The sequence below is a fragment of the Marmota monax genome, unplaced genomic scaffold (genome assembly GCF_021218885.2).
Source record: "Marmota monax isolate L192 unplaced genomic scaffold, Marmota_monax_Labrador192_F-V1.1 WCK01_AAM20220418_F8-fsc00967, whole genome shotgun sequence".
NCBI lineage: Eukaryota > Metazoa > Chordata > Mammalia > Rodentia > Sciuridae > Marmota > Marmota monax.
The window spans coordinates 7,100-78,221 of NW_026693323.1; the positions used below are offsets into that span (position 1 = coordinate 7,100).

The following is a 71,122-nucleotide window of genomic DNA, read 5'->3' on the forward strand; positions in this document are numbered from 1 at the left end:
ACACGGAGCCCAGTTCTACCAAACTGTTGACTTTGTCCACGTGCCCAGCTCGGGCTCAGAGCTGCTTTTGCCCTTTTTATTTTTCAAAGGGAGCCGGGACAGATGACCACACCCTCATCAGAGTCGTGGTGTCCAGGAGTGAGATCGATCTGTCCAACATTCGGAAGGAGTTCCGGAAGAATTTTGCCACCTCACTGTATTCCATGATCAAGGTACTAGAACTGCTCTTTGGATCTGGTTTCAGGTCCGGGACAGACCAGCACATCCTGTGCCAGACAGGCAGGACAGGGGCCGCGTGCAGCTCAGAATCCCGTGGCAGGCCAGAGCCGGGAGCTCTGCAGTGTTCCCCAGGTGGGGTGGTCCCAGGGGCCACCTGGGAGTGGGGTGCCCTCACAGACTGCTGTAACCTCAGAGTGTGATTAGGTGGTGGTGACAGGTGACTGAGCAAGTTCAGCCTGGAGAGAACCAGCCCGAGTGCGCCTGGGGTGAGCCAGCAGCCCGGTTTACATATCCTTCTGTTGAAAGAAAGGCGCTGGGTGTCCTCTAGTGAGATTCCTCCCTTTTCGGCTCCCTGGCCGCTTCCCTCTTGGGGACAGCAGAATTTCAGAAAGCTTTGGCTAACGTGTGTCGGCAGGCTGTGCCAGGAGCCCGGGAGCTTGCCCAGGTTCTGCAGCTCCACCCGTTGGTACTGTTGGTACTCACATCCCGGCTGCCTTGGTGTTGGGCCCTCCAGCCAGCGTGAGGGCTGCAGACCAGGCTCCTCTGGGAAGCTTGGCGTCAATGTAGTTGGGCAAGGTTCCCTGTTCCCTGTGTTGCTAGAGAGAAGAACATGTTCTTGTCTTTGGAAACTGTGCCTTTAAGGTGTAAGGTCAGAAAGTCCCACAGGGTTAGGGGGTAGGAAACTCCGTCAACATTCCCCATGTGCGAGTCACACGTCACCCTGAGCAGTCATAGGAATAAAGCTGCTGCCAGATGCTCCCTGGTACCCTTTCCTGGGCGTCCTCTGAGTCGGGTGGTTAACGAGGTCGTTGGGGTTTCAGGGCGACACTTCTGGGGACTATAAGAAGGCCCTGCTGCTGCTCTGTGGAGGGGAAGACGACTGACCGCCCCTGGGGAGACGCCGCCCACCCGCCTCTGCCTGCTTGAGCCTGGCCAGCCGACCCCGTGCCCAGTGCCCGCCTTGACCCTGCGGTTGGAGTCCCTGGCCAGAGCACAGAAGGCACGTGGGGCTTCCGGCTGGTCCTCCCTCGTCTCTCTGCAGTGCCTGCGAGTCTCCGGGGTCCTTCCTTGAGCGTCTGAGTCGCTGGGATCTTCCTCTAAGAGGCCACATTGCTTTGAGCCATTTTATAGCTTCCTTTATACTCAGTTGATAACCAGATTACCTTCATCAGAACCTTGGCCTTGACCTTGTGAACCCTAGAAGCATTGCTAATCCAGTACATGTACTAAGTCACACCTGCAGAGCCTGGTGGTTGTATTCCAAAGATAACGGCAAATAAAGATGTCCTTCCTGAGTCCTGTGGTGTGTTTAGAAAGCTCCTGAGTCTGTTGGACAAAGACGTCCTTTTCCAGGCTGAGAACCCGGCTTGGCGCTGGCTGGCAGTGGATCCAGCGTGGGGCCCGTGTGCCCCGGGTCTCCCTGGGCCTTAGTTTGAGGGCTCTGTGCCACTTGCCCAGGAGAAAGGCTGATTGAAAAACCTGACGTAAAAACACAGGGCCTGGCTCTCCCTGTGTCTCCATGAACTGGTTTTCCCTGTTACCAAGTACCCCCTCTGAGATCAAAATAAACAGCACGTTTCAGAAAGGAGTTTACGTCTCCCACTGTTCACCTTTCAGCTTTCTGCACACAAACTTGAGCTGGTGACATTTTTCTTTTTGCACTTAAGCTCTTACGGATTGTTTCTTTAAAGCAAAGTGATTCCATTAAGGAGGCATTTTTAAATAAAACCCACAGTCGGTCAGTCTCCCTCTAAAGCTGGAAAGTGTAAGGGTGTTCCGCTCCCCGCCTTCAGGGCTCCAGGAGAGCCAGGAGGATGGAGCAGGTATGTGAAGGACACGTGGGATGCTGGGTTTGCCCCACCAGCTCCCTGGGCGGGTCTGATACAGAGCTGTACTGTTACCCTTCCCTCGTGTGAAAGATGGTGTGTTTAAGAGTCTTTTTTTTTTTTTTGGTACTGGGGATTGAACTCAGGGACACTCCACTGAGCCACTCCTCAGCCCTATTTTATATTTTATTTAGAGACAGGGTCTCACTGAGCCGCTTAGCAGTCTTGCTTTTGCTGAGGCTGGCTTTGAACCCATGATCCTCCTGCCTCAGCCTCCCGAGCTGCTAGGATTACAGGTGTGCACCACCACACCGAGCTTAAGAGAGGTCTTTTAAAAAATTTTATTTAATACCTCCACGGCTTTAAGTAGAGGTGTCGGACAATGTGTCAGGCTTTAAGGACCGTCCATACCAGCTCTGCTTAGCACTTGTGAGCCTCTGCCTGGCTCCTGTGCGCTGGCTGGGAAGCCAGCAAGCTCTGCTGGGACTAGACTAGACTCTGACTTTCACGTGACAGAGGCTTTTTAGTGAAACAGTGCAGCCAGGGCACACTCTCCTTTCACACGAGGCGACGGACCGGGAGGCCCGAGTTAGCCATGCAGAGCTGGTGGCACCAGCAGTCGTGAAGCAGCAGGGCCAGAGGTGGACGCGAGGTCCGGGTTTGCTGTGTAAGGAAGGAGTTCTGTTTTAAAACAAGAGGTGTGAAGCAGTTGGCAGCCACTGAGAAAAAGAAAGTTAGGTCCGTAACTGGTGTACAGAGGAGGTCCTCCCAAAACGCACCAGACTTAAAAACCAAGGCTGGACAGGGAGACACAGGAGGATTTCTTCACAGTGATGCCTTTAGTCTCTCTGGAAGCTGACGTGTGTCAGGGAGTGGACGGCTTACAATAGTGAAGCAGCGGAAGCAGGACGGCCAGGGCGGCCTCACTCGGGCTGCCTTCCAGCCGACCACACCTGCCTGGTGACGCGGAGCTTGGGGCCGATGCCTGGGAGAGGAGCCGTGGTAGGCAGGAGTGCTCACCTGGTCCTGCCCTGGGCTGCTCCTGGTCAGGTGCATCCTGGACAAGGCTGGGCACACCCGCAAAGCCAGGCTGGCCTGAGGGGTCACTGGGGTTGGAGGGGGCTTGGTGTGGCAGCCTCGTCTGCCACAGTAACCCCGACATGAGGGGCCTTCACCCAGGTCAGAGGAGAGATGGGTATTGACTGTCTAGAATGCAGACATGTCTGCATGATCAAAGACGCACGGCAGAGAAGGAAGGACGGGGAAGATGGAGGGGCGGCCAGAGGCACATGAGCATGGGAAGACGTGGAGCTCACGCCACAGAGCTGTTCTTACTACACAAAGACGCCTCGAGAGTAGAAAACAACAGTATTCTGGTTTAAAAAGAGAAACAGAACTCAACAAAAAGTGCACAAGGCCTGTGAACAGACGGACGATGCTTGAACTTGAGGGAGACAGACTCAAATCCCCGAGGCTCCTCTCTTCACCCACCAGATTGTCAGAAGTCCAGAAGCCGGGCAGCAAGCTGCTGTTGGCAGGAACTGGACACGGCAGTGAGAGGCCCGTGCCCAGCCCCTGGGGAGCGTAGTCGGGCGACATTACCAGACCCACAAATGCTCTGACTCTGACTCGCAGACGGCACCCTGCGTTTATCCTACCAGGGCTGCACATCTAGGACAGGGCACATGCCCAAGGTGATTACTGTGACAGTGAAAGTGACCTAGGTGTGACCCAGGTGTCTGGGAGAGGGCGGGTCACATCACCTTCTGTACACGCACGTGGTGGCACAGTGCTACCGCATGCGGCTTCTCCCCTGTGTGGTGGAAGGGCCTCCGAGACAGTCACCCCCAGTGACAAAAGCCAGGTGCACAGCAGTGTCCTTGGGTCCCTTACCTGGGTGTGACAGCTGGAGGCGAGGGCAGTTGGAACTTCCATGAGGACACGCAGAGGAGATGCTGGGCCTTAATGGCAGTAGTTGGCTATGGGACAGGCCATCGACCCAGTGGCCCAAGGCAGAGCCTGCTTAGGCCAGTGGTCCTGACAGTGGCGGGCAGTGGCGCCTGGGCTGCAGCTGCTCTATGCTGTGGACACAGCTCCAGCCGGCGGCCGAGCCAGGGCACAGAATCAGGAGCTGTTGGCCCACAGGCCGTTGTTTGAAGGTGACTGCCACCGCAGGCAATCAGAGGGAAGGCAGTCACCTCAGGAACTCTGCAGCCCACAGGTGGAGTTCCCCGGGCTGTTCAGAGCCCCTGCATCTGGGGAAAGTCCACCAAGTCCCGGGAAATGAGGCTGCAGACATGAAGAGCAGGCAGCTCCAAGTTGTCGGGAAGTGCTTGGAAAGATGGAGCACCCCATTCCTGCAAGAATCGTGCAAATCAGAGCTGGGGTACACCTGTCAGTCAGCCAGGTCACAGGTGCTGACCCTGCTCGGCCGGGCGGAGCCAGTGGGGACCCTCTGCAGTTCTGCCACACACACAGCTTCATGTGGATGGACATTTTATTTCCTGGGTGACTAAGAACAGGACTGCTGAGTTCTGTGGTCATCTGTGTTTTATGGAAAGTGCCCAGGTTGGATTGCTGGGAGCCTTCACTGCCCGAGTGCACCTGTGGTCTTCTGTGTACGCACCAAGTGCAGCCACCGCAGACTGGAGTCGTTCTGGGGCTCACAGCCCAATGCCAACGTTCTGGGCCGGCTCTGCATCCCACGCTCCTCAAGTCCCTTGGCTCTGGGCCTCTCCACCAGGAGGCCAGCCAGCCTTCAGCTCCAACCTCCGCTGGGCGTCTCCTTCCCCTCCCCCTACAATACCTCCCTTTTCCTTCTAAGGCCTCAGGGGTGACTGGGACCCCCGGGGGGACTGGAAGGCCCCCATCTCACGACACCATCTGCGGGAGCCCCACACCCTCACTTCCTGGGCTTCGGGAGTGGGGCGCCCACCTGGGCACGCCACGCTGCTCCCCACCCTGGGGGCTCCGGGCAGTGGGCTTGCCTTGGTCACACCCTACTCTGTGCCAGGACAGGAGTGCTCTTAGCCTCCGGCCTCCCCGGGCCAGCCTTAGCCGAGGAGCCACATGGGGGCTCCTCACCTGGTTCCCACCTGTGCCTGCTCTCCATTTCCAGAAACCTCTGGGGATGGTTTTTCCCTTTATTCTATGTGATGTGTAACGTATGTGGTGTGTGTGTGTGGGTATGTGTACATGTGTGGCATATTTGTGTGGTGTGTGTATGCTGGTGTGCAATATGTATACGTGCATGTGCGTAGTGTGTATGTGTATGTGTGTGTGGTGTGTTGCGTATGTGCAGAGTGGTGTGTGTGTGTGCAGTGGTGTGTAGTGTGCAGTGGTGTGTGTTGCGTATGTGCAGAGTGGTGTGTGTGCAGTGGTGTGTGTCGTGTGTGTGCAGAGTGGTGTGTAGTGTGTGCCGTGGTGTGTGTGCAGAGTGGTGTGTGTGTGGGCATTGGTGTATGTGCATGCATTGGTGTGTGTGCATTGGTGAGTGTGTGGAGAGTGGTGTGTGTGTATTGGTGTGTGTGTATAGAGTGGTATGTGTGCAGTGGTGTGTGTGGTGTGTGTCGTGTGTGTGCAGAGTGGTGTGGGTAGTGTGTGCCGTGGTGTGTAGAGTGGTGTGTGTGCACATTGGTGTGTGTACATTGGTGTGTGTGGAGTGGTGTGTGTGTGTAGAGCAGTGTGTGTACTGTGTGCAGTGGAGTGTTTGGTATGTGTTCTGTGTGCAGAGAGGTGTGTTTCATGTGTGTGCAGAGCAGTGTGTGTGCTCGGTGGTGTGTGCGCGGTGGTGCGCGCGCCCCCTGGTGGCCGTGCCCCGCCCTCTCCCCCCAGGTCCGGGCAACCTGCCTTCCGCCCACGGGGTGGCGCTGGCGGCACGCACTCTCCTCCGCACCTTCAGGCCGCGCTTCTACTCGCGCGCAGTTGTCACGTGTCGCGTGCGCGGTCCTCTCCGCCGCGCTCAGGCGCGGGCCCTGCAGGCCTTCTCCCTGTGCCCGTGAGGAGGGCCTCCTGCAGCGTGCCCCGGCCTCTTGGGCAGGTTTGACGTGTGAGATGAGGGTTCCCACGGCCGGTCGGCCAGTCCCCGCCGAGCCCAGGCCGGTCCCCTGGCGGAGGCGCCCGCCCTCCCCACTCCGCTCTTCTCTTGCCCGAGGGGAACCTACTCAGTGTTCCGGAGGCAGCCTCCCCGGGCGGCCAGCCCCGGCCGAGGAGACCGCCCCTGTCCTGGCCTGCAGCGGGAGGGACCTGGGCTCTGACTTGGAATCACCTTCCAGACCCTCCTTCAGGCCATTGCCGGGCCTGACCCCGCTCCACCTGAAACAGTCCTGTGAGCTCGGCGCTGATGATTTGGCGATTCGTGTAATTTCTCCTGATTTTGATCAACACTAAACTCAATCAAGCCCACATATTGGAGGGAGCCTTGGTGGGAAGATCTTTGTTGATGTTGAAGGAATAGATACGTGTGGTTTTTGAAATGTGATTCTTTATCTTTCTAATTAAGATACTGAGTACATTTATCATCAAGCAGGACTCAATTTTTGCAGATCTAAATCTGAAACTACAGAAACCATAAGGCCATGCTATTTCCACTTCTCCTTGTCCAAAACATGGATTATAACAGCCAATAAAACTATATTTATATTTGTAAGAATTTTAGGAGCAAAGCAATCTCAAGATGTTTCCAATACTGGTCGACACTGAGGCCCATCTCTGTGAGGCGGGTGAATCCCTGCCTAAGGGGGGCTCAGCGTCTGACAGAGAGAGGATCGGCGCTGCGCTGCCTGGGCAACCTTGCCCAGACCACCTTTGGTGCAGGTCTGGAGATCCACACGGGGAGTGAGCTGCTGTCATGGAGGGGACAGGAGACTGATGGAACTGTCATATCTGAAGATTTATGTATTTGCTGCACTGGGGCCTGAACCTGGGTCACCTCCCTGCTAGGCAGGTGTTCTACCACAGAGTTACATCTCCACCCTGTACCTGAAAATTTGGAGATCAATTTTCTAAGCTTAGTTAAATTTTTATCATTTTGAAAATAAAGTTATTTCCCAGCATACTTGGGGTGTGGAAGCCCACTGAAATCTTCCAGTGCTTGGTGTGCTAAAGGTCTTTGCCTCACCTGGGGAAGGGAGGACCAGGGTCTTGGAGGGGCCTGGGTGCTAGTGCAGGTGAATTGGGTACAGGTGAATTAGGTGAATTAGCCAGCAGCAGGACTGGCAAGGGCCGTGGAGCCATCTGCTCGTGTGGATGCTGTGCAGAGAGACACAGATGGGTTTCCTTGGGGAATTAATTAAGAGCAGGGCTCTTGAGCCAGACTGCCTGAGTGGGAGTCCCTTCTCCATCAATTACTAGTGCAGGCGCTGAGCTGCTGGCTTGATTTCTGTCTCCTCTTATAGTAAATGACATGTGTGCCCTTCAACGAGAAGTAGAGTTCCAAACTCTGAAGACACCCAGGGGCAGAGGAGGTGATGGGTGGGCATGGGATTTATGTCCCTGCCCCCAGGGCCACCAGCATATGTGGGAAGCATGTAGCCAGTATTCACTGAATAATCCGCGGGGTCCTGTCCGTGAGGGGAGCCAACCACTCCTCCTGTAGAGGTCAGGACACGATGAAGCCAGCATCTCTCCGCTAAACGCAGTCCTGTGCAAAACAGCAGTTTTAGCTTGTTGCAGTCCATTGCCGGGTTTCGGGTTTCGTCCATATGTGGTGTGGCCCGAAAGGGGGCACTGCTGCTGAGGGCTTGGCAGGAGGGAGCAGAGATGTCACTTCCCTGCCGACATGGAAGGCCGTGGGCACTGGGGCTCTCCAGGCCTGAGCTGTGGGGAGCCCCTGGTTCATGAGATTGGGGAGGAGGGTGGGATGGAGAGTTAGGCAGGGTCGATGGAGGGCCACAGGGGTACAGAGGGTGCCTTCCTGAGGCGCTGGCCGGTCCCCCAGTCCTCCTTCCCACAAGGAGCCTGGCAGGAGCAGGGCCTTTGATGGGGCAGCTGCTGGAGGGTAAGGGCCCACCCGAGGGAGTGCCCTGGGGCTGCTCCTTCAAGTGACCCCACAGCTGCATCTTCCAGGAGAACAGCACCTGCCACAGAGGCCCCGAAGCTCCTCCTCCGTCTCCTCCTCCGTCTCCTCCCTTCCTCCTTCCCCTCCTCCTCTTCTCCTCTTCCTCCCACTCCTCTCTTTCTCCTCCTCCTCTTTCTCCTCCTCCTCTTTCTCCTCCTCCTCCTCCCACTCCTCCCCTCCTCCTTCTTTTCTTCCTTCTCTCCTTCCCCCTCCTCAACCCTTCCTCCCCCTTCTTCTTCACCTTCTCTTCCTCCTCCTCCTCCGCCTCCTCCTTCCTTTTGGATTCTGTAAGCCCTGCCAGTTCCTTGTGTGGTATCAGGGGAGGCAGAGAGGCTTGCAAAGCACAATGAAGCCTGAAATCTCTACTATATGCAAGATGAGGAATTTAGACTCAGGTCTAACATGATGTAAGTAAAAGAGTATTATAGTGTGAAATCTCTGCATTTTATTGTGGGGTAAATGTGAAGCATCTGTACTATCCAGTTCAGCTGCTAATTAGCTGAAATAGGACATAAAATAAAGATTTCAAAAAACATTTATCTATCTATCTATTTATTTGCATATTTATTTATTTATTTATTTTTGGTGCTGGGGATTGTGCCTAGGGTTTTGTGCATGCCAGGCAAGTGTCCACCCCGAGCTACACCCCAGATCTAAAAGGTCTATCTTAGACCTTTATGACAGTCGTTGCTCTGTAAGTGTGCAGTTTTAAGGTGCACATCTACAGGCTGTGTCTTCCGTGGGGACCAGGCTGCTGCACCACGTGTAGCTAATGAGGTGCATGGTGGCCTGGACCAGGTGGGGAGATTCCACAGGGGGCTGTGGGCCCCTTGAAGGGGCAGCTCCAGCACACTCCCAGCCCGTTGTCTTCCGTCAGCAGCTGGGTCTCAGGTTCCGTCCTGGGAAGTGGAGCTGGATGCAGGCCCAAGGCCATCCAAGCGCTCCTGTGTCCCTCCCCATCCTTCACTCCCATCATGAAAGGTGTGGGGTTTGTACTTAAAACATACAAATACAGCTTAGCCTCAAATTAGCTAAATGTTAACAAGGAGCAATTTTCAATTTCTTTTCCCACCTTTTCATTGATTCATCATAGTTATACATAATGGCGGGATTCGTAGTTACCTATTCATACATGACAAAAAGTAACACTGTAATTTGGCCAGAATCACTCCCCAGGGCGTCCCCTTTCCCTCCCCCTCCCCTTTCTGGTCCCTTTCCTCTGCTCCACTGGTCTCCCTCTCGTTTTCAACCTGTCTTTTCCTCTCTCCTCTCCAGCTTCCACATAGGAGAGACACCATCTCACTCTCGACCTTCTGAGTTTGGCTAATCCATTTAACAATGTTCTCAAGTTCTACTCATTGTCCCCCAGATGGATGATCTCATTTTCTTATGGCTGAGTAGCCTCCACTGTGTGCACACACCCCATTTCCTTTATTGATTCCTCTGGTGATGGACACTGGGCTGCTTCCAGAGGCTGGCCCCTGTGAGTTGAGCTGCTGTCAACACGGTGTGCACAGACCACTGTAGGAGGACGACGTTGCCTCTCTAGGTCAGTACCAGGAGAGGGGAAGCTGGGCCAGGGGGTGGTTCCAGGCCTGGTCTTTGGAGGAGCCTCCGTGCTGATTTCCAGGTGGTGGCACTAATTTGCACTCCACCAGCAGTGTGACCCGTGCTCCTCTTCCCCCACGTCCTCTCCAGCAGTTATGTTGTTGGCATTCCTGCCGACTGCCATGCTGCCTGGGGGAGGAACCTCAGTGCAGGTGGGATTTGCATTTCCCTGGTTGCTAATGGTGGTGCACATTGAATTTTCGATTTTTTGTTTGCAAGATGTGACATGGATGAGTCACGGGCCCACTGTGGTGTGTGCCAGGACCAGAGTCTGGGCCCAGTAGACACTGGGACTGCATGCAGACCTGAGCTCTAGTGCCTGGGTTCTGTGCAGCCCCCGTACCCAGCCCCAGGCAGCGGGAGGGAGTCCCTGAGCTCCTGAGGGTCCCAGGCTGATGTTCAGACTCGGGCCCTGCTCCTCAGTCTTGGCCCATCACTCGTCTGAGGTGCTAGGGCCTTGAACTACCGCAAGAGCGTCCTGTGAAGAACCCGCCAGGCAGCACGCACGCCAGGATGCTCAGCCGTGCCCTCAATCCCTGTTGGCCACTCAGCTCCGGCCACTGCTCCTGTCGGCATCAGGAGCAAGGCTCCCTCCCTTTCCTGGCTGCATGCTGTTCCTGTGTCCTGGGAGTTTTCTCCATTCAGCGTTGGATGGGGAGGGAGGTGGCAGGCTCAGGGGGGACATTGGGTAGTGGGGTGGTGGGCTCAGGCAGTGTGATATGGGGAGGAGACGTGGGGCAGCTGGCCAGTCCCTACTGGAGGCCATGGCCTTCCACTGCCCCACTGCACCTCCACGGGCTAGTTAGTTACCATCCCTCACTGCCAAGCCTGACGCCGCTTCTAGAGATTTCTTGTACACATCACAAGTCTTTTTGGGTTCTTGACCAAATAGTAGTCAGTTTACATCAAAACCTTGAATACAGAAGATGGGGGGGGGGAGAGATGGAGATAGAGACAGAGAGAGAGATAGAGGTAGAGGGAGAGAGATAGAGACAGAGTGAGAGTTAGAGACATAAAGAGACACAGGGAGATATGGAGATACAGACAGAGTGAGAGATAGAGGTAGAGGGAGAGAGAGAAAGAGAGAGAGAGAGAGAGAGAGAGAGAGAGAGAGAGGAGAGAGGGAGAGAGAGAGAGAGAGAGAGAGAGAGAGAGAGAGAGAGAGAGAGAGAGAGAGAGAGAGAAAGGGGGATTTAATGCAGGCCAGGGCAGGAGAAACAAGCTCCTATTCATTCCTGACAAAAGAGCAAATTAGTATCACTCTTCTGCAGGGAAACTGATGTAAAATATTTATGGTATTTGACGTGGTAATTCTGGTTTCTGGAACTTGCCTAAGGAAATACAGATTAAATTCCTTATGTATAAAATGTTCACCATGATATTACTTATGGTAGCAAATGGTGGGAAACAATGTAATTGAACACCCTAGAGGAGTGGTAAAATAAATGGTGGTGCATATGTACCACCATTGTATACCAATTTGCTATGATATTCTCTTTTTTTAATATTTATTTTTTAGTTGTAGTTGGACACGATATCTTTATTTTACTTATTTATTTTTATGTGGTGCTGAGGATTGAACCCAGAGCCTGCACATGTTAGGCAAGCTCTCTACCACTGAGCCACAACCCCAACCCCTCTTTTTTAAAAAAATATTTATTTTTTAGTTTTAGGTGGACACAATATCTTCATTTTATATTTATGTGATGCTGAGGATCGAACCCAGGGCCTCATGTGTGCTAGGCGAGAGCTCTACCAGTGAGCCACAACCCTAGCCCCAAATTTGCTATGATATTCTGAAATAATATTTTTATAATAAGAAGTACTTATGTAAAATGTTAAACAATGAAGATAGAGTGTAAAATTTTACAAAATGTCAAAAAAAAAAAAAAACAAAACAAAACTGGATATGACTCCTATGTCTTTCATAAAGTTAAATGAGCACATGTCACAGAGTGGAATACTGTGCAACAATGAAGAGAAATGAACTCCAGCTGCATCAGATAATGCAAGTTAATCCTGTCTGTATGTTGTTGAGTGAAGAATCAGGATGTAAAATATATGTAATATGATTGATTTGTACAATCATTCAAAAGTGGAGGACCCTCGGCTGCTTGCCTGGGGTTCTCCTGGACTTGCCTATAGGACTTCTCCTTTGCTGATTTTGGCTCCTGTTCTCTTGCCGTAATGACTTTTATTGTGATCCTATGCTCTTTGTGAGTCCTGAGGAGGCATGGAACAGGAAAGTCCTGGGACTCCGGAGCAACGCAGCTAGGGGTTCCCATTGTCCCTTTGGTTCTCGGCCATTCCCAGTGGGAAGAGAGGGTGGGGGGAGCGAGCAGCCTGGTGAAGGACAGTGAGGCTCCCACACTCAAAGGAGGCCAGCAGGGGGCCCTCCACAGTCTGTGCTGAGTTGGGTCAGGCTACTTGGCGAAGCTGACTTGGTGTTTGGGGTCTGCCCCTGCAGTCCTGGAGGGTGGGCTCAGGGGTGGTGGAGTCTGGGGTCTCTCTCCTGCAGACCTGGGACGGTGGACTGTGGTGTGGCTGGAGTCTGGGGTCTCCCTCTGCAGTCCTGGAGGGTGGGTCAGGGCTGGTGAGTGTTTGGTCCCTCAGTGAGCCTGGGAGGGCAGGCTCAGGATGGTACTTTCCCGGGTGTTGGAAAGGAGGCTGGAACAGGCAGTGGCTCCTCTTCTCTGAAGTCCGCCAAGGGGCTGCCATTAGCCTGGGCTCCTTATTTCCTGCTGCTCTCGTGGTGCCCTGTGCAGGGTTGGCCTGCCTCCGTCAGAGCTCCTGCCTCCTCCTCTTTTGCTGCTGCTCCTGAGCCCCACGTGTGTCCCCATGATGAACCCACTGGTGTCTCCTGCAGGACTCGGCTTTGACCAAGGTGGAGGCTGGCAGGGGGAAGCGGAGGTGTGTCGTCTTCAGCCCCAGGAGCACTGGCAGAGGCCATCCCCGGGGCTTGAGTGCCCTGCACCTTCTGCAGAGCTCGCCATGGACACCAGACTCCTGTCACCTGGGCCTCCCGGGGGGGTGCACACAGGCAGCACCTGTGGATGAGAGTGTGACCTGCAGGCTTGCTGACATTGGGGGTGGACCCAGACTCAGTGTTCCTCAGCTGAGGTGCAGGTGCCCTGCGCGGTGGCATCAGCTGGGGTCTCTCAGGACCCCCAGGGACCCTGGTGCTCAAGAGGAGCTGGGATACACAGGCCATCCCTGAAGTCCTTGCCTCTGCTCGGGGAGTCAGCCTATTCTGCCAGCCATGTGGGGGGCCCGGCCCTCCTGCAGTGGAGGAGTCAGGGAAGCCCTGGCCAGCCACTGTGTGCCCTCCCTCCCCCGCGGCTGCCCTGCGGTTCTCAGGCACCCCACAGGGAACCAGAGGCTCCCCTGGATGGTTTGTGCAGACCCTGGGACTGTGCAGGGACAGTGCCCGTGGCAGATGCGTCTCAGGTGCATTTCCTGGTGCTGGGCTTCTCCGGTCAAACTCGATTCTGATCGTCCCACTCCCGACTAACGTGACCAGCCTCCTGAACTCCCACACCGTTGAAGCCCCAGGCAAAGACCTCCACGAGCAGCAGAATAACTCATCTTGGGTTATCAGACACATCTATAGACAGAAATCTGGCACAAAATTCCTGAGCAGTAAGTAATCTAATAGGCAGTGGAGTTGAGTCAAACTTTAAAATGAGCCTTCTCTTCTGGAGGGTCGTCATGTCGGTCCCGGGAGACTCAGCGCTAGTCTGCGCCTCTATTTCATTTATTCACAGAGTGACTGCAGTTCAAGCGTAGGAGGAAAGGGAGTTAGAATATTCCCGTCTTGGGGTCGAGTCTTGCTGGACCGGGAAGTGGGGAGGGAGGCCGAGGCCCAGCTCAGCAAGGCCTTCCCAGACGCGCTCCAGGGGGCGCCGGTGGTGCCCAGGGGCTGGCGCTGAGGTGGTCAGCACAGAGACAGCCCAGTCTTGCACACAGCGACCCGAAGGTGGCTAGATGAGGACAGCAGCTGCGTGTTCTCCAAGTGCAACCAATGATCGTGCTGTTAGGTGCACCTCTCGGTGCGAGGACATGCTGATTCCTTTGTTGGCCATGGAAATGGCTGTCGGTGGAGATGCCTACTTCACTGTGAGCTCTGTTGGGTGCATGGAAACCCAGGCCCTCCCTTTGATCGCTCTGATATGATTTCCAGATACTAGTGTTTGTTATTTTGATTCCTCTTAATCTTGGACAGCATATTCTCAGTGAGTTTTTTTTTTTTAGTACTGTGGATTTACTGCAGGGTGCTCTACCACCGAGCCACTTTCCCAGTCCTTCCCTTTCTGTGTTTTAATTTATTTTCAGTTATGGTTGGACACAATACCTTTATTTTCTTTCTTTATTGTTATGTGGTGCTAAGGATTGAACCCAGGGCCCCACAGGAGCGAGCGAGGTGAGTGTTTTCTACCACTGAGCTCCAGCCCCAGACCCTCCCAGTCCTTTCTTATTTTTTATTTTGAGACAGGGTCTTGCTACGTTGCCCAGGCTGGCCTGGGACTTGAGATCCTCCTGCCTCAGCCTCCAGTGCCCCTGGGATAACAGGCGTGGCCTTGGCTCCTGGCTCTGGGGTCTGGTAACAAGTCCCCCATGCCCACTCTTCAAGAATAGTTCCCCTCCCGCCTCCCCTCTCCCTGCACACACACACACACACACACACACACACACACACACACACGGTTGTCTTAGTTCCCTTTGTTTAGACTCTTATGCAACTTTTATTGGAAGTGAACCTCGCAACATAATCTTTCTTATTTTTAAGATGTTTTAATTCATTTATTTATTTAAAAAATTTGTTTAAGATGTAGTTGGACACAGTACCTTTGTTTTATTGATTTTTATGTGGTGTTGAGGATCAAACCCGGTGTCTCCCACGTGCTAGGCGAGTGCTCTACCGCTGAGCCACACCCCAGCCCTTGATTTATTTTCTATTGGTGCAATTCCATCAACCCTCCCAGTGGGATCCGCCATCCCCTGTTCATACCTGCATGATCTGTAGACACTAGCTTTTACATGTAGCTCGAGGCACCTTGGCACAGCCCAGGAGTGCAGTGACGTCCCGGCCGTGCACTCCTTATCCTGAGGAGAGGACGAGGACACGCTCATTTTCTGCAGGAGAATTGCAGGACAAAGAATGTGCTCTCTTTGTTGTGTGCAAGTTCAAATTCATGTGGAAAGAATGCCGAGCAGCAGGGTGGGTGGGTGGGCCAGGGGTTATGAGCTGCTGCTCAGGTCTGATCCCACCCATCTGCCCTGCTGTGAGCTGAGGGCTGGGTTCTGCACACAGGGTCTCTCTGCCCACTGGTTTGTTAGACCCTGGCAATGGGAGTCCTGGGGGAAAGCACAAAGTTGGGGGCAAAAGAAGGAAGGAAGTGCCGGGCACAGTGGGGCATAATCCCAGCGGCTCAGGAGGCTGAGGCAGGAGGGTCGTGGGTTCAAAGCCAGCCTCCGCAAAAAGTGAGGCACTAAGCAACTCAGCGAGACCCTGTCTCTAAATAAGATACAAAATGGGCTGGGGAGGTGGCTCAGTGGTGGAGTGCCTCTGAGCTCAATCCCTAGCACCAAAAAAAAAAAAAAAGAAGAAGAAGAAGAAGAAGGCAGGAAGTCCTCCCGGTTAGCTGCCACCCAGGGTTCCCAGAAGCATCAGCCTGGTCTCCTTCCTTCCACTGCACAGAGGCGTGGTCCTCGCAGAAGCAGTGGAACCAGTCTGCAGACGCCTCGCCTTGGCAGAGCCAACTCCTCCTGCCCCTCAGAGACACCAGCAGTGGCCCTGGGCTTCCCGCTGGTGGACTGAGGCCTGGCCGCAGGCGCCGCCTCTGGCTGAGGGCCACGCTGACCGGAGGAGAGCTGAGTGCCAGCCACGGCCCCGTCCAGCGTCTGATCTCAGTAACGGGAGCCTCCTCTGAGTCCGTGGAGCACAGAGGTGGTGCTGTCCTCCCCTGCACTTGCTGATTGCACCACATTTTATCATTCTTCAAAATTTCCCCCCAATTTTTAGTTTTCCCTTTAAAAATTCTTTTATGTAGTCGAGTCCTCCATGGCAGACTCTTTCTGTTAGGATGACTGATGGGATTCTCGTCTCCTAATAAGGATTTATACATTTGATGTGTGGGTGTGTAATGTAGGCACTGATTTTTAAAAATTTTATTTATTCCAATTTGTTATCGATGACAGCACAATGCATCACAGTTCACATTACACACCTAGAGCACAATTTTTCAAATCTCTGGCTGTATACAAAGTAGTCACACCATTCCTGTCTTCATACATGTACTTAGGGTAGTGATGACCACAGCATCCACCGCCTTTCCTACCCCTGCCCCCTCCCTTCCCTTCCCACCCTTTTGCCCTATCTAGAGTTCGTCTATTCCTCCCATGCTCCCCCCCAACTCCATCCCATCATGAATCAACATCCTTATATCAGAGAAAACATTCGGCATTTGTTTTTTTGGGATTGGCTGACTTCACTTAGCATTATATTCTCCAACTCCATCTATTTACCTGCAAATGCCATGATTTTATTCTCTTTTAATGCTGAGTAATATTCCATTGTGTACATATATCATATTTTCTTCATCCATTCATCTACTGAAGGGCATCTAGGTTGGTTCCACAATTTAGCTATTGTGAATTGTGCTGCTATAAACATTGATGTGGCTGTGTCCCTGTAGTATGTGCTGTTTTTAAGTCCTTTGGGTATAGACCAAGGAGTGGGATAGTTGGGTCAAAGGGTGGTTCCATTCCATGTTTTCCAAGGAATCTCCATACTGCTTTCCATATTGGCTGCACCAATTTGCAGTCCCACCAGCAATGTATGAGTGTGCCTTTTTTCCACATCCTCACCAACACTTATTGTTGTTTGTATTCTTATTAGCTGCCATTCTGACTGGAGTGAGATGATATCTTAGAGTAGTTTTGATTTGTATTTCTCTAATTGCTAGAGATGTTGAACACTTTTTCATGTATTTGTTGATTGGCTGTATATCATCTTCTGAGAAGTGTCTGTTCAGTATCTCGGCCCATTTATCAATTGGGCTATTTATTTATTTTTGGTGTTATAATTTTTGAGTTCTTTATGTATCCTAGAGATTAATGCTCTATCTGCTGTGTGAGGGGTAAAAATTTGCTCCCATTCTGTAGGCTTTCTATTCCCCTCACTGATTGCTTCTTTTGCTGAGAAGAAGCTTTTTAGTTTGAGTCCATCCATTTATTGATTCTTGATTTTAATTCTTGTGCTATAGGAGTCTTATTAAGAAAGTCAGGACCTAATCTCATGATGGAGATTTGTTCCTACTTTTCCTTCTATTAGACACAGAGTCTCTGGTTTAATTCCTAGGTCCTTGATCTACCTTGAGTTGAGTTTTGTGCATGGTGAGAGGGGTTTAATTTCATTTTGTTTCATATGGATTTCCAGTTTTCCCAGCACCATTTGTTGAAGAGGATATCTTTTCTCCAGTGCATGTTTTTGGCACCTTTGACTAATATAAGATAACTGTAATTATGTGGCTTAGTCTCTGTGTCCTCTATTCTGTACCACTGGTCTACCAGTCTATTTTGGTGCCAATACCATGCTGTTTTCGTTACTGTCTCTCTGTAGTACAGTTGAAGGTCAGGTATAATGATGCTTTCTGCTTCACTCTTCTTGCTGAGGATTGCTTTGGCTATTCTAGGTCTCTTATTTTTCCAGATGAATTTCATGATTGCCTTTTCTATTTCTATGAGGAAAATCCTTGGGATTTTGATTGGAATTGCATTAAATCTGTATAGTGCTTTTGGAAGTATGGTCATTTTGACAGTATTAATTCTGCCTATCCAGGAGCAAGGTAGATCTTTCCATCTTCTAAGGTCTTCTTTGATTTCTATCTTTAGTGTTCTATAGTTTTTGTCACCTCTTTTGTTGATTCCCAAGTATTTTATTAATTTTTTTTATTATTTTTGAGGCTATTGTAAATGAGGTAGTTTTCCTCATTTCCCTTTCTGAGGATTTGTCACTGATATACAGAAATACCTTTGATTTATGGGTATTGATTTTATATCCTGCCACTTTGCTGAATTCATTTACTAGTTCTAGAAGTTTTCTGGTGGAATTTTTTGAGTCTTCTAGATATAGAATCATATTATCAGCAAATAGTGCTAATTTGAGTTCTTCTTTACCTATCCATATCCCTTTAATTTCTTTCATCTGTCTAATGGCCAATATTTCAAGAACCAGGTTAAATAGAAGTGGTGAAAGAGGGCATCCCTGTCTTGTTCCAGTTTTTAGAGGGAATGCTCTTAATTTTTCTCCATTTAGAATGAGTTTGGCCTGGGGCTTAGTATAGATAGCCTTTATGATGTTGAGATATGTTCCTGTTATCCCAAGTTTTTCTAGTGTTTTGAACATGAAGGGGTCTGTATTTAGTCAAATACTTTTTCTGCATCTGTTGAGATGATCATGTGGTTCTTATTTTTAAGTCTATTGGTGTGATGAATTACATTTATTGATTTCCATATGTTGAAACAACCTTGCATCCCTGGGATGAATCCCACTTGATCATGGTGCATGATCTTTTTAATATGTTTTTGTATTCGATTTGCCAGAATTTTATTGAGAATTTTTGCATCTATGTTCATTAGAGATATTGGTCTGAAGTTTTCTTTCTTTGATGTGTCTTTGCCTGGTTTTGGAATCAGAGTGATATTGGCCTCATAGAATGAGTTTGGAAGTGCTGTCTCTTTTTCTATTTCCTGAAATAAATTGAAGAGTATTGGTATTAGTTCTTCTTTAAGGTCTTTAGAACTTGGCTCTGTGTCCATCTGGTCCTGGGCTTTTCTTGGTTGGTAGGCTTCTGATGGTCTCTTCTATTTCACTGGTTGAAATTATTCTGTTTAAACTGTATATATCATCCTGATTCAATATGGGCAAATCATATGACTCTAGAAATTTGTTGATGCCTTCAATATTTTCTATTTTATGGAGTACAAGTTTTGAAAATAATATCTAATTATCTTCTGTATTTCTGTAGTGTCTGTTGTGATATTTCCTTTTTCATCATGTATGTTAGTGATTTGAGTTTTCTCTCTCCTCTTTAGCGTGGCTAAGTGTCTGTCAATTTTATTTATTTTTTCCTAAGAACCAACTTTTTGTTTTGTCAATGTTTTCCATTCTTTTTTTTTTGTTTCAATTTCATTGATTTCAGCTCTGATTTTAATTATTTCCTGTCTTCTACTGATTTGGGGGTTGATTTGTTCTTCTTTTTCTAGGGCTTTGAGATGTAATGTTGGGTCATTTATGTGTTGACTTTTTCTTCTTTTAAGGAATGAACTCAATGCAATGAACTTTCTTCTTAGAACCGCCTTCATAGTGTCCTAGAGATTTTGATACATTGTATCAATATTCTCATTTACCTCTAAGAATTTTGTAATCTCCTCCTCAATGTCTTCTGCAACCCACTGTTTATTCAGTAGCATGTTATTTAGTCTGCAGGAGTTGGAGTAGCTTCTATTTTTTATTTTATCATTAATTTCTAATTTCATTCCATTATGATCTGATAGAATTCCAGGTAGTATCTCTACTTTTTTATATTTGTTAAGAGTTGCTTTATGGCATAATATATGGTCTATTTTAGAAAAGGATCCATGAGCTGCTGATAAGAAAGTGTATTTGCTCATTGAAAGATGAAATATTCTATATATGTCAGTTAAGTCTAAGTTATGGATTGTATTACTGAGTTGTATAGTTTTTTTGTTCAGCTTTTGTTTGGAAGATCTGTCCAGTGGTGAAAAAGGTTGTATCGTGGTCTATTTGACTCTTGAACTGGAGAAGAGTTGGTTTGATGGATGTAGATGCTCCATTTTTAGGGCATCCATATACACATTCATGACTGTTATGTCTTTTTGGTGTGTGGTTCTCTTAAGCAGTATGTAGTATGTAGTGGCCTTCTTTATCCCTTTTGATTAACTTTAGCTTGAAATCTATTTGATATGAGGATGGAAACCCCTGCTTGCTTCCGCAGTCCATGTGAGTGGTATGATTCTTCCCAACCTTTCACCTTCAGTCTGTGGCTGTCTTTTGTAGGCACTGATTTTTAAGAGTAGACGTTTTGAAAAAAAAATTTATGAGCCACAATCAGCCTGAGTCTGTGAGTTCATGTTATCCACAGCCGTCTGCTCCTCCGCACCTCCCCGGTCAGGCCTGGAGCCACCGTCCTCACTCCCGCCTGGTTTGTCTGCAGAGAGGAATTTTCATGACACGATTGATCTGAGGTTTTCTTTTCAGCCTTTCAGATGTTTCCCAAATGGGATCATTAAGCCTGAAGTGGCCTGGAGGTGGTGCCTGGCACTTTGGTCAAGTGAGAGACACCGGACCCTGAGTCCTGCTGGGTGTTATTTTCAGTTTTTATCTTTTGGATCCAATTGAATGAACTGCTGTGTGAGTTCTGGCAAGTCAGGCTGCCTGAGCGCTGCTGCTGCTGGAAACTTAGCAGGTGAGCGTCTTCCCTCTGCCTCACCTGGGGCAGCGTCCTGCAGCTGGAGACGAGGCACCTGACATCCACGTGCAGGTGTGGCCCACGTGTCGGGGGCAGGGGCCATGACTTAGGTCCACTGGGGTCACGCTGTGGCCAGGCAACAAGACTGTCCCAGCCTGAAAATTCCCCAGGGCTGTGGCCGCAGAGTCCTCTGTGTCCTTGAGTTTCTGTTGGGGCTTCAGAGATTCCGCCTCAAGGGTACAGGTGGGCAGGAGAGGATGTCCTGCTAGGCATCAGCTGATAGGCGAGCTTAGAACAGCCCTGTAGGGACAGCTGCTGGACGGGTGGTTTAGCTCCAGGTTAATTTTTGAGGAGCCCCCTTTTCCCCACGGTGACTGCACTGTCAGAGAACGAGCATTTAGATGTCTGCAGGTCCCCACACGTGGACGGTTTCCACTCCTGGGACAACAGCGGTCCTGATGGCGTGGAGCGCTGTCTGTTTCCCTGGGGGCTGGTCCCACTGAGTCCCTTTTGCTTGTGCTCATCGACACTGCGTATCTTCTTTGGAGAAACGTTTGTTTTCGGGTCCTGGGCGCAGTTTTGAGTTGGGTGCTTGCTCTCATTGCTGCTGAGTCACATGACTTCCTACAGTCTGGGTAGCAGCCCTCACCCCAGGGGTGATGGGCAGTGACTTTTTGATATTCGTGGGTTGTCTGTTGACTCCCTTGAAGAGTCTTCTGATGCACAAGTGATTTTTTTTTTTTTTTAGAGAGACGGAGAGAGAGAGAGAGAGAGAGAGAGAGAATTTTTAATATTTATTTTTCAGTTTTCGGCGGACACAACATCTTTGTTTGTCTGTGGTGCTGAGGATCGAACCCGGGCCGCACGCATGCCAGGCGAGCGCGCTACCGCTTGAGCCACATCCCCAGCCCAACACAAGTGATTTTAACGTGGTGAACTTCAATCCTCTCCTTGTGTTTGGTAGGTTCATGGCTGGGAGCTTGTCCTCAGTGAGGCGACTTTCGGAGGTGGGGCAGGGACCTTGCAGAGGCCGAGCTTGGCCTGAGGTCAGGAGACCCTCTGGAGGGCTCCCCTGGAAGGGACTGGTCTTCTTGTGGGGCCTGAGGGGCTCCCTGGCTTCCCACCTCCAGCGGCTCCCCCTCAGGTGTCCCTGGCGTGCCGTCCACCATGGTGTGCCATGGCCACAGCCTTCACCAGAGCCAGAATTGATGGGGCTGGTCTTGGACTCCCAGCCTCCAAAACCGAAAGCTTAAGATAACTAATTTTCTTCACCAGGAACCCAGGCCCAGGCATTGTCACAACAGAAACAACAGGACGCCAGCTTTTCCTCTGTCACCTTCACTTCGATGTCTGCAGATGGGGTTTCTATACTATAGGAGATTTTACTATTGAGAATAAGCAATATTTAAACTTCTTTGAATAAATGAATAATATTATATACTCTAGATCTTGGACAGCCAAGAATTTATTTCTTAAGGTCTATTCAGGGACACTCTCTTCAGGAGGTCAAAGCAAGTAAACTAAAGTTATGAGGACTCTAGTGTATATCCTTCTCCACTGAGCTCTCTACAGATGCCTTCAACAGACAGACAGACAGACAGACACACACACACATATATGTATATATATATATATATATATATATATTTTTTTTTTTCTTTTGCAGTGCTGAGGATTAAACCTAGGGCCTCATTCATGCTAGGCAAGCACTCTATAAATGAGGTATATTCCTGTCCTTTTTATTTTTATTTTGAGACAGGGTCTTGCTAAATTGCTGAAGTTGGCCTTAAACTTGTAGTCCTCCTGCCTCAGCCTCCCAAGTAGCTGGGATTACAGAGGAACTACCACACCCAGCTCTTCTTTGATATTTCTCTATTTTATGAAAAATCCAAGGCTTTGATGGTAGTCAGAATTTCACCATGTGCTGGGAGTCCACCTGCAATCTGGCAAGGTTCCATGCACTCAAATTCACTTATAATTGTTCTTTACTGTAATACAAACCAAGCCCCTGAGCTGGTTTTCATCTCCAAGTTCCCAGGATACAGGCCAGGGAATTGCTGTTGTCCCCCAGAGCTTCCGTCTCTACGGGTGGGCGACAGTCCCTGGCCAGGTAAATGACGCTCTCATTGGTCTGAGTTGGGACCCAGTGTTTTCTGAGGCAGCTCCCCATGACCGCGTAGACGGTGGCGCATCGAGAAGGCCGCCCTGCACTATCCAGGGACAGTCACAGGGCATTCGAGCTGGAAACACAGGCCTTTTTTTTTTTTTTTTTTTTTGTGAACATGAAACATTTATCCAGACAGAGCTTCCTTGGGCTATGTGCAACGAACTTAAAGAGATCTGGCAGAGCCGTCGGCACTGGGAACTACGGGATTTAACAGTGAAAGCACCGTGTCTAAAGTTGTAGGTGCATCGAATGCAGCACTTGGCAGGAATTAGTCCCACAAATGCCTGTTTGAGAGGAAAGCATCTCAGAGCCAGAACCTCAGCTTCCGTCTAACGACTACTAGAGAATGAGTGGCATCCAGAGTGATCACGAGAAGAAGTGGCCGCGTCAGAGCAGTCATCAGTGAGACAGAACAGAAACGTCCTAGACGGATCTGGACAGTGAGGGCTACCTGATCACTCCTTGTCCCCACTGGCCGTATACTTAAGACTCACTAACTTTCACACCTCACATACACACAGCTTATTGAATTTCCACTTTACCTCAACACAGCGGTGGAAGTGAAGCTGGTGCCGCCAAGTGTTGTCGGGGATGGTCGTACGTGGGGCTCTCCAGACGCTGTGATGGCTTCTGTCCTTTCAGCCACTTCTCCTGGTTCCTGACAATATCCCAAAACCCTTTTTTATTTTAGCTGTGGAAGTTTATTAAGCTCTTCTGTGATATTGCACACACTCCAAAGATGTTCTGACTTGATTGCATACCAAAGGTGTCTGTCTTCAAACTCCTTTTAGTGTTAGAGTTAATGCATAATGTACCACAGGTAGCTCGAGCCTCAGATTGTCAACGTCATTATAACACACGCCAATCAACATCATTATAACTTAAAGCCAATCCACAGATGTTACAATCTGTTGTCAAGCAGAGCTGACAGTGAAAATAGCCCTCCTTTCACATTAATTTTCTTATCATCCAATTTTTCTTTTGGCAGATGAACTATTTCATGAGCGCTGATTTTTAGACGTTGCTAGGTTTTAAATTCACTCTGCAGATGTCCCAGTTTAGTCTGGGCAGCCTCAGGAGAAGGCTCCTAAAATGGCTTCTATTGTTTCTCATCTAGGCATTATTATTCTGTAACCTTAGGTTTTAAAATTTATGTAGCCCCTTTAATGATAGCTTTATTTTAACTTCTTTTTGGTAAATCTTATTAAAGTATAAAATACATACAGAAAAATACCCCCAATTCAAGTTTCCAAACCACTGAATTTTGAGAAACAGGGCACACCTGCAAAACTAGCCCTCGGGTCCAGTAATAGCAGGTGCCCTGTGATCCCCTGGCAAGCCTTCTGTGACTGCCCGAGTGGGCAGCCAGTCTCACCCATGGGACTGTCATGCTGAGTTGTTTGCTCAGCCTTAGTTGGTGAGGTTCACCCGTAGCCCGTGGCTGTGGTTTGTCTCCATTGCTGGGTGCAGTTTGCAGTGTACAGACCCACAATCTAGTCACATACGCTACTGCAGATGGACGCAGGGCTCTTTCCATTTGTTGTCAATTAAAGATGGTCCCAAGCTTTGATGTTTGATCCTAAGAGCAGCCCAGCTTCAAGAACAAGCTCTCCGTGGTGTGAAGGAGCACCTTGAGACGTCCCAGTCATTGTAATAGATCTCTGGATGTCCAGCGTGGCCATGTCCCTGGCCAGGGTCTCCTCCCTCCACTCTAGCCTATGTCTAAGGCAAGCACTTCAGCCCTCACTGTGCCTTGGAGACAGACGTGACCAAGCCCGGGAGTCACTTCTGCTCGGTGAGGGAGGGCGAGGAGACCGCCCTCTCCTGTAGTGAGATTTGATCATGTGCATGAAGGTTCCCGTCTGGACCCTCTGAAAGCCACTGAGTGCAGACAGGGCACGTGGATGGCCACTCACAGTGGTTAATCAGAAGCCCCTCCTGAGCTGGGTGGGCGACTTGGGTCTGGGGATACAAAGTGTTGGGGCACACAGGATTTTACCTACTGGGGGTCTGTTATCAGCATAGATCACAAACCTCTAAGCCCCTGCTAAAAAGAACTCGAGGGCTGGGGCTGGGGCTCAGAGCGCTTGCCTTGCAGGAGTGAGGCTCTGGGTTCGACCCTCAGCACCACATAAAAACAAATAAACAGAATAAAGGTACTGTGTCCATCCCCAACTAACAATAGATATATTAAAACAAAATAATTTGAAACTGGTATCTCCTTTCCATGTGACAGGGAGAGAGCTCAGCTGGGTGAGAGTTTAGAGGCAGGAAGGGTTCAGAGAAAGTTCCAGAAGCAGCTGTGAGGGGGAGCAGGAAGTGTGCCTGTCTCAGAGCCTGGGGAAAGGCGGCTCTGCCTGTTTTTCTGCCCACCCCCAGACTCCCGTCTGCCTGGAGCGGGCTGCTTGGCAGTGGGCAGTAAGCACTCGTGCAGGAGGAGGCCAGGCCTGCTGCAGAAACTGATGGATAGAGTTGGCAATCTGAAGACGTTGCTCGTGGACACAGGCAAAGGCTGAGATTGGAGTAGCAGGCGCCCTGGGACAGAAGTGATCACTCTGTCCACCCTCACCACGCGGATTCAGGCTGTCCCTCTCTCCTGGTTCACCTGTGCTCATCCATGGGAGAAGCAGGGTGGACAGACAGCACTGGCCAGCCTGGACCTCGGAGTGGCTCGGCCTGCCTGTTGTGCCTTGTGTCTGTGGTGCTGGGCTTTCAAATCTCTGTGGCAGCCTGGGAGCCCTGGCTCAGCAGGGAGTGCCACTCAGCCCTCCAAACAAGTAATTTGGTATTTTGTGATAATTAAAGCAGCGTCCTTCGGAGGAGGAAAGCCGTGCTAGTGTTTCAGGTGTTCTCAGGAGGGCTGAGATGACTTGGAAGGAGACAAGGAGTGTTTCTACAGACAGCATCTGTACCCTGGCACAGCAGGAAGGGTACAGTAACTGGCATGAGGACTGTGGGGAGGCTTGGTTTTGTGCACAGGGGGCAGACGAGGGGATTGGAGCCAGCAGCTCTTGCACCTGTCCAAGAGTGAGGTGCCTCCTGGGAGCCAGGCCTCAAGAGATGTGCACAGCAACTCCAGAGAATTAAGGGACGGAGCTGAAAACAGCATTTCACGGGATGTGATTCTGCAAAGAGACCACAGGCAGAATCCCTGCTGTGACAATCCTGCACAGACTCTTCTTCCCTGAGGGGGCTGCTCCCTGGGGATGGGCAGGATTTGGAGGCAGGAGCAGAGGTTGGCCACTCAGACGCACATCTGGCCTGAAATCACTCTTTGTTCCTAGGAAACTTTGTGTAGAGGCTGCTGAGAATGCATGTGTTCAGTAGGTTCCGTTTTGGGGACTATTTTCCCTTTGAAAATGCTCCATAACGATTCACGTTTTCTGATTGGTGAGATGTCATTCAGGAGACAGGAGGTGGTTCCTGCAATAGCCCTCCCTGGGTAGGGAACTCTGAGTTTCCTTTTCCTCTGGTGCTGGGGCTCATGCCAGGCAAGTACTCTCCCCCTCAAGCCACATCCCCAGCCTCGTGACTTCATTTTAGGGGAGCAAGCAGCTGGAGGCTTGTAATCAATCTCAGTGGAAGCTCCAATGGCCCAGAAGTACCCAGACAAATGGACTGTTAAAATCACTTACTGTTCAAGCTTTACTGAACAGAATTATCCCAATTCCAAGAATCTGCTTCTGGTGCTGTGGAAGAAGCCCTTCTCCCTGTCTCTGGTGAGGCGCTGTCCGCATGGCCTCGTGGATTTATGCTGTGCTCGGATTTGTGCATTTTTAGGTTGGAGGTCAGCTACTTGATTTTCTTCAGCCCTCTGACATTGAGTTGGGGCGAGGTGGTTTAGAGAGCAGTCATGTCAGGATGAAGGCTGAGTTGTAGTTTTCTCAGGGCCATGTTTTGTCGATGATTTCATCTGTTCCTGTGGTCTCCTTCCTGGCCTTTCCCCTGCTCTTGTGCCATGCTTCTCCCAGAGTCAGGCTGGTGAAGGAAAAGAGGTGATTATTTATTCCAGGGCTGGCTGAGCGTTGGGGGACAGGGCAGGGCCGCAGCTTCTCTGCTCCTGCGTTACTCTCCGCCTTGTGAATGATAGTCCATGTTGGCTATTTATGGCTGTGGACATTTACAGTTCTGATCTCACGGCACTGTGCGATGACTAATTCACTGATATTGTCCCCAGTGTCCCATAAGAATTAGTGAGGGACCAGGTTGGGAGCTGACTTTGATAGTTTATTGCTGTTATCATCACGACTGCTACCATACGTACTGTTCTTTTAAAGAATTAATGGCCTAAGAAATAACCTTAGAGAACTTTGAGTTTTATGGGAAATCTGAGTGGAAAACAAAGAGCTTTCCTTTGTATCCTCCCCCTTCCTTCCAGTTCCCCATTATCAACACTTTGCATTTGTGTAGTGAGTGTCACAGCTGCGGAGGGAGTGGAGACAGTGGAACAGTTGAAGTCCAGAGTCCCCGTCAGGGTCCCCCTTTGGGTTGTAGAGCTTTGGCTTCTGTAGATGCCACGTATCCACTGTCACAGTGTCATACAGGTGGAGGGGCCACCCAAGCATCCCTGAGCTTCCCCCTCGCCCTCCTCCCACATGCTTGGTGACCATGGGCCTTGTCACAGTCCCTTGTTCGCCCTTCCTAGAATGTCATGTGACTGGAATCCTCCCAGACTGGCCTCTCCCACTCAGCAGCGTGCCCTTAAGGCTCCCTGTGTCTTTTGTGACTTGGTAATTCATTTATTTTCACTGCTGAATAGTATTCCACGTGGCCAACACACTGCTCTCTGATTCCATTGCGCTGCTGATGCCCTGCTGCCTCTGGGTTTGGCTCTTCTGTGCTTTGATGCCAATACTGGATGCTCTGCCTTCAGCCGTTGGCTCAACATCTTGGATATCCTCTGGGTGTCCAGGTCCTCATCCCTGGGACATGTGCGTGTTACCTCATGTGGCAGAAAGAACTGTGCCCAGGGGCATCCATTGAGGATACGAGGAGGGCAACCCTGGTGTCCTTATCAGAAGGAGGTGGAAGATGAGCACAGAGAGGAGGTGGAACTGTCCTGACCAGGGACGGAGGTCGCTGCTCCTTGCTGCCTGGCCAGGGAGCATGGGCCCCTGGACCTTGATTTCCCACTAATGCCCAATGAGCCTCTAGCACTGTGAGAGAAGGCCCCTGTGGCTCCCAGCACCACTTTGGTAACTTGTGGCCATGGGTCAGAGCAGCCACAGGGAGCTGATCCACTGTATCTGCCCAGGGGACTCCGTTTGGTGAATGCTGCCTGGGAGGCTCAGCTGGAGTGGCTGCAAGCCTCTTCTCAGCCTGCCGAGGGCCACGGATTGAAGCCTCAGGACAGCTGGAGTTTACTACTCCTAGCAGGAGAGCCCTCCTTCCTGCTGTGGTGACTGAGCTGCCCCCTCGCCCCGCCCACCAGGACCTGCGCATCCTGGTGACAGCTCAGGAAACAATGCAGTCAGCGGCCCTCTGTTGTTTGTACCCACGGAGTTCTGCATGGTTTCGTAGCAATAGTCTGCCTTAGTTCTTTGGACAAGTTACCATCTAATATTGCTCTTGTTTGACTTTTAAAATTCAAAATGAGAATCCATCGTTAGCGAGGCAGCAAGAAGCCGGGGAGCAGCTGCGCACGTGTGAACACGTGAGGGCTCCCACAATGCAAGAGCCTTTCCTTTGAGATATCAGAAATGCCAGCAGAATGTTGTCTTTGAAAATAATAGGGATTTTATTAAAAAACAGGGGGCTGGGGCAGAGGGAGAATGGAAGGTGGAACACATTGCAGAATGGAATCCTTCCTGTTACCAGTTTTACTTCAGACCCTGAGACTAACAGCGTGGGAACAAAGCTCACGTTCTTTCTGTAAGGTTTGTCACCCAGCTTCCTGTGCACTGGGGACCGGGGACCTGGGACGTACCCCTAGTTACATGCATGGCAGATGGCAGGTGCTGCTCCCACCCGCCGAGTGGACGATGGAATGACAAGCACATGCTCAGGAGCAGGCGCAGAGGTGACGTCTGCTTGTTTAGAGTGGAGCCATTCCCAAGACACCCCCCGAGTACAGAGTCCCGTAAGGAAATCGTGACTCATCGCCAACCTGTTTCATAGACCTGAAAGTGGTGGGGAGGTCAAGGAGAGAGAGTAAGTGGAAGATTATTTAGAGCCTTATCTCATAAGAGCAGTGCAGGGAGAAAACTCCTCTCCCCTAGGTAGCTCCTGACAACCCGCTTACCTGATCCACAAGGGAAGCGCCTGCTCAGGTAACCCCTTAGCCACACTCCAGTGCTCAGGGACCACCACCCAGGCCCTCGCCGAGCAAGCTCACCTGGGCACACCCCAGGGCGGTGGGTCTGGGGCAAGACGAAGCCATCTGTAACACCAGCTGCAGAGGACCACCGCCACCTCTGCCACCGCCACCTCTGCCACCGCCACCTCTGCCACCGCCACCGCAGCCCAGTGCTCTGTCCACCCGCCGGCCCTGCACGCTCATAGGATTCTGCTCCGTTTCCTCTCGGGCTTTGGTTTGAGACCTCTGTTGTGGGGCTCATTTGTTTTTCCCTGGAAGCAGCTGGGCTGAGGGCACATCACAGGTGACAGGTGGGAGGAGAGAATAGGCAGCAGGATCGCAGCCCAGGGGAAGCAAGCTTTGGCCAAGACCGGGCGCCTCCCAGAACAACCCGTGTCTCACTGTGCTGACAGAGTCTTTGACTTTCTTTGATGTACCAAGTCTTAGAATTGCTCGAATTTTTGCATGATGCTTATTGTATTAAAACATTGTCAATGTTACACCCTGAGATGTTATGCTGAAGATATTGTGTAGCTTTCCTGCCTTGCACCTGCTTGTTCTAGCAGGACGGACTGTGGAGGAGAGTAGATGGGCGTGAATGTGGTGGGAGGACTGTTCAGGGCAGCACTTCCTCTCCGCCCATTACTTTCCTAGGAGTCTCCCCTGGATGCTGTTCTAAAGGAGATGGGCATCTAGGCACATTCTACTCCACCGTCAGAGACAGACAGAGGGGCCTGCTTTCACAGAGGAGACTGAGAACAGGAGGAGGGTCCACCCGCCCAGGACAGGGCCAGGGAGAGCCACACACAGGTGAGAGGTCACAGTGTGGACCAGGGCTCTGCTGAAGTTGGAGGGCCAGTTCTGCTAAAATCTGCAGAGGTTGACAAGTCCAGGGGCTGACGATTCCTTCAAATAAAGGTCTTCTTTACTATTATCTTGGAGATAATTTCAAACTTAAAAATTGGTGGTATATTAAGAAAGAACTTGATAAAACAAGTGAGAGTCTCAGGGAGTGGGAGGCTGTGGAGGCTGAGCGTCCCTGTCCTAGGTGGCGTGTGGGTGGTTCCAGTGCCTCTGGGGCGGGATCGAGCCCCGGGACTGTGAAGACCTGCCTCCTCACGCACCTCCCTGGGCTGCCGTGGCCTCCTCTGATCCTCCCCTCTTCCCTCTTCCACGCGGCTCGTCTCCCCTCCTCTCCCACCTTCCCTTACGATTCTTTTCCTGTGCTTCCTCCTGTTTTCAGATCCCTCTTGACGTTTACTTAGCCATTGAGCCTCAGTTTCCTAAAGTATAGAATGAGAAAAAATATTCCCTTCACATATTCAAAAGACCATGTGCAACTGGAAGAATGGGAAATTATACTCCATCATCTCTGATGTATCAAAGTGCATTCTACTGTCATGTGTAACTAATTAAAACAAACAAAAAATTAGAAAAAGATCATACAGCCGGGATTTATCTCCTGGATGCAAGGGTGTCTCCACATCAGCCAAGTGGCTCACACGGTGCACCCACCAACGGAACGAGAGGTAAAAACCACACAATCCTTTCAATAGAGGCAGAAATCATTTGACAAAATCCAACATCCTTTCCATGATAAATAACCAAAACCAAGACTTCTCAGCAAATTAGGTGTAGAAAGAAGTACCTCAGCACAGTCAGGGCCATGTGTGACAGGCCCCCAGCTGTGATGGTATGAAGTGGTGACAAGCTGAGAGCCTCTCCTATAAATGTTCAGGAACAAGACAAGGTCCCCAGCCTTGCCACTTCTGTGCCCTAGCCAGAGGAATTAGGCCAGAAAAACAAAACAAAACAAAAAAAGGTGTCATGGCTCAGATGTGAGGTCCAACCCAGAAGCTCATGTGTGAGACTGCGCAAGAGTGTTCAGGGGTGACAGGGTTCATCACGACAGTTGTCCCTGATCAGTGGATCAGTCCACCCATGTGGGTCAACAAGGAGGTACTGAGACGGACAGGGTGTGGCTGGAGGAGGGGTCACTGGGGTGTGCCTCTGGGAGGATATCTGTCCCTGGTGAGTGGGCTCTCCCCTTGCTTCCTGGCCACCGGGTCGTGAGCTGCTTTCCTCTGCCCGCCCGTCCACCATGATGCTCTGCCTCACCCGGGGTCCAGAGCGGAGTGAGCCCGCCACGACTGAACTCTGAAGCCCTGAGCCAGAGGGACTTTCCCTCCTCCGAAACCCTTCTTGTCAGGTCTTTTGGTCACCGCGAGGAAAGCTGGCCACTAGAAAAGGCAGCAATCCAGGAGGAGGCATGAGAGTCACTGTTGCCGGCGAGCCCCGCCCTGGGCTTCTGCTGGTCTGGCGAGGGGCGGGCACTTCCCCACCAGAGCCTTGGTGTGCTTCCTTTGAGCAGGGCTTCTTGGTCCCTCCATCCGTTATCTCTAGGTCTCTCGACCCGGCCAGGCCTCTCTTGTTTTATCATCTATTTCCTATTCTTTCCGATTCTTCACTTCCGCACGTAGTGTCTGGGTAAACGTCCACGCAGGCAGCCTGGTGTTGGTGGTCACGACACCTTCCCCTCTCCTGCGGCCACGTGCTGCGGCTGGACCCTCCCTGCAGCAGCGGGCGGCGAGGAGACGGCACGGCCTCAGGTTCAGGCAGCACGGTGACGATCCGGTGCCGATCCACGATCCACGGTGAGCTATGGGTCTGTGTTCCAGGATCTCATTCGGGAAATTCTCCCTTCCCAGGTGCTAAGAGTCTCATCAGGAATGGGACGCCAGGTTGGGAATGTTTTGATCCCATGACTCCTCCCCTTAACTTTGTGATGGGCAGGTGAAGGCACAGTCTTGCAGGCGGTGGGTACCGTCCCTTTGCCATCAGGGTGGTCCTGACTGAACCCACTCTAGAGGCTGCTGCTGGATTGGTGCTCTGATGTTTCTGTTTAGGGTTTGGTGCCCAGGTCCTTTCCACGGTTGTCCCCACCGTGTTTCTGCGTGAGGTTTGTGTGAGCCTGATGGGACTCAAAAGGTTGCTTCGGAATAGAATGCTCTGTTCATTGATTGTAAAATCCTCGGCGCCTGTTTTCTCCTTGTGGGGAGAATCCACCAATTTGATTTCTTAAATGGCTCCATATGGAGTCATGTGATCTAATTTTGGGGCCATTCTTTGGTAAATCATATTTTTCTAAGAATTCTAAGTTTCATCATAAGTTTTCAGATTTATTAACAACATTTCACAGTGATTTTTATTAAGAAGAAAATGTTGACATGGGCATGTGTTGTTTATACTAAATAGACTTTAAATTTCTCCAAGATCACAGTTTCAAGTGCGAGTGTTGCTGAACTGAAATGAAGCAGTGTGTGTGTGTGTGTGTGTGTGTGTGTGTGTGTGTGATGTCTGAAGTTCTCTCTTTGTCCGTTTGGAGGCCTGTAAAATCATTTCTTAAGAAAAGGACTATGGAGTCTCTGTCTTTGCAGGATGCAGAGCTTTTTCTCTTTTCTTTTCTCTTAAGCCAAAACATATGGAGGCTCATGAAACGATATGTTACTGAACTATGATCAGTGCTTTCTGAAAAATCGCTCATTCACTTTCTGGCCTAGGGCTGATACTGTGCCACGCCAGGAGCTACTGGGTCCGGAGGGTGCCTCTGGGTCCCTGAACAGGGAGATACTGGGTCCGGAGGGTGCCTCTGTGTCCCTGTCCAGGGAGCTACTGGGTCAGGAGTGCCTCTATCTCCCCATCTAGTGTCACCTCCTTTGTCCTCCGCCAGCTTTCTTTTGTTCTCTTGAACTCCACAAAGACTGTGAGGGCTGAGGTAATTCTGAGACGGCCTCTGGACAGCGCCTGAGAACAGAGGCTCATTGGGTTCCCTCGCAGAGTCCAGCTCCCAAGTCCCTGCTGCCTTCCACGTCTGCCCTTCACGGGAGTGACCGTGCCTGGTTGGTGATGCCCGAGGACACGTCAGGAGGAGCGGGGACGCCACCCTGAGTGCTGCTGAGACAGCGGAGGCTCCGCAGCATTCCCGGTGTCCCAGGCTCTTCGGGTCCTCCTGTGGGTCCTGTGGTGTCCAACTGTGTTCCCAGGTGAGTGTCCTGGAAGGCCTGCCTCAGCCTGTACCCATGATGACGTCACTCAACCACACTCGGCTTATTCACTTCTGCTTACTTTTCTTCAATAGACTTTGCTTTTTAGGGGAGCTTTGCAGTCACAGTGAGTGGAGCAGAAGCACCGTTCCCAGGTAGGAGCACAGCACGGCTACGTCCCGCAGGGAGCCGGCAGAGAGGTGGGCAATTCTGGAGCGGGGCCATGTGTCCTGCCTGCTGGCTCAGTCCCAAGTCCTGGGGTGGAGAGGGTGGAGACAGAAGTTCCTGGAGGTGCCCAGTGGTCCTGCGGCGAGTGAGGTCCTGCGGCGAGTGAGGTCCTGCGCAGCCTCAGCTCCCATGGGGGGGGGGGGCCTTTGTGTCTCCACCCAGGGAAGCGGGTCAGCTTCGGCAGCTGGTCCCTTGACCATCCTGGTGAGCGTGTAAGATCAGGGATGGAGGTGAAATGTGAAAGGTGGACAAAGGGACAAACCGTATTATGAGCTTATCATTTATGTGGAGATATATTTTATAGGTACAGTGCTGGTATAAGTACATTTTCTGCTAAATAAAATTGTCCAAAAATTCATAACCCCCCAAACAACGACAACAACAATAACAATAGATCCTCAGGGTCTCCTTGTCTTGGCTTAGAAATACAGATTCCACTCCTTCTACACAGAACCATGAGTTCCAGATACCACTTGACTCTTCTAAACATCATGTAGGTCAGAGATGCCAACAAACCCTGAATAAAATAATAAAATATCTATTATCCTTTGGTAGCAAATAGACTCACAAAGACGGTTGACATTTCATAAGCTTCAGTGCTAAGGAATTTACACAAATAAAAATGAAAATATGAAGCTCAGTCTTGTAAAACACCACTCCCTGCAAGACAGCAGCAGGCCCAGAGTTACTGGATAAGATTTGTCCAACTGTGATTGCTGACACCTGACGTCAACAGAAGTGTGACACTGTTTGTGCGACTCAATTCCGTCTGAACGATGGCACAGCCCCCTCCTCTCTTGAAGGCGAAGGTGGGAAGCACTCAAGAAGATTCAGCTCTGTTTAAACTCCTTGCCGTCTGAGAGACTGTTATTTTTTTTAATAATTATTTTTTAGTTTTAGGTGGATACAATATCTTTATTCCATTTTTATGTGGTGCTGAGGATTGATCCCAGTGCCTCATGCATGCCAGGCGAGCTCGCTACTACCTGTGCCACAACCCAGCCCCAAGAGTCGGTTACTTATTGTGAGTTAATGATACTTGTTTGTTGTTGTTTTGGGGGGAGATATCTAGGAAGAACTATTTACAATTGGTGCACTTCCTACATTAGGATTTGAGATGGAATTCATTTCACATTATGGTAGATTTCTTTGTTTTCCAGAAAGGAAATAAACGCAATGCATTGTCGAGGCCGGTTCCCTACCATCTCTTGCTCGTGCTCTCCATGGTGAGAGAAGAGCTGCTTCAGCTAGGTTCAGCAGGGGCACACTGATCAGCTTGAGAACACGCGCACAGAACTCAGGCAGGCTCCACTGGGCTCCCAGGGGCACTGCCTACCGCATGCTCTGTGGCCAGTGGCCTTGGGTGTGGCAGCTCAGCACCCCAGGCCTGGCCCCACACTCCCACGGACCCCCAGAAAGGATGAAGGTCATGCCTGCCTCGCCATCTCCCCTGGAGGAGTGGAGGGTCCCCACTCTGACCCGTGATGGGCAGGACCCGAGGTCACTTCCTCAGGCCTGGCCACAAGGGACCTGCTATATCCACCCTGGAGGTGGGCTTCTATGATGGGAAGTGCCACACGTGCAGGCGCAGCCTCCCGACGCCTAAGCATAGACCAGGGAGTGAACTTCCCTCGGAATTCCCAGTCTGTTTCATTCGGCCTTCTCATCTATAAGTCCCCTATTATATATTTATCCATTATTTATCACTTATTTTTTGGTATTGGGGGTTAAATTCAAGGGGGCTTAACTCCTGAGTTACATCCCCAGGTCTTTTTATTTTTTATTTTGAGACAGCTCTTATTAAATCGCTTAGGACCTTGCTAAATTGTTCAGTCTGGCCTCCAACTTGCGATCCACTTACCTCAGCAGGAGTTTAAGGGGGTGAATGATTCTGTTCTGTGCAAAATCTCCAGAGATAGCATCCTGCAGAGATTCAAAGAAAATGTGCTATGACAAGGAATCTAAAGAAATAAAGATGATCAGCTCTGCAAACCGTCGGAGGCCGAGTGGCCTTGGTGATGTTGGAGATGACCACACGGAGACCACAGTGAGGAGTGTGAGTCAGGGGCTTCACGCAGGGGAGATGGGGGCAAGGCTGTGCTGGAAGATCGCCACGCTGGCTCTCCTCTCTGTGACATTTGTGTCATGTGTGGTCTATACACCAGATGAACAAGCTCCAGGTTATGGAGTTGTTGTTGAGCTATTTCTTCTACGTCCCTGAAAGGTGACATTGTAGTGGCACCGCCTCCTCCACAGAAAATCTTAACTAAGCTTCTCCAGAAATCCTCACCATGATTGATTTTGGGACTTTCAGCAAAAGAGTCTCTGCAAATGAGTTCAATGTAGTTAAACTTCCAACTTCCTGTTGTTGTATCGTACTTGGCCCCCGGCATGGAAGAGACCGGCACTCCAGGTGCTGGACACCCCTTTACTAGTTTCACAAACATTTATCCAGTGTAGTAGTTTGTAGAAGTTGTTTGCAAATGTAAAGTGTGATAAAGAAGGAAATACAGATTCTTTTAACTCGGCCTTTGGCCTTGGCTGGAGCCTCACAGAGGTGTTTACCTTTCAAAGAGAAGAGGAGAGGTGACGAATTGGGCTCCGTGGCAGCAGCTGGCAGGGGAGGGAAGACGGGGGGTGGGGGGGGTGGGGAGCAGCTCTCCCCTTCTCAGGTGCTGTCCTTAAAGGGTTAACTTGCCCAGAACACTGAAAGAAAAAGCTGTTTTTGTGTGAATTTCTGCAGGCTGTGACCTTCTGAGCCCTCCCCTTACCCGCTGGGTCTAAAATTCTGAAACTGCATGAACTTGGGGTTCAGGGGGACTGATTGATTACAGAGAAAGCTTTGCCCTCTGAACCTGGCTATAGCAACATAAACCTGCTTCCTGTGCCTATTTGTGTCTTGCCTTGTCTGTCCCCTGCAACAATGTCACCCAAGTGGCTGCAGCTGTGTCCCTGGAAGGACCTGCTCCCTGGCCTCAGCTGTGTACCTGGAAGGACCAGCTCCTGGGGGACATAGGCTGCCCTCGCAGGCATCTCCACCTGGAATGCTGCTTTCCTCGTCTGGCGCCTTCCAGAGCCCAGGCAGGGCCGAGTCTCCAGGGACGGCCTTGGGGGTGGCCTCGGGGGTGGCCTCCTGCTCCAGCAGAAATGGCAGCGCCTTGACTTTGTATTGAAGGCACCAAACCCCACCACGGTATGTCCTGCTTCCCCTCCCACCATCTGCAGAGGGTCCCCAGGGGTCTCAGTGGCCCATGCAGGGGGCCAGCTCTGTGGCCAGGGCACCCTGCTCCCTTCTACATAATGTCACTGGTCCCTTTTTAGTTTCTGAAGGAACAGCCTCAGAAGTTCTGAGAAAAAAAGGAGGAAGACCATATTCATAGCTTTTCATACACCAAGTTCTGCTGGGCCTGCACCATAGTCTGCGACAAGGGGCACCGGTTGGAATCGGGGATGGAGAAATCCGCTCTGTCTCTACTAGCAAGGTGGCCCTGCGCCACCCTTTCACCTGTCTGCACCTTCCTGATTTCTGTTTTGTTGTTTTTTTAAGGGGGGATACAAAGGGCTGTGCTCACTCTTTCTGGGATCCCTTCTTGTTCCTGGATGCTGGACTCTGAGAGAGGGTTGGTGGGAGAGGAGGCTACATTTAGAGCAAGAAGACCTAGGGTGTGTCCTCCCCTGTGCCTCCCTGGTGTGGTGCAGAGCAGCCAGCACCTGGCCTGGGCTTTGAGAGCTGAATGCAAGCTGCCTTGGGTCCCTTCCAAGATTCACTTCTCCTTCATCTCTCAGGACACAGATTCTGTACGAGACCTGGCATTGCATCCTGATTTTAAAATGGCTCCTGTAACTCTGTTCTCTCACACGATCAGCTCTGCTACTTTTGGATATTCAGAGAAAATCAATTGTTTCTGTGCAGAGGATTTTAGAGCTTTTATAAAATGTAAAAACCCCTGGTGACACCACTGGAGAGCTCAGTGGGGTGCGTGCTTAATAGCCTTTGGAACTGGCCTTTCTGCATTCTATCAACCGCGTTTCCATCAAGACTCAGCCTCCTCTCCTCCAGGTAGCGACCCGCTGTCCAGGACAAACACCAGCTGTTACCAGGAAGACAGGAGGAGCAAGCCTGCCGCTCTTCCCTGAGTCTCCTGTTTCAGTGGGACTTTCCCATGAACCTAAGGCTTCCAGCCTGGGCCCCGGAGTTTTGTGTCTTTGAGCTCTTGACGCCACCTGAGGAGCGGGGGCCAGAGCTCACGGAGCCTGCAGGAGTTATGGTGGAGACAGACTACAAATCCTAAGCTGTAAGGGGGCCATCAGCATGGTGATCGGAGCGTGGCCTCTGGACTGGAGAGCGCGGGCTTGTGCTCAGCTCTGCCAAGTGGCAGGCATGTCACTAAGGCTCTGGGGGTCAGTCTCCTGGTGAGGGTAACAGTAATCCCCCCTCACTTGCTGTCCCGAGAATCACACAAGCCGATTCTCATCAGAACACAACTGGAAAGGCACGTTAGATTGGCAGGTTGGGCCCTGAGTTCTGGCCTCCTGGGCAGGGTTCCCGGGCACCTCCCCTGTGTCACTCAGCACTGGGGGAGGCTGTGTGAAGAGGCTCAGGGAGGCACCAACAGACTCGAAAATGAGAGTTCAGAGGTTATTTTTTTAAGAGGGGTTAACAATAAGCCCAAAGTATACAGAAGTGTGCACCTCACAGACACACTCAGAACGGCCCTCTTCTGGAGTCGGTGCAGAGGGCAGGCTGACCAAAACAGAAGTGCCATCCTGCAGCTAAAGATCAGGTCTAAGGGGACCAGGGGCTGGGAGGGGGCTGCAGGCCGTGCTGGCCCCAAAGGGCAAGTCGCTCCTATCGCAGGCTGCGTCGAATGAGGTGGGAAACAGACAAGATCTGGCCCAGACAGGACAGGTGACCACTGGGCGGAGAGGGGTCCCCTTCTAGCACGGGAAGTTCACAATTCCGGTCTGCAGGAAGGGAACTCCCTCTGATGCTTTTCTTTCTGGGTACCCGCCATTAAATCTCGGCTATTTAATTTTTGTGTCAAAAAATGCTGAGCCCAGAGAGCGCATGGCTGTCCCTGTGGGAGAGCGCAAGGCCGTCCCTGTGCGAGAGTGCATGGCTGTCCCTGCGGGCCCCTGCCACGTCCTTCCCTCAGGCCTGCTCAGCTCTGCTCACGCCCAGCCCAGGGCGCCTGGCCTGTAGTTGGTGACTGGCAGTTTCAATGTCTACAGTGCATCCTGTTCAAAGTCTGCCCCTGTCTTCTGTCCTCCCTCTTTGGCCCCTGGAAGTGATGGGGTCCATAAGTCGGAGTTAGTTCTTGGGGACCTGCCATGTGCCATCGGAAGGGAGAGAGCAGAAAACCTCACCAAGACCTCTGGGTCAAGCAGTGGCCTGTCATGCAGGCTTCCCCAGAGAGCTTACCTTGGTAGGGCTTCCGCCCATGTGCTGGGTTCTTCGATGCCCGGCTGGAACCTGCTGAGCTGCACCCAGCCCGGCTTTAGCTCCTCTTTTGGGGAGAAGAGAGGACCCTGGCATTTCGTTCCCTCTTGGCTATAGGTTCTCGCATGTCCTCCTTTAGTGGGAACTGTGGAGAGGGGGAGGGCATCTGTTCCTGGGTCTGCTCCCTGCTCTTCTGAGGGCCGGAGCTGGAAGCGGAGCCTGTCGTGAGCACCCAGGAAGCAGAATGAGGCCTAGAGAGAGGTCTTTGGGCCTTAGTTCTGGGTATGGGCTCCCGTCGTGTCCTGCGGGATATGGGCTGTCTCCAGACTCTTCATTCCATCTTTCCCTTCTTCTCCCAGTAATCTGAGGTGGCTTTCCGTCCCCTGCATTGAAGACACCCTGAATAAGAGGAGAAGCATGGAGAAGGCTGAATGGGCAAGGCAGGCCTCCTGCTGGGCACCTTTGGAAGCCTCAGAGCCTCCTCCTGGGGACACCCTGTTCTTTTACCTAAATAGGATATTGACGTAAAAAACACTTCTGGGAAGGAGGGAGACGGCATGGGAATGGGCCCCAGAGCAGCTGGTGGCCTCTCTGTTCCTAGTGGGGCCTGAGAAAAGGCCAGGTGCCCTGGGTGGCTGAGACTGCCCTGCCTGGATGGGGAGAGGGGGGGCAGTGCCACTCAGCAGGGGCAGGTGTGTCACACTGCACCTGAGGAGGAAGGGGAGGGAAGGAGGCAGCTGGCTGGCCCCCTGCCTCGCTCTCCAGGGAGTGGCTGAGGCACTTCTCACTCAGGATCTGGGACAATAAGAACCCAAACCCCAGTACTTAAGGAACCTCTGAACCGTTCCCCTCGCCCTGGCTTGTGCTGTCCAAGTCCACAGGAAGAGCTGGGCTTCCAGAGGCTAAGGAACATCTCAAGGTCACCTGGCAGAGCTGGGCTCCACACCTCACTGCCTCTGCACCCTGTTCTCAGCTGGGCAGCCTTCCAGTGCGTGCAGCGGACGTCATGTGCCCAGACATGGGGGTACGAGGTACATCTAGGGATTTCTCACCCCCTGTTTTTCAGGGTTACCTGTGTATAAATGTCCAACAACATCACGTAGCTCATAGCTCCGGCCCCTGCAGTAGACCAGGTGTTGCTGACAACCCTGGAGTGCTGACAGTTGCTTGCTTGTCACTTCTCCCCGTGGGGGGCAGCTTCTCTCCTCCTGGCTTCCCTCTGCAACCACAGTGTTCCAGGGGACAGCTGGTGACACCGCCCTCCCAGATGCACAGTGCAACCTGGTCTTAGCAGAGGATTCCAGAGCTTACCAGGGGGCGGGGCACAGGCTGCCTGGGCACACAGCAGCATTCCAGCCCAGAGGTGCCCAAGACAGGACTGAGGAAGGCAGGGGGTGGTGGCCGCGGTGCAGGGAGGGTCCTGGATGGTCTTCCTTAGCTGTGAAGCAAAGTCGTGTGCTGCATTCCATCACAACACACGAGACAGGCTGACTGTCTGAGAGTGAGGAACAGAAACAACCAAAAGGCCTTTTAGGAGTTCTGCAGACGTTCATTATGACGGACGTTCCAAATGGTGGCTGGAAAGCAGCGTGCTTCATATTAATATTGGCTAATACAGGAGTCTAGGAAGAGATAGGGTAAGGTGGGTGTGGAGAGTAGGCCGCGCCTGCCCTGAGTGACTCCATGGTCTGCAGGAAGGGAACAGCAGTCCTCAGGCTGTGCCTGCCCTAGTGACTCCATGGTGTGTAGAACAGCAGTCCTCAGGCTGTGCCTGCCCTAGTGACTCCATGGTGTGTGGAACAGCAGTCCTCAGGCTGTACCTGCCCTAGTGACTCCATGGTGTGTAGAACAGCAGTCCTCAGGCTGTGCCTGCCCTGAGTGACTCCATGGTGTGTAGAACAGCAGTCCTCAGGCTGTGCCTGCCCTGAGTGACTCCATGGTGTGTAGGACAGCAGTCCTCAGGCTGTGCCTGCCCTGACTGACTCCATGGTGTGTAGAACAGCAGTCCTCAGGCTGTGCCTGCCCTGAGTGACTCCATGGTGTGTAGGACAGCAGTCCTCAGGCTGTGCCTGCCCTGAGTGACTCCATGGTGTGTAGGACAGCAGTCCTCAGGCTGTGCCTGCCCTAGTGACTCCATGGTGTGTAGGACAGCAGTCCTCAGGCTGTGCCTGCCCTAGTGACTCCATGGTGTGTGGAACAGCAGTCCTCAGGCTGTGCCTGCCCTAGTGACTCCATGGTGTGTGGAACAGCAGTCCTCAGGCTGTGCCTGCCCTAGTGACTCCATGGTGTGTAGGACAGCAGTCCTCAGGCTGTGCCTGCCCTGAGTGACTCCATGGTGTGTAGGACAGCAGTCCTCAGGCTGTGCCTGCCCTAGTGACTCCATGGTGTGTAGGAACAGCAGTCCTCAGGCTGTGCCTGCCCTAGTGACTCCATGGTGTGTAGAACAGCAGTCCTCAGGCTGTGCCTGCCCTAGTGACTCCATGGTGTGTAGAACAGCAGTCCTCAGGTTACTCCTGCCCTAGTGACTCCATGGTGTGTAGAACAGCAGTCCTCAGGCTGCGCCTGCCCTAGTGACTCCATGGTGTGTAGAACAGCAGTCCTCAGGCTGCGCCTGCCCTAGTGACTCCATGGTGTGTAGAACAGCAGTCCTCAGGCTGTGCCTGCCCTAGTGACTCCATGGTGTGTAGAACAGCAGTCCTCAGGCTGTGCCTGTCCTAGTGACTCCATGGTGTGTAGAACAGCAGTCCTCAGGCTGTGCCTGCCCTGAGTGACTCCATGGTGTGTAGGACAGCAGTCCTCAGGCTGCACCTGCCCTAGTGACTCCATGGTGTGTAGAACAGCAGTCCTCAGGCTGTGCCTGCCCTAGTGACTCCATGGTGTGTAGAACAGCAGTCCTCAGGCTGTGCCTGTCCTAGTGACTCCATGGTGTGTAGAACAGCAGTCCTCAGGCTGTGCCTGCCCTGAGTGACTCCATGGTGTGTAGGACAGCAGTCCTCAGGCTGCACCTGCCCTAGTGACTCCATGGTGTGTAGAACAGCAGTCCTCAGGCTGTGCCTGCCCTAGTGACTCCATGGTGTGTAGAACAGCAGTCCTCAGGCTGTGCCTGCCCTAGTGACTCCATGGTGTGTAGAACAGCAGTCCTCAGGCTGTGCCTGCCCTAGTGACTCCATGGTGTGTAGGACAGCAGTCCTCAGGCTGCACCTGCCCTAGTGACTCCATGGTGTGTAGGACAGCAGTCCTCAGGCTGTGCCTGCCCTGAGTGACTCCATGGTGTGTAGAACAGCAGTCCTCAGGCTGCGCCTGCCCTAGTGACTCCATGGTGTGTAGGACAGCAGTCCTCAGGCTGTGCCTGCCCTAGTGACTCCATGGTGTGTGGAACAGCAGTCCTCAGGCTGTGCCTGCCCTAGTGACTCCATGGTGTGTAGGACAGCAGTCCTCAGGCTGTGCCTGCCCTAGTGACTCCATGGTGTGTAGAACAGCAGTCCTCAGGCTGTGCCTGCCCTAGTGACTCCATGGTGTGTAGAACAGCAGTCCTCAGGCTGTGCCTGCCCTAGTGACTCCATGGTGTGTAGAACAGCAGTCCTCAGGCTGTGTCTGCCCTAGTGACTCCATGGTGTGTGGAACAGCAGTCCTCAGGCTGTGCCTGCCCTAGTGACTCCATGGTGTGTAGGAACAGCAGTCCTCAGGCTGTGCCTGCCCTAGTGACTCCATGGTGTGTAGAACAGCAGTCCTCAGGCTGTGCCTGCCCTAGTGACTCCATGGTGTGTAGGACAGCAGTCCTCAGGCTGTGCCTGCCCTAGTGACTCCATGGTGTGTAGGACAGCAGTCCTCAGGCTGTGCCTGCCCTGGTGACTCCATGGTGTGTAGAACAGCAGTCCTCAGGCTGTGCCTGCCCTGAGTGACTCCATGGTGTGTAGAACAGCAGTCCTCAGGCTGTGCCTGCCCTAGTGACTCCATGGTGTGTAGGAACAGCAGTCCTCAGGCTGTGCCTGCCCTAGTGACTCCATGGTGTGTAGAACAGCAGTCCTCAGGCTGTGCCTGCCCTAGTGACTCCATGGTGTGTAGAACAGCAGTCCTCAGGCTGTGCCTGCCCTAGTGACTCCATGGTGTGTAGGACAGCAGTCCTCAGGCTGTGCCTGCCCTAGTGACTCCATGGTGTGTGGAACAGCAGTCCTCAGGCTGTGCCTGCCCTAGTGACTCCATGGTGTGTAGAACAGCAGTCCTCAGGCTGTGCCTGCCCTGAGTGACTCCATGGTGTGTAGGACAGCAGTCCTCAGGCTGTGCCTGCCCTGAATGACTCCATGGTGTGTAGGACAGCAGTCCTCAGGCTGTGCCTGCCCTGGTGACTCCATGGTGTGTAGGACAGCAGTCCTCAGGCTGTGCCTGCCCTAGTGACTCCATGGTGTGTGGAACAGCAGTCCTCAGGCTGCGCCTGCCCTAGTGACTCCATGGTGTGTAGAACAGCAGTCCTCAGGCTGTGCCTGCCCTAGTGACTCCATGGTGTGTAGAACAGCAGTCCTCAGGTTACACCTGCCCTAGTGACTCCATGGTGTGTAGAACAGCAGTCCTCAGGCTGTGCCTGCCCTGAATGACTCCATGGTGTGTAGGACAGCAGTCCTCAGGCTGTGCCTGCCCTGGTGACTCCATGGTGTGTAGGACAGCAGTCCTCAGGCTGTGCCTGCCCTAGTGACTCCATGGTGTGTGGAACAGCAGTCCTCAGGCTGTGCCTGCCCTAGTGACTCCATGGTGTGTAGAACAGCAGTCCTCAGGCTGCGCCTGCCCTAGTGACTCCATGGTGTGTAGGACAGCAGTCCTCAGGCTGCGCCTGCCCTGGTGACTCCATGGTGTGTAGAACAGCAGTCCTCAGGCTGTGCCTGCCCTAGTGACTCCATGGTGTGTAGAACAGCAGTCCTCAGGCTGTGCCTGTCCTAGTGACTCCATGGTGTGTAGAACAGCAGTCCTCAGGCTGTGCCTGCCCTGAGTGACTCCATGGTGTGTAGGACAGCAGTCCTCAGGCTGCACCTGCCCTAGTGACTCCATGGTGTGTAGAACAGCAGTCCTCAGGCTGTGCCTGCCCTAGTGACTCCATGGTGTGTAGAACAGCAGTCCTCAGGCTGTGCCTGCCCTGAATTACTCCATGGTGTGTAGAACAGCAGTCCTCAGGCTGTGCCTGCCCTAGTGACTCCATGGTGTGTAGGACAGCAGTCCTCAGGCTGCACCTGCCCTAGTGACTCCATGGTGTGTAGGACAGCAGTCCTCAGGCTGTGCCTGCCCTGAATGACTCCATGGTGTGTAGAACAGCAGTCCTCAGGCTGTGCCTGCCCTAGTGACTCCATGGTGTGTAGAACAGCAGTCCTCAGGCTGTGCCTACCCTAGTGACTCCATGGTGTGTAGGACAGCAGTCCTCAGGCTGCGCCTGCCCTGGTGACTCCATGGTGTGTGGAACAGCAGTCCTCAGGCTGTGCCTGCCCTAGTGACTCCATGGTGTGTAGAACAGCAGTCCTCAGGCTGCACCTGCCCTAGTGACTCCATGGTGTGTAGAACAGCAGTCCTCAGGCTGTGCCTGCCCTAGTGACTCCATGGTGTGTAGAACAGCAGTCCTCAGGCTGTGCCTGCCCTGAGTGACTCCATGGTGTGTAGAACAGCAGTCCTCAGGCTGTGCCTGCCCTGGTGACTCCATGGTGTGTAGGACAGCAGTCCTCAGGCTGCGCCTGCTCTAGTGACTCCATGGTGTGTAGAACAGCAGTCCTCAGGCTGTGCCTGCCCTGGTGACTCCATGGTGTGTAGGACAGCAGTCCTCAGGCTGCGCCTTCTCTAGTGACTCCATGGTGTGTAGGACAGCAGTCCTCAGGCTGTGCCTGCCCTGGTGACTCCATGGTGTGTAGAACAGCAGTCCTCAGGCTGTGCCTGCCCTGGTGACTCCATGGTGTGTAGGACAGCAGTCCTCAGGCTGTGCCTGCCCTGGTGACTCCATGGTGTGTAGAACAGCAGTCCTCAGGCTGTGCCTGCCCTGAGTGACTCCATGGTGTGTAGAACAGCAGTCCTCAGGCTGTGCCTGCCCTGGTGACTCCATGGTGTGTAGGACAGCAGTCCTCAGGCTGCGCCTGCTCTAGTGACTCCATGGTGTGTAGAACAGCAGTCCTCAGGCTGTGCCTGCCCTGGTGACTCCATGGTGTGTAGGACAGCAGTCCTCAGGCTGCGCCTTCTCTAGTGACTCCATGGTGTGTAGGACAGCAGTCCTCAGGCTGTGCCTGCCCTGGTGACTCCATGGTGTGTAGAACAGCAGTCCTCAGGCTGTGCCTGCCCTGGTGACTCCATGGTGTGTAGGACAGCAGTCCTCAGGCTGTGCCTGCCCTGGTGACTCCATGGTGTGTAGAACAGCAGTCCTCAGGCTGTGCCTGCTCTAGTGACTCCATGGTGTGTAGGACAGCAGTCCTCAGGCTGTGCCTGCCCTGAGTGACTCCATGGTGTGTAGAACAGCAGTCCTCAGGCTGTGCCTGCCCTAGTGACTCCATGGAGTGTAGAACAGCAGTCCTCAGGCTGTGCCTGCCCTAGTGACTCCATGGTGTGTAGAACAGCAGTCCTCAGGCTGTGCCTGCTCTAGTGACTCCATGGTGTGTAGAACAGCAGTCCTCAGGCTGTGCCTGCCCTAGTGACTCCATGGAGTGTAGAACAGCAGTCCTCAGGTCTTACTTAAACCCTTGTTGCTCTATTTGGAAAAGCAGTACTTTGCCATAAGTTTATCCATCTTGCGTTGAAGTGCTGAGCTAGATGACCCCACACCTTGTTTGTACACTGAACAGCCCATCTGCCTGGCACAACCGTATGGTATGAAGCGGTAAATTTATCATGCTCATAAGGATGGCCACCTCTGAACCCATCAAATTAACCAGGAGCACGTGGATGCATGATGTATCAAATATAAGAAAAACCTGGCCCATGAGCTTTTGAACACAGCAGGCCTCCAAATGATTCAGTCCCTTCACTTGAGACCCACAAAGGAGGGCACCCTGAGGCTGGCTGCGGTGGCACCTTGACCCTGTCACCAGGTCACTCATCAGGAGCCTTGCCCAGGAAAGTCGCCCAGTGATGAACCTCTGCATTTCTGTCCTTGGGTTTCAGCAGAGTGTGGCTCTCCTGCCTGTGAGGACCACGTAAGTCCCACTGCAAGCTGACATCTCAGGACGATGCTCCCATCTGACATTGAAACCACCACCATCTGCACAATGTCCTGGAATAGGCTCCTGTGCTCTGACAGCTCTGTGCCCTGAACAAGCTCTCTGCTGGTTCCTAGTCGTATCTGACCACCTGCAGCGACTGCCTCCATATCTGCTCTCTGCCTTTGCTCTCAGTTCAGCCTTCAGGACCCTGTGGCCTTAACCCTTCTCTAGCTTTCTGGAACCTATGCATATGATTGTGTAAAGTGTGCTGTGTGACTGGAGTGTTTGGACATTGGACAAGAAGACTGGAATAACAGAACCTGAGTGCCCAGCTGACGCCCACCAGGTGACCTGCAAGTGTTCAGTGAGCTGCCACTGCTGGAAGAGGGTCACCTGTGGGTCCCCTGCTCTTCAGTAACGCCTGACCCTGTGGAGAGGCGAGCGTGTGTGGTCTCTGTTGGTGACACAGCTCGCTCAGGACAGCAAGGCAGTCTGTCCAGCTGGGCCACTATGTTTGCTCAGAGACAGGGCAGATTCAGCTTTTTATTTTTCTATAGGACAAAGGCCACCCACCCTGAGCGGAGAAGGGGGCTCCTTTTGCACCGCACCCCAGGCTCTCTTCTGTGCTTGCGGCTGTGTGTGTATTTGTGTAGCTCAGGCCAGGACGGGGCTGTCCTGGTGGCTCGTCTTAGCCTCGCTCTTCCTGGGAGCAGGAGGGAGGTTCATTGCCCTCTGGTGCCCCCCTCCCTGGTGCAGAGAAGGTGAGAGACCCAGGGGTGCTCCTACCCGGAGCTCAGTGGCTCTCGGCTCACGGAGCTGAGGGCCTCCTGTCTGGGGTCTTCCACTCCTAGAGACACTTGAGGCCACTTCTCAGGAGCCTGGGCCGACTGTTCTCAGACACAGTCGAGTGACTTGCTCTACTCCCTGGACTTTGTTCTTCAAAGGCTTCAAGTACCTGAGGTGAAGGCCCCCATGTCCCCCCAGTGTTCCACGAAGGCCCCCATGTCCCCCCAGTGTTCCACGAAGGCCCCCATGTGTTAGAGTCTGTAAACAAGTCAAAATAACACCTGGCATTTTGCCAGGGGAATGTTAGAGTTCGTAAACAAGTCTGGATGGTGCCTGGCAAAACGCCAGAGGGAGTGGTTTGAGAAGTAACAAAAGTGAGCCATTAAGTGTGGAGATTCCTTATTGGTTGACTGATGTATCTAGTTTATGCTAATTAGATAAGCTGTGTGGAATGTATAAATACTGCTCCTGTCCTGCAGTAAACGGCTCCCACTCCTGCTGTATCAATCTACGCAAGTTGTTCGTCACCCCCCGGTTATTTTGCTGCAGCCGGACTGCGGCAGATGGTGGCCCGTTACGGGGAGCCCCGGGACACTCGGGGGTAAGTGACGAGAAAAAAAAAAGCTGCCCATCCCTAGATAGGACAGGAGCAAATCTGCTCGTCCCTAGGCAGATAGGGCGAGAGGAAAAATGGCCATTTCGAGAAAATGGAGAAGATTGATACAGTATGTTTGTGTCTTGTTTTGTCTTGAAATGTTGTATTGTCTTTGTGACGAAAATATGGAAGGGGTGAGAAGTAAATTGGTAAGGGAAAGAGGCACCCCAGTGGAACCAAGAATAGTTAGGGCATGTGTTGATGGAAGCCCAGGAACTCTAGTCAGAAAGAAAAAGAAAGTTCAGAAGAAGAAAGATTATCAGAGGAGGAAGGATTATCAGGAAAAAAGTTGCAGCAAAAGGCTATTACTGAATACTTTTCGTTACCGGAGGGTGCGTGAATCGGTGCAGCGGCTGCCGAGTGTGCAAGCCGGTCACAGCGCAGCAAGGATTTTCCAAGAGGCGGCGGCGACTGGCCCTTCCCCGCCTCCTGGCCGGGGAGCTGGCTCTTCCACTGCCGCGAGCCCAAATCTAGACCTGACCTGGAGGCACAGTCTCGCAGGCTCTTGCTCCCTGTGCTCAGTAGCAGTTTGAGTCCGGGACACTCCCCAGGGCCATCTGGGGCTGCCCAGGCACTACAGCCAGCAGAAGAGGCTACTGGCGTCCCTGATGTTTGGTCATTTTCAATGCCAATAACTAAGCTACAATGGTTCTCCCACACCTGGAAGCTGATGAGTAATGAGCACTATTAATGCTTATTTCAAATGTAAAAAACCTTGAGATAATGTACTAAATTGTTCAGAAGGTTGTTTTCTTAGTAGAATGCTACAGGATTTTCTTTAGCCATCTGGAGTTCCTGCCTTTGTCCCAGTGCCGGTAAAGACCAAGGTGGAAGAATTTCCAGTGTTGCTGAAAAACGGACGAGACTTCGGATCAAGCTAGCTGCCTGCAGAACTTACCTGGACTGTGATTTAAGCTAGCTGCCTGCAGAACTTACCTTGACTGTGATTTACCGGGACTGTGAGTTAATCTATTGAGACACTGCTTTACCTGGACTGAGACAACAAACTGTAATCTACAACAAATTGTAACTCGGTATCTTTACAAATGGTGTCATTGCTGGTATAATTTTTCCAAGGGCTTCTTGCATGGAGCCATCAATTGGCTTGGTATTGTGGCATTTTGTATCCTCCCTTTCTGTTTGTAGCAGGTTATTTATGGTGTTTCTATAAAAACCACTATGGTCATTATTTAAATTAAACAAAAGGGGGAAATATTAGAGTCTGTAAACAAGTCAAAATAACACCTGGCATTTTGCCAGGGGAATGTTAGAGTTCATAAACAAGTCTGGATGGTGCCTGGCAAAATGCCAGAGGGAGTGGTTTGAGAAGTAACAAAAGCGAGCCATTAAGTGTGGAGATTCCTTATTGGTTGACTGATGTATCTAGTTTATGCTAATTAGACAAGCTGTGTGGAATGTATAAATACTGCTCCTGTCCTGCAATAAACGGCTCCTACTCCTGCTGTATCAATCTACACAAGTTGTTCGTCACCCCCTGGGCTCCCACTCCTGCTGTATCAATCTACGCAAGTTGTTCGTCACACCCCGGTTATTTTGCTGCAGCCAGCCGGACTGCGGCACCCATGTCCCCCCAGTGTTCCACGAAGGCCCCCATGTCCCCCCAGTGTTCCGTGGAGGCCCCCGTGTCCCCCCAGTGTTCCATGGAGGGGACCACACTGATCTGTGGGTGGGACACCCGTCCTGTGCTTGACTGGTGGGTTCCAGGTGCTGAGCTGGCCGCTGTCTGTCCCACAGCGTGTCGGACATGGCCTGCACCAGTGGGGACACAGGTGTCACACAGGATGTGATTGCAAATTGGGTCGTGTTCGTGGGGAAGAGCAGGTGTTGGGGGAAGCACAGGGTATGAGCTGAAGACAGGAGCCTTTGAGTCCCGCAGGCGAGGCCGGAAGTCCTGCAGGAGCCGGCGAAAGGCACGAGGTGAGGCTGCCGGTCAGAGCGGGCAGTGTGTGCAGGAAGCTCCGGGTGGCAGAGGGCTGGCATGTGGGAGGGTGGCAGGGTCACCTGTCCTCAGCTTTGTTTGGGGCTGCTGGAGAAGTTTGACATTAGATGACGGCTGAAGTTCACAAAGTGGTTTCATGTTGCAGTGATGAGTCATTTACCAACTTCTTATGTCGATTCTTTTGTTTAAACACCGCCTGTTTCCAGACAGATAGGGGACAGCTTCTTTGTTAACACATCAGACAACTCCTCTTCTTAAGTCTTCTGTGGTGGCTGCTACAGCAGGCAGATAAGCCCGCTTGGTGACTCTGCTGTGAGTTCTCTTGCAGGATTAGCCCCCCTCTGAGTGTTCTAGTTGATCTTTGCCTCTTGCTCGCATTCTATTCAATCACTGTGAGTGCCGAATCTATAAGGAAGTCACAGCCTGGAGAATGAAGTCAGAAAGCCCCAGAGGAGAGATGGAGGAACAAATAAACTACTGTTGATTTGTGTGGCAGCTTGCTTGAGAGTTCCCCAGCAACATGCGTGTTCAGTTTTGTCTGATGTTAAATAACCGGCACAGGCCAGGGAACATGCCTTCTTCTGTGTATCTGCGTAACTTCACTTTTCTGGGTCATGCTCTCCAGCTCTTGCACTATCAGGTACTAAATGGGATAACAGAGGGGCCCTCGAGAGGACCTCTGCCCTGGGAGCGCGGGCACTGGGGCCATTGGTCACCTCTGAGTGCAGACCTCCAGAGGCCGACCAACCAGGTGGGGACGTTGGACAAAGGGGTGGGGGAGACCAGGTCTGTTTCTTAGGTTGTGTAGGACCCCGAGTGATAGTGGCCAACCTCAGCTGATGGTCTCCACTCAGAAGTCCCCAGGTTCTGGGAGGGGTCAGGAATCCCACCCATTCCCGTCCCGGGACTGAAGCTTGGCAGCCTCCTCCTGCTGGCGTCTCCGTGGCTGGCTGCCCTCGTCCCCACGGGAGGCCTGCTTTTCTGTTTTGCAGAGGGACAGCAGTGATCAAGGGGCCACCGTTTCCCCAGGCCCACCAGCCCTGAGCGTCACCCTACGCTCTGTGGAGGCTCCACGGTCGCGCTGGACCCCGTGCCAGGGTGTCGCTCCTGTGAATCTCTCCTTGTTCTCCTTTGCCCGGTTCCCATCTCCAGAATCACCCTCTTCCTCAGACGCTTTCCCACATGCAGGCGACCGCCCTGGACTGTGTCCTCCCACCAGTGGAAGCTGAAGAAAGTCGGCCTGAAGGTAGAGTCATCCTTAGGGGAGGCTGGGGAGGGGAGGCTGGGGAGGGGAGGCGGGGTCTGATTAGTGCGAGCCGTGAGCATGCCGTGAATGGGATGGTCACGCTGAACCCCATGACTTCGTACAATTAGAACACACTAATAAGAAAGAAATATTTTCATTTTGTGCAATGAAGGCTGTAACTGAAGTTGAGCTTAATGAAGTGAGAGAAGGAAGAGCCAATGACGGGAACGAGGACGCCCCTGCTGTGGGGGGGGAGCTTGGATGAGGAGCTTGGGATGCAGAGCAGGCTCGAGGGGTGCAGCTGTGGGAGGAGGGTCCCGGGGCAGTGGAGCTGGGAGGCTGCAGGGTGAAGAACCACAGAGATCTCCTTGACCTTGCAAAAGGAGAGGCCCCGGGAGGTGGTCCTGACCGGAAGGGAGTGGTGGGGGAGGCATGGCCGACGCACTCACCAGGGCAGGGCACACGCCAGGCAGGGCACGTGCTGGGCAGTGCTGCCCGTCTGCTCTTGACGTGTTCTCCACAAAGTGAGCACGCCAGCTCCCAGTGCTTCGGCTGCTCTCAGATACAGGGACCAGGGCTTATCAGTGCCACTGTTTTCCACCTAACTGTGGATTCAGAATCATCAGTGAGAGGTTTTCATGTTTTGAAAATTTTGAAAAATATTTTAAAAAATTAATTCAGTGAGTATTCACTGAGGATTCCATTTGCATTCTCAGAAAATATCTGAGCCTGCAGGCAGATAAAAGGCAATTGCCACGTGCTGTGGCGAACACGCCGGAATGGTCATTAGGAGAGAACTGACCCAGGGTGTGAGCGGCAATGTGCTAAGTCTCCTCTGGGCCATCCAGGCTGCGTGGCTGACCCTGAGGTCTCCTCCAGGCCATCCAGGCTGCCTGGCTGACCCCAAGGTCTCCTCTGGGCCATCCAGGCTGCGTGGCTGACCCTGAGGTCTCCTCCAGGCCATCCAGGCTGCCTGGCTGACCCCAAGGTCTCCTCTGGGCCATCCAGGCTGCGTGGCTGACCCCGAGGGCTGCGGTGCTGAGGGTTATGCTTGCCTCTGGCCACCTGCACCTCATCGTGCAGGAGCTCAGTCTTCCCTGGGCAGCTCCATGGTCCAGCACGGCTCTGCCTGCCCTTCACTGCTGCTCTGTTTGAAGCCCATCCTTCCACCCCATCCCCACTAACTGCCCTCAGGAGACCCGACCCACACTGTCACTGGTCAGTCGGGTTCTCCACCCTCTTGGAGTCTCAGAAGTGGACGCGGCTGGCCCTTTCCTCCTCTTGGTGCAGAGGCCCAGCCGACTTGGTCATCTGCCCACCTCATCTGCTCTTGATCCTCAGCCTCCTCTGCTGGTTCCTGACCCATCCATGTCACACTGGGGTCGCCATGCACTCAGCCCTGGAAATGGTCTGTCCTTTTACTCTCATTTCCTGGGTGAAATCCGCTATCTTTCTGCATTGCCCACACGTGGACAACCCCAGAATCCAGAGCTCGACCTTCCTGGGAACAAGGACTCATCGTCTGAGGTGCCTGTCTCTCTCTCTCTCTCTCTCTCTCTCTCTCTCTCTCTACCTGGAGATTTGGGAGAGACATGACAATGGGCCCTCAGTCCCCTCCCTGGTCTACCTTTAAAACATATCCAAAATCCATTGAGAAACTGTGGTCCCTGTCCCACCCGTCAAAGCCAGCTGTCCTGACCTGGTGGTGGCCGCAGCCTCCTCCTGTCTAGGTCTCCTCTGGGCCGTCTGCCTGCCTGGCTGACCCCAAGGTCCCCTCTGGGACTGCGGTACTGAGGGTCATGCTCGCGGGCTGTTTTCAACACGACTCAAAGCTCAGGTCATGTGGCGCTCCTCAAAACCCGCGTGGCTTCCTCGTCTCAGCGTGAGCCGCAGGCCCAGCTCGGCCTTGGGAGGCTCGCCCGTCTGTTCCATGGGCCTGTCCGTCGTCCCTCTACCACTTCCTGCTCCTGGTGAAGCTGTGACGTGTTGACCTGTCTGTCCTGGGACCGTGCCGAGGGTCTCAGTCTCGGAGTCTCTATAGACGGCACGTGGACAGTGCCTCCCGGGTGCCAGAGAGCAGCACTCAGCCACGGAAGGTCCCAGTCTGCCCGCGCTCCTCCCCTTAGTTTGGGACAGAGACCCTCTGTGCTTTCCTCCTTCTCTCCAGTGCCCGGCCCCCAGCACCTTGGAATCCTCTCGAGACAACTTATGGATAGAGAAAGCAAAGCCTCGGGAAGACGGGGGGGCTGCGCTGGACATGCCCCACGTCAGAACCTGACGCCACGGCCCGCTGGCCACAGGCAGGCTGGGAATGCGAGTTGGACGTCACCAGGAGAAAGCGTCTGTTGGAATCCCTGGGTGTCCTCAGAGCTCTTGGCACGTAGAAGGCACCAAACAGTTATTTCCGGGCGAGCAAGTGGAGGAATGAAGAAGGAACGTGGTGGTGAACTCTGGCTGGGCAGCGCGGGCCTGGGGCTGGCCTGGGGCTGGGAGAGTCCCGTTGTGACGCTTTGAACTTGGCCTGAAGTTCACCTGTTGGCAACTCGTCCCCGAGACAGCGGTGTTGGCGGAGGGGCTGACAGGAGGGGGCAGGTAGTGGGCCTCTGCCCTCCTGAAGGTGCTGTGGCCACCGGGTGGGCTCCTCCCACAGGGGGCTCCTCGTGGACAGGCTTCGTTGGCTGCTTCCCCTCGCTCCTCTGCCACGGGGTGCAGAGCAAGGAGGCCTCCCCGCCTTTGCCTCCCGCAACCCGGGCTCCCTCCAGAACTCGGAGGAACACGCCGGGGTGTCTGTCCCCCTCACCTCGTCCCGAGCCAGCCTTCAGTCTCCGCCCTGGTAGTTCCCGTGCGAGGACGTTGCTTTGGTCCTCACAAGGACGGTGCACGGAATGCATGTTCCTGGCTTCATCCTCTGTGTCCCCAGAACCAAAGCTCACGGCGGCATTTCCCACTCTCCTGGGCCAAGGCGTCCACGCTGAGGGTGGGAAGCTGACCGCGAGGAAGATCTCCTGCCTGTCCCTCCTCTCCCTCTATTTTGTTTGCATTGGATTAAAAACTGCAAATGTAATCATGGAACTTTTATTTATGAAAATCACCGGAAGGAGCTGCATTAGCAAGTGTCCCTGGACGCAGGCTGAGCCAGAGCCTTCACACACGTGTGTCCTGACACTAGGACACGCAGCAGACTCCACCCCTCCCCTGGAGCACTGACCGGACCAGAGCGGTGAGTAAAGCCAGCGTGGTCAGGTCACCCGGGAGGCACCGAGTGCCCCTGGAGGACCCTTAAGAAGCACTGAGATGATTTTGAAGGTTCTTTGCCTGCTCATTCCTGGGAAGGCCCTCCCAGTGGTCTGACCAGCAGGGCCGCTGCGGCATGCCTTGGTAGGGCGGCTTCTCGTGGGCAGCAACCTCTCCTGGGCAGCAGCTTCTCTTGGGCAGCGCCTTCTCCTGAAGTGGCTTCTCCTGGGCAGCGCCTTCTCCTGGGCAGCGGCCTCTCCTGGGCAGCGGCCTCTCCTGGGCAGCGGCCTCTCCTGGGCAGCGTCTCCTCCTGGGCAGCGTCTCCTCCTGGGCAGCGTCTCCTCCTGGGCAGCGTCTCCTCCTGGGCAGCGTCTCCTCCTGGGCAGCGTCTCCTCCTGGGCAGCGTCTCCTCCTGGGCAGCGTCTCCTCCTGGGCAGCGTCCTCTCCTGGGCAGCGCCTTCTCCTGGGCAGCGCCTTCTCCTGGGCAGTGGCTTCTCCTGCACTTGGAAAGGTAATCACAAAAGAGACTCTGAGCCTGAGATTTTTCTTCCCCACATATTTAACAAGTTTAAGAAAAAAATATGCAAGTCATTCCTTTCCTGCATTCTTTATGTACGTGTTCCCCGACTAGTAGATTTTTCAAGACCTGTATTTTTAAGGTGTTTTATTCTTGCTACAGCACATTCAAATCCAACCAGTATTTAGCGTAGGGTGATTGTAAAAGCATCCACCTTTCTTCCACATGTTAGCTTAGACTTCCTGGGCAGTGCTGCCTGGGCACGCATACCCCTGACCAAACTCCCCACCACCCAGTGTGCTTGCACTGAGGCCATCCCTCTACAAAGACACAACAATCCCCCCACAACAGAGCTGCTGTTAGTCTCCAACTAGCCCCTGGAAGAGGCCAGTATAGAGTGTCACATGGATGTCATTCAATTAGAATTTGTCTGGTCGCGATCCCGGAGGCTACTGGCCTTCCAATCCCTTCCTGCACTTGGCCAGCGGTATTGATGGCCACCCTTGAGACACACCTGGAAGTCAACCAAACACGAAGCTGCGAAATGTGCTCACCAGGGGCAACTGTGGCTGCCTGGCTCTGAGCCGTCATTGTCCCTGAACTCGACAAGCACTTTATTTATGTTGGGAACAGGAAGAGAATACAGGGAAGGGGACCCTGAGGCACTCCTTCTGCCACCTCTGCACCCCAGGGCAGCACTGTGAGAATGCTCGGTGTTCTCCGCTGACTGTTGGGTCACAGTGACCCTGATCTTGTCATGTTCCCTTACATCCCCGATCCCGAGCCCCTTTGTGTTTTCTGGCACTCTGGGGGCCGTTTTCTGGTCATGTCCCCCTCATTCTTGATAAGATTTACATTTCCCTTTGCCTCTAGATATAAACCCATGGGGGTAAAAATACTTGCTGGCTTTTAAAAACCTGTCTATGGCTTATTCAAATCCCACCATGGAGCCACTACCCACCCACTCTGTCCTTGTATCCTCTCAGAAACAGCCACAAGCAGAACGTGGGCCTCGAAAGCCCAGAAGACCACTCAGCCTTAGTCTCCCACCGCCCGTCACTGCTCTCCAACTGAAGCCTCCTGTCTCCCTTCGGCATCCTGAGACGATGGCTCCCTCCTCCACATTGCTGATAGTTGGTTTGAGGTAGGGAGCCCCTGTCAAGGTACAGAGAGCCAAGTCTCAACACCTTCGCCCTTTGTCCCACCTATCCCTGTCCCCTTCCCCGAAGGTACCCGTGTACAACCATCCATAAGTCATCTGGGATGATTCAAAAGTAGTTTCAAAACTGATTAGAGAAGATTTGTAATAGATTCCAGAGCTCAGGCTTTCTATGATATTAATAAGATGTATCAAAGGATCTGCCACTTACTGCCCTCACACTCCTTCGGCTCAACTATGTGAGACAGCTGTTCCTTAGAATGTTGTGAGGCAAAGACTGGGTTGGAGGTTGCAAATTCCAAATTCCAATGAGTGTATTTGTTACTCATGGTGATCCTGCACCCCTGGGGCACGTTGGATTGCCCGGGAGGCTGCCCCTCATCAGCCTCTGAGATACATGAGCAGACTCTTGAACTTGCAGTCGGCCTACACCTCTGTGCATCTGCTTGTCCCTGTGCTGTGGGACTACTCATGCCGTGACAATATCTAGTCTTGCTTTTTCATTCTCCTCCTGGAAAGAGGCAGCAAAAACCACCCTGTAACACTCAGGGCAGGCATCGTGCTGTGAGCACACACAGGATCTCTTTGACGCACGATGCCAAGATGATCATGGGCTTCCAGAGGGCCTCCTTGGAGCCATTCAGACTGTGTGGCAAAGCAGGCCTGATTAAAATAGACCAGTGAATCAAGGTAGACGGCACCTTTACACGTGGCCTTTTGAATCAAAAGCATTTGCATGTTATATGGGAAAGTGACATTTCATGCCATGAAAGAAAGCACTGCATACCCCCCTATTCAGTAAGCATAAAAAGATAAGGCATATATTGTGCCTGGGATACAAAAAAAAAAGTCATTCTTGAAGTATTTCAAGTATACAAGTCTGACTACTTGCATTTGTGCACATAATTTACATCATCAGCATGCCAAATACATAAGAACAGTCTTTGAAGACATTTTAGCATAATTAATCTTTATTCAGCATCTCCTAGGTTAAATTCAGCATCTCCTAGGTTAAGCCCGAAATCCTTTGCATGTGAATAATTACTGCCAATTGAGGATGCTGGGATGAAGAAATGTTCGGTAATCTGCCTAAAGTGATACAGTTAATGAACAAAAACCTCAAAGGGCAGGTTTTGGTTTTTGTTTTTTAACTTGTATCATGGTGCAATATACAACAGGGTGCTTGGGTAGTGCTGAAGGAGCTCAGATTCCGAGAACTCTCTCTTCTAGGCCGCGTTTGTGTGAAAGTCTGAAGGCTAAAACGCCACCCTGATTTGTAAACTTGGATGTCATCACCCTAAACGAGTGTTGTGGTTTGGATGCAAGGCCCCAAGAATCACCTGTGAGACAGGGCAAAGTTTAGAGGTGAAATGATTGGGTTATGAGCGCCATGACCTAATTGGTGTTAATCCCCCGACAGGGTAAACTGGAGGGTGACTGTAGGCAGGTAGGGTGTGGCTAGGGGAGCTGGGTCCCCGAGGGCGTGACTTTGGGATACGTGTTTTGTCCTGGTTGAGCAGAGCTCTGCTTCCCTCCACCACACACTCCTGTCCTGATGTACTGCTTTACCTCAGGTCCCAAGGAAAGGGATCCAGCTCTCTATGGACCGAGTCCTCTGAAACCTCGAGTCACCAAAATAAGCTTTTCCTCCTTAAAAGTGTCCGTTAGGCCTTCTGATCACAGTACTGAAAAAGCTGACTCAAATAACTGGCTACCTGAGAACTCCGGGCACAGCTGCTCTTCCTCCCTGGAAGGGGACTGGTGGCACTCGCAGTGCCCGTCTCAAGATACTGCTTGTGAATCAAGTGGGCAAAGTGTGACAACGGAACCCACTCTTCCCACTGAAATGAGCTTGAGAATTACACTGCCCGCTCTTGTGTCACAGCAGGCTCGGGACCAGAGGAAAGACACTGAGGAGTCTCCCCTCAATCTCCCATTCCAGGAGGCATACGCAAGTCAAATGCTTCGAGACCAGCCACAGGCTCCTTTGGGGGGAACCCGTGGGCACGGCACTCAGCAGCATCCTGAGTCGTGAGAACCCACCTCTGATCCACCTGCCCTTGTAACTGTGCAGCAGGTGTAACGCCTGCTCTGAACGCAAGGAGATCTCCAACCCCTGTGTCTTGATGCAGATTCTATGTACTCAGAGGTGGGGAGGGGGATAGCAACATTTTTAGGGGGAGGAAATAAAGCTTTTTAGTAGTTTAATGATCACACATTGGCCAGTGTTTTTCATTTTTTTTCTGAAATAAAATCACTTTTGATGCAACTACAGAAGGTAATGAAAATGTCATTGACATTTTGACATTCTTTGTTAAGGAAACCATCATCAAAAACAGTTAAAAGGGCTTGTCTGTTTTTATACAGTATCTCATATTTCATTGTCTGTTATCCTTTCCTCAAAGAGCAAACCTTCCATTCCTGCCGGCCCAACATTCTATAATAAAATAGAAGTACCAAAATGTAGCACCGGAATACAATTCATGTCAATTAGCTACAGTCTGCAAAAGAACACAGCTATGAATAGCTTATGTTTTTAAAAAGGCACAGAATAAGATTGAACAGAACTTTAGAAATTAACTATGGGCTATAAATAGTGACCCATACAACCAGTTAATGAACAAGTTGCAGGAAAATACCATGTAGTGGTAATTATGAAAATGAAATGTTGAGAAGGTTTTCGCTACCAATTTATATACCAGTTTCTTCCAGAAAATTGTCATTTAGGCCTGAGCAACCAGCGGCAGGCAGAGGCGGACCAGTTTTGAGTGGAGGACCGGCAGCTGCCCTCACAGCATCCTATTGAGAAGTCAAAGGGAGCGATGGACTGAGATGTGACGACATATTTGGAGATTGACATCATGACCCCCTGGAAGGTTAACCACTTACTGAAAGACCTGAAATCCACAAGTGTAGCCAAGAGGGGGCTTAGGAGACCTGGACTGTAGCAGCAGGAGCTAGGGTGGCTGGTGAGGACAAAGATGCCTCCTTCAGGGTGCCCCTGGAGTCCTGCCTGGTCCAGCGCTCCCGGCCTGCTGTCCTTCTGCCAGAGCACGTGCTGGCCTTCCCGACAGCCGCCTCGCTTGGAAAGGGAGAAGTCACTTTCCCTTGAAGATCAACAGATGTGCCCTTTTCCTTCCCCTGCCCACGGCAGCACAAGGCCCATACGGCAGATACAAGGTGGACGGCTGGTCAGCAGCGACCTCAGGACTTGTGATGTGGATGTACCGGCTCACCGAGCCTCTCGGGGTCCAGGAAGAAAATCTAACTGGACCTTATCATGCACTGGCAGGTCTGCCCCCAGACATGCCGTCCGAGTCACGAGGACTATCTATAGCACAGCGCTCATAGGTTTCAATGACAAAGCTGTTCATCATTAAGACTTCCAGACATCTAAAAAGTTCAACATGGCTGTATTCAAAAATAAATTAAACATTATTAATGTCTACATAACTAACCTCACTGGAATTTCATTTTTTGATCCTAACTTGCTTTATTTGCTGGTAATAAGTATCAATATAAACAGTATATTCTCTATTGTTGCAAGATGCCTCAAAACAATTGAAATACCTATATTTATTATTTACCCATTAACTTCAAGGTGTTTTCTACTTATTCTAATGGTGTCTAAATAGATGTAGAAATATAACAGACATCAAAACTTGGTAATTTTATATACCACTTTGAGATAATCAAAATATGGGCAACAAATCCTCGTAAAAATTTTGAATCCAGTTAAGTCAAAACAGCCTCCAAAGGGAAAGAGGGTTATTTCAATTTCTGCCTCCTCCATTTTACATATGTAATAGGGCCTTTGAGAGTCGGCTCTAGCTATACACCTCTTATGTTTTCTAACGGTGACATCCACCGGCCCCTTTCCCCTGTTGCAGGACCAGCTCCCAGGCAGAGCACAGAAGCCTGTGTAAAGGGGAGGAGAGAGCAGGATGCCGAGGGACCCATAAGACCACCTAGTCGGCATTTGGGAGGTTTACTGGCCTCACATGGTTAAGACCTGTTATTCTTAGAATCCTGTTGGTTTCAAAAATGCATGAAACAACTTCAGAGTAATAACATTAATGAAATAGTTATCTGTCATCATAATTACCTCTACTCAGATTGTCCTGCAGCTTCAAGGAGTAGAAACAACATATGCCCATTTTAGATATCAGTGATGATAGAATAGATTTTTAAAAGTGTTCTCTCCAGTGCAATCTATGGAAGGCATTTTAAAATAACTAAGAGGTCTAACTTTCCTCTGCAGTAAAAGCTGTGGCTTTCAAGCAGAGCACAGCCTGCATGCAGACCCAAGGAGGACCAACCTTTTAATTCATTAGGCCATGCCCAGATTAGACATGGCTTTCGAAATGAAATCCAAACCCTTCACAAAACATTCTTGGTCTCGGATATCACTAGTAACACCACATAGTAAGAAGGGTCACCGAGAGGTTTCCTGGGGTTCACCGAGCCTTACGCAAACTCAAGATGAAGTTTTTCCAAGGACAAATGCCAAGTTTTTAGCTAGTCCTGGTAAGATTTCTTGCAGACTTGACTGGCATGCCAAACCTAGACCAATTAATAATTCAGAGGAAATACTAGGCCCAACTTAAGATTTCAACCAAAGTGCTGCCATCTTTCATGGCTCAAATCATCAATGCCATACTACGGTGTACAGTTTATTGCAGTCAACAAAAAACTTCAACATTCTGCATTGTTGCTTTGCATGTGTAATTGGCAATGTTTGTCGATGTTTTTAAGAGATCAAACTTTTCTAAAAATATGTGTTGGCATCAAAACCAATTAAAGAAATGCTTTCTCGTTCACTCTTCCAAAATTTCTCTCTCACAACAGTTGCGGAACCTCCAGAAAAAGAAGTTCTTGGTTCCAAGTAGGTTCAAGTGGGCTTCCCAAGTGCTGAGGGATTTCTAGGATGTGACCCCCTGGGCAGGCAGAAGGTCTGGGGCCACTTGAGCCCTTCCCTCAGAAGGGGCGATTTCTCCAAGGGAAATCCACAGGGTGGACAACGCCTATGGACATATCTACATAAAGGTCATAACTCGCTTATTTACTAGGTTTTGTTTTTAATAAAGTGAAGGGTGACTTTCTAAACCGAATGCTTTTCAAGATGCTTTTGGATAATCAAAAGCAAATACTTCCAAGCAAAATGGTCAAGAATCGCCAAATGCTCTTTTCCTTTGTGTTTTAATTTTAGAATAAGAATTAATATGGTAGAATAGAGAGAATATTAACCTGAAGACTTTGCAGAAACCTACATAACCCAACTGCTTGGTTGAGTCCCAGTTTCCCATTCTATTGATCACTTATCATATTTTTGTACACATGGTCATAAGGGCCTCATGATTTCGCATTAAGTTTCCAGATTTTTATCTTCCATTTAACATTCTATCAGTCCCTAATTATTCCAAAACTGATATATAAATACATATTTATATCATTACATATGTCACCCTAGCAATTGGATTATGATGCAATGCTTCTGCAAACATTTCATCTTGTTTTTATTCCACCATGTTATTCTACATTAAAAACAAAGGAAAAGACTATTTGGCAATTGTTGAATACCTCATTTCACAAAATGAAATGTGAAACAGACTGGTTATCCAAAAGCAGCTTGAAACCTATTTAGTTTAGAATGTTATCCTTTATTTTCAGAAGTGTGATATTATATGCATATGTATTTTTCCCCACTCACCACAGTATAAACATTACTTGGAACTGTTTAAATGGAATTGACTGGTTTACATGTATAGCCACAGATTTCAGATGAAGTATGTTACTGTATATTAGATTCTATCCACCTCAAAGGCCAGGCATTTCATTTGAACTATTTTTGAAGATGAAAGTATAGAAGGTAATCTGAGCCTTTCTGAACTGAGGTCTTCTGACTCTACAAACAAAATGCTTTTCATCACATCATGCTAACCATGTTTATTGCTTATCACTAATGAAACGCAAAGGTTGGAAAATACATCATTCATGGGGCTCAGAGGTTGACATGAGCGCTCTTGTGATTTATCTCTCTCATATGTGTGTATTTATAAGCACTTATAAATTTATACTTACATACGTTTTTATGTGTATTCCCATTTTTCTACCTATGACATTTCTAGGAAAAGCAGAAATGTCTTGTCTTTGGTAAAATAAAGAAGTTTACTCTAAAGTTACACTCAATATCTAATGAACAACCTTTATACTTTAATTGCTAGACCCAAGTTTCTACAAGGGGGAAAATAGTAGATCCAAATGCGAGTCCTGCCTCACTCTAAGCATTCCATTTAAGATGCATGAAACACGTCTGACCAAGTAGCTACTATTTCAACGCCATTTACTACATTTTCAGCAAAAGTCATAGACGAGTGTGCACCAAACGGCCTAGTAACCATGGTGACTCTTCACACCAGGGAAACCGTGGCTCTCAGCCTCCGCTATTGATATTTCCTTCAAGCACTGAGAAGGAAAGTTGCTACTGAACTGCTTTTATCAGTCTGAAAGCAGAGCAGAAATCACTGGTCGTTCTGTGGGAGTGGGGAGAAGGAATACAGATGTCAGTGCATTTCTCTATCAGCCAGCCATCCGTGGTCTGCCTCCTCTGGATATTAATCCCACCCCATCTCATTCTCATACATGCCCTTTTGGAAAAGGTCAAAGTCATGGCAAACAAGAGTCCTGTAAGAGGGCTTGGTTCTCTGACAATCCCAAATTGTTTTAAATAGGCAAGGTATAAGGAAATTCCAGTACGTCTCAGCCAATGTCTGATTGACAGGTGAGTGAAGCAATAGACCCAGCCTAGGGTTTACAAAGAAAGCTGTTAGTATATGCCCACCCTCCGGCATGCACCCAGGAAAAGTCTGGGTTATAACCCTGGGGAGGGAGCTAACCACCCTGCAAAAGGATTTTTTTTTTGAGCAAATGTTAATGTGAATAAAAAGTTAATAAGCAGCTAAATATAAACACCCCAATAATTGTGAGTTTTTGAAATGTCTATAGGCTCTTGGCAATGATATCCTGGGGAAAGTGGTGTGCAAGGGTTTGAGACCTAACAGTACTTTCCCAGTGGGTGAGTATTGTTTTTTCTGGGGTATAAAAATCACCATAGGTGCTGCTGTGGTTACACTTGGTTTGAGGGTGCTCAGGTGCTTGAAGACTGGTCCCCAATGCAGTGACATCAAGAGGTGATGGAACCTTCAAGGGGTGGGACATAGTGGGAGATGTCGGGTCTTAAAAGAAAATTAGAAGAAGCCCTTATGCCCCTCTTGCAGTGCCTTCCAACTCACAGGGAAGTCCTTTGTGAATGTTTTACAGACCGAGCCTGCCCCTCCCTGCCTCTCGCCTGCTCTGTCCTCATGTGACAGTGTCCTTCCTCTGCAGGCAGCTGGCTCCTCCAGAGTCCAGCAGATCCTGGGTGCCCTGCTGCTCTTCATCCTCCAGAACTGAGTCAAACGAACTTCCTCCTGATGAAGTAGCCACCTTCAGGTACTTTCTTTAGGGAATCCCAAAACGAACTAATGCAATGTTGTTGCTCTTTTTTAGAAAGACTAGTCTGTGTAGGGTAAGATTTTAAAATATCCATCATCTGAACCCTGGTCTATTGTGTGGCTGGACCCAATTTTCTACAAGGGGGCAAACGGTAAATCCAAAAGTTTTAAAGATGTTCTCTTAGGGCCCTCTTTGATTTCCGATTCATAGAAAAGCCTTTGTCTTGGAATTATAAATATAGTCAACATGTCTTAATTTATATAAATTCTAGTTATCCTAATTTTTATAAATGTAGCACAACTCGATTTGTGATGCTATTTGCAGAATTGCATCAGCCCAGTTCCCATTGTACTTACATTCATTTTGAAACTTGATATTTTAATTCCGTTAGAATTTTGAAGTTTAGTATTTCTGAAATGCCAACACATTGTATTTTTCCCTCCTGGTCTTTAAGATTTCTATCAACTGTCTAAGATCTGTAGTTTCTGTCACCGCTACTGTCACTCCTCTGCTATGACAAGGTGCACTGCGGAGGGCATTGAAATCTGCAAACAGCCACAGCCCGCAGCAGCCCACACTGCCCTGCTGCCATTCTGGCCACTCCCTTAACTACTGATGGACTTGGGGAATTCTAAGACACTCTAACCTCAGTTTTCTCACTTCTAGATGATCCACCTCAGCCATCTTAGGCGATATTTACAAAAACTAAATATGTAGGATGAACCTTTATATTCAATTATGGGTATACTATTTTGAGTAAATTATAAAATATTTAGTAAAAATGTAACTTGTCACGTGCACGTGTTTTGAATAACAGACTTGAGAGTCTAAGAACCTCGATTTAGAATAAGAAAATGGATATCCAGTACCACTGAGAAAAATATACATAAAACAAACTATTTCATGCAAGCTATTTGAGAAGCCAAACTTGACAAGTTAAAATTTATATTTGTTCAATTACTTTGGTTCCAATGGTCAAATATGCTCTTACCTCCAAAGTAGTGCCCTCACAACTGGCGTTGGCTAAACCCGAGTCCCTTCACCACATTCAGACGTGGTCATCTTTGTTATGAGGTCATAAGTCAAGAGATATGGTGTTACCCTGGGGCTCCTCGGGGTGCACCACCTGGTGAGAGAGGTACTCAATCCAACAGCTATTAATTTTCTAGAAATCCTAATGTTGAGGTATCAAGCTTCCTGTTGGAGTAACAATGAAGTTTACTAGTTAAGATTGTAGCTGGGAGTGGTGGTGCACTCCTGTAATCCCAACTGCTCAGGAGGCTGAGGCAGGAAGATCTTGAGTTCACAGCCAGCCTCAGCGATGGTGAGGCACTAAAACTCAACGAGACCCTGTCGCTGAGTAAAATACACAAGAGGGCTGGGGATGTGGCTCAGTGGTCGAGTGCCCTTAAGTTCAATCACTGGTAGCACACTCCCCCTAAAAGAATAAAAATAAAAAAAATAAATAAATAAATAAAAATAAATAGTGTCTAGCTATGGCTTAATTGTGCAGAATGGCGACTTAAAGGTTTATGTCTCAACATCAACATAAATCCAAAGAATAGCTGCTCAAAGATCATGGTCAGAACCATCACCCTTCTATCTTTCCACTTTCCCATTGTTTGTAGTTGACATCCTCCTAGTTGCTGACTCTTCCTCCTGGTTGCAAGATAGCTGCCAGTTCTCTGCATGTAGCATCTGCACTCTAGATCTTAAAAGTGGAGGAGGCAGCAGGATGAACGGGAATAGAGCAATACTCTCCCAGACCTCCAAGACTCACGTTTCACTTGGTGACACTGTACCACAGGTGAGAAAGGGGCTTTTTCATCAAGATAGATGTCCAATAGGAAAAATTACAATTCTATTTGTATAATGGGATAGGAAGGACCGATATGTTTATTAGCAACTGGCAGTCCCCACTTCCTGGTCACACCAGCAGCAGCACCAGCACTTGCAGGGTCTCAGCACGTTATGTGACATCATTCTGTCACTCAGCACAGTAAGAGCAGTCACATGCACGTCTTCCTGGCTTTCTCACTTTTTAGTATCACCACCTTTTTGACTTAAATCTATAGCAAAAGCTGTTATTTATAACATTTTATAAGAAAATTGCCAAGCATAAATAAGAATCTAAAATATCTAGATCTACTTAGCATACTGAGAATAACATAAGTAAAATCATGCCTGTTTAAAAAAAAGTTACAGAAGATATGCCTGTATCACCCCTAAGTTCTATCATTTACTGGAAATGTAGAGAACTATGAGAAATCAAGTATGAGAGTAATATTTCTGATATATTTAATTACTTCAATGATTAGTCTTATTTGAAGAGTTATACCAATAGCTCCCAACAAAAATCCAATGAATGAAAATGTCAGGTGGCCTTCAAAGCATTACATCTGTTTACATACATGCATTTCCCCCACCAAAACCAGGTTTAAAAAATGTATTAAAAATCTTCAACACCATCGCTCAATAGCAATTAGTTTTTTCAAAATTCAATTTTTAGAAGTAAATAATCTCAGAAAAGTTACATTCTTTAGTTACGATTTATCTAATTACCCCCAAGGAAGACTTTGTAAAAATCCTCCTTCAGATTTTCCTGGACTGTCAAACTCAAAACTTCTCGGCTCATCTTTGACCTTGCTCTGGTGAGTAAGCCGCCTGCCCTAGAGCTTTCAAGAGCCATGTGACGGTCATTTTGATAGGTGCATGTCCTGCATCCTCCCTCTCGTCATCACCTACCCTTAATTCTCACAGAAGCCCTGCAATCCCCACCCAGCTGCCAATCACCAGAGGTGACCTAACAAGGGTCCCCTGGCTTCTGGTAGGACCAGCACCACAGCCTTCTCATGTCACCGTGGCCGTGCGTAGCCAATTTGTGTAGATGAATATTTCTTCGTTTTATTACAATCCCTCCTCAAACATTATTTTTGTACAGTTATCCGAGATGCAGAGTTTTGACATGTGAAATCGTAGCAGAAGTAGAGAGTCACTTCTTGCCCCTTTTCCCTTCAACAAGAATCATGAACTACTTCTTTCACTAGTCAGAAAAAGTAAACCGGGTTTTCCTATTGAAATGGCACAATATGACTCCATCTTTAAGGAATCAGACATGTCACCCCAGCAGCAGCAGCAGAGCTGTTAAGACTGTTCTTAGTTCACAGATGGCAGGATTTCTAAAGTCGATATCCCTTAGGATGAAGAAAGGCAAAGGAAACAGGCAGAATCCATCAGAAGCTGGATTTCTTGAAGCAAAGACCCTGCGACAAGGCTGTGCTGTCCACGGGGTGCAGATTCCACTTGAGTGTCCTACGTAGGCTTGGAGTGCGACTGAGCCGAGTGGACGAGGCGGGCAGTCCCTGCAGCCTCTATATCAATGCTTCCAGAAAACACTCTGCCTTGTGTTTATTTGTTCATTTTTGTTTTACATTCAAGCAACAGCAACAAAACTAGTCATTTGGGTCCACAACACTCCAGCAAATTCTTAGCCTGCCAGCATGTGACTAATATGCATATTTAAGTGTCATTGTAGATCAGCTGCCTACAGTGTTATTTCATTTGGAAAACCATTGGTGTTTCTGACTGAACCACCCCCTAAGCCCAACTCCTGTGTACCTCTCCAACATACTAAAAGGCTGATGGGGATCATAATTTATGAACCAAAATTCAGAGATGAGTTGTGAAAAAATGCTTAGGTTTGAGAGTCGCAACATATGCCATGAACTTCAGAATAACCAAATTGTTAAGCAAATAGTATCAGGCTGAGAGTCGAATACACCCAGGTTCACATCTGCACTCCCCACTTTGTTCAGGTTATGGTTTTGTAAGCCTGTTTTATTATGGTAAACTGTTTTTGAACTAGACATTTGCAAAATAAAAATGGTTTCTGTGTACACAGAAGTCAGTGACAGTAAGTGTAATGGTCATCTATCATTACTTCTATTGCTTTAAAAGTGATCATTTTCTGGAATGTGCTTTTCTATAAATATGACCAAGCTGGGGAATTTTTAGTTCCTCCTTCACCTGAGAACTCAGCTGAAGGCACCCTCAGAATAAGAGCTTTCCTGAAGAATAAGGTTGAGGTTTGCGGATTAGTTTGCTAGGGCGACTGTAACAAAGATTGCGCGGACTGGGTCGTTTAAACAATGTTTTTTTCCACAGCTCTGAGGCTGGACGTCCAAGATCACGGGGCCAGCAGGGCTGGCTTCCTCCAGGGCCCTCCTCTTGGCTTGCAGATGACTGCTCTTGCCAGCTCTGCCGAGGGCTGCCCTGTGTGCACAAGCAGCCTGGTGCCTCTTCCCTTCACATGGACACAGTGTGCTGGACCAAGGCCCCACTCACAGCCACGTTTACCTTGACCTCATCTTTAGAGACCTCCCCCTAGTGTGGTCATATCTGGATTTCTAGGAACCAGGACGCCAACTCTCATGCTTAGTTGGGGGAACCTGGTTCAGCCCCTAAAGATGGTTCGTTTTCCAATTTGGGGACCACTTCATCTTCCTTGGGAAAATAACCAACACCCTGGTGTTAACAAGACCCCAGAAGACATCTTGAAGCTGGGCCAAGCCCAGGGATCTGCATGCACATTTTCACAAGGCCTGACTAATCGTCTGTGGCGTGGTGGCGAAGGCCTCAGCCAGGCTTTGTCAACACCAGACTGGACCAGCTCTGCCCCTCAGTATCTGCTCATCTCTGCTCATCCTTGGGCAGGGTATCGACACTGGAACGGTGACCGATACTGAATGACCAGAGCTGTATGGGAACCTCGTGCTGTTCCCCGAGCTGAGACCTTTCCCCTGGCCATCTCATTTTCTTCTATCGTTTACACCCTGATCAAAGTCAGTCCAGTGACTGGCAACATCATCTAGTATGTATTCTAAGTCCTTGGTCTATGATCATCAAAAGTTGAAGCGTCAGATACAACTTCTTAGAAGTGACTTTGGAAATTTTAACTCATATGATGTCAATCTTCCCTCCCACCCAAAGGCTAGGGATTGAACCCAGGGCCTTTACACATATTATCCCAGAGTCCTCTGTAGTGGTCCAAGGGCTGTGGGCCAACCACATCTCTGTGCCCCACAGAAACAAAGGACAGCACCAGAACCTTCAGACGAATGCAGGAGGTTGAATTTTGTAATCCAGACTTTACAACCTCAGTAAATTCTACTATTTCAATACAATGCACAAATTGGCAACAACCAACGTCTTAACTTGTCCCAGACCAGAAAATTGTTCACTAAACATGAAGAAACAAAGGGTGTTGATTTGGGCTATTCAATTATAACCTGTATTCATTTTTTTATTGGTTGTTCAAAACATTACAAAGCTCTTGACATATCATATTTCATACATTAGATTCAAGTGGGTTATGAACTCCCATTTTTACCCCAAATACAGATTGCAGAATCACATCGGTTACACATCCACATTTTTACATAATGCCGTATTAGTAACTGTTGTATTCTGCTACCTTTCCTATCCTCTACTATCCCCCCCTCCCCTCCCCTCCCATCTTCTCCCTCTACCCCATCTACTGTAATTCATTTCTCTCCTTGTTTTCCAATTCCCCTCACAACCTCTTATATGTAATTTTGTATAACCCTGAGGGTCTCCTTCCATTTCCATGCAATTTCCCTTTTCTCTCCCTTTCCCTCCCACCTCATGTCTCTGTTTAATGTTAATCTTCTCCTGCTCTTCCTCCCTGCTCTGTTCTTGGTTGCTCTCATTATATCAAAGACAACATTTGGCATTTGTTTTTTTAGGGATTGGCTAGCTTCACTTAGCATAATCTGCTCTAGTGCCATCCATTTCCCTGCAAATTCCATGATTGTCATTTTTTTAGTGCTGCGTAATACTCCATGGTGTATAAATGCCACATTTTTTAATCCATTCATCTATTGAAGGGCATCTGGGTTGATTCCACCGTCTAGCTATTGTGAATTGTGCTTCTATGAACATCGATGTGGCAGTGTCCCTGTAGCACGCTCTTTTAAGTTCTTCAGGGAATAGTCCGAGAAGGGCAATAGCTGGGTCAAATGGTGGTTCCATTCCCAGCTTTCCCAGGAATCTCCATACTGCTTTCCAAATTGGCCGCACCAATTTGCAGTCCCACCAGCAATGTACAAGAGTACCCTTTTCCCCACATCCTCGCCAGCACTTGTTGTTTGACTTCAGAATGGCTGCCAATCTTACTGGAGTGAGATGGTATCTTAGGGTGGTTTTGATTTGCATTTCTCAGACTGCTAGAGATGGTGAGCATTTTTTCATGTACTTGTTGATTGATTGTATGTCCTCCTCTGAGAAGTGTCTGTTCAGGTCCTTGGCCCATTTGTTGATTGGGTTATTTGTTATCTTATTGTCTAATTTTTTGAGTTCTTTGTATACTCTGGATATTAGGGCTCTATCTGAAGTGTGAGGAGTAAAAATAATACACTTGGGAATCAACCTAACAAAAGAGGTGAAAGATTTATACAATGAAAACTACAGAACCCTAAAGAGACAAGTAGAAGATCTTAGAAGATGGAAAAATATACCCTGTTCATGGATAGGCAGAACTAACATCATCAAAATGGCCATATTACCAAAAGTTCTCTATAGGTTTAATGCAATGCCAGTCAAAATCCCAATGGCATTTCTTGTAGAAATAGATAAAGCAATCATGAAATTCATATGGAAAAATAAAAGACCCAGAATAGCAAAAGCAATTCTAAGCAGGAAGTGTGAATCAGGCGGTATAGCGATACCAGATTTCAAACTATATTACAGAGCAATAGTAACAAAAACAGCATGGTACTGGTACCAAAACAGGCGGGTGGACCAATGGTACAGAATAGAGGACACAGAGACTAATCCACAAAGTTACAACTATCTTATATTTGATAAAGGGGCTAAAAGCATGCAATGGAGGAAGGATAGCATCTTCAACAAATGGTGTTGGGAAAACTGGAAATCCATATGCAACAAAATGAAACTGAATCCCCTCCTCTCGCCATGCACAAATGTTAACTCAAAATGGATCAAGGAGCTTGATATCAAATCAGAGACTCTGCGTCTGATAGAAGAAAAAAGTTGGCTCCGATCTACATACTGTGGGGTCGGGCTCCAAATTCCTCAATAGGACACCCATAGCACAAAAGTTAAATACAAGAATCAACAAATGGGACTTAAACTAGAAAGTTTTTTCTCAGCAAGAGAAACAATAAGAGAGGTAAATAGGGAGCCTACATCATGGGAACAAATTTTTACTCCTGTGACCTGTATTCATGAGTATTCCATGCGCCCTAATCTTGCACCAAAGACAGCTTCGTAATTAATGCTTTTAAAATAGCACAATTTTAAAAAGCTTCACATAATTTTTGAACCCCAGTTTTTTCAAGTAAAATTTGGCACATGATCTGTGATGATTATGCAGTGAAATGCAATAAAATAGAATATTTATGAGCTAACGATTCAATTGTGGGGAGTTTGAGATGGAGAGGGTGGCTGGAGGTTGAGAAATTCAGGAGCCCAAGACTGCATAAAATTCCCGATTCCCACCGACTATCCAAGTCTACGATAAGAGTCTAAGCAACCCATACAAAGAAGGAAACTTGGAAGAAGGTCAAAGACCTCAACAGCTTCCATTGCTGGGAGACAGCACTGAGAACTCCAGGTCCGTCACGTGAGTGGGAAACAAATGCGGACTTCTGCCAACCCTGCAGAGCCATCCCCTGGGAGCAAGGGTCACCTTCCGGGATTCAAGCAGAAAGTGCTATGGACACACCTTAACATGGCTCAAGAGCAAGCCTTGTCCATCAGGGTGATCAATAGGAATTTAACTCCCTGCTATATCAAAGAGCACTCCAGAGTCCTGTCACCATGATGCATAAGCCAGATGCCCCCGATGTGTCAAAATTGCAGACACCAGAGCAAAAACATGTGACTCAGATTTGGGAAGAAAGACAGTCGGGAAATGGACCCTGGGATATCCCACATTCTGGACTCAATAGGAACCGACTTGAGGCATACAAATTTTTTTGGAAGGAATCATGTGAACCACCTATAATCATATTAAATCCCTTTGCAGGATCTTAAAGTCTTTGGATATAATCATAAATGTACAAAATAGAAGGACCAGTGAATCTAAAACTAGGCCAGAAGTTAAAAAACTGAAATATGGGGGAGGGACAAGTACGGAAGTTTCTGAAGGAAAAAAGAAAGGAGTTAATGAGGAAGAAAATATTTTCAGATATGTTCACTAAGATGTTCAATGTTTTAAAAAAGTCTGAATTCAGGAAGCTAGGAAATACCTAAGCAGGATTAAGACATTGAAACTTGGAGACATCATAGTCAAACCTAGAAATCAGAAAAGATCTTTACAAAAAATCCAGAAAAATAGACTAAGAACGATGTGGATGTTGGTTCATTAGCAACAATGAGAATTAAAACTATTTCAAGTGCTAAAAGGAAAATCTGTCAATATGTAACACTAATGAAAAATATTCTTTAAACTTAAATGTGAAACTCAGACATTTTTAGATAGACAAAAGTTA

At 50.2% G+C, this 71,122-nt stretch overlaps 1 protein-coding gene across 1 annotated transcript in view; it reads left to right on the top strand.

Annotated features, from left to right (window-relative positions):
- Nucleotides 1-1,514, top strand: part of LOC124100994 (annexin A5) — a gene marked incomplete at its 5' end in the record, with an annotated part of 6,927 nt that extends 5,413 nt beyond the window's left edge. The window contains 2 exon segments of the mRNA XM_046456655.1: nt 90-212; nt 1,041-1,514. Coding sequence (XP_046312611.1) covers nt 90-212; nt 1,041-1,103 — 186 coding nt within the window.
- Between the last annotated feature and the right edge of the window lie 69,608 nt (nt 1,515-71,122).